The sequence below is a fragment of the Engystomops pustulosus genome, chromosome 4, assembly GCF_040894005.1.
Source record: "Engystomops pustulosus chromosome 4, aEngPut4.maternal, whole genome shotgun sequence".
Classification (NCBI taxonomy): domain Eukaryota; kingdom Metazoa; phylum Chordata; class Amphibia; order Anura; family Leptodactylidae; genus Engystomops; species Engystomops pustulosus.
This window is the reverse complement of record NC_092414.1, coordinates 224,981,983-225,054,071: the sequence shown is the minus strand read 5'-3', so window position 1 is coordinate 225,054,071 and position 72,089 is coordinate 224,981,983. Positions and strand designations below refer to the sequence as shown.

The 72,089-nt window shown below is 43.1% G+C and overlaps 1 protein-coding gene and 1 long non-coding RNA gene across 2 annotated transcripts; one reads left to right on the top strand and one right to left on the bottom strand.

Moving 5' to 3' along the window:
* Window positions 1-12,910: 12,910 nt before the first annotated feature.
* LOC140125826 (uncharacterized) lies at window positions 12,911-49,721 on the top strand. Its single transcript, XR_011854740.1, has 3 exons — window positions 12,911-12,997; window positions 49,178-49,217; window positions 49,365-49,721. It is a non-coding gene; the product is annotated as an uncharacterized lncRNA (long non-coding RNA).
* An 818-nt stretch (window positions 49,722-50,539) lies between these two features.
* Window positions 50,540-65,316, bottom strand: LOC140128379 (N-acetyllactosaminide beta-1,3-N-acetylglucosaminyltransferase 3-like). Its single transcript, XM_072150046.1, has 3 exons — window positions 65,168-65,316; window positions 63,416-64,010; window positions 50,540-51,624 (listed from the first exon to the last, which is right to left on the bottom strand). Exons 1-3 carry the CDS (start codon window positions 65,246-65,248, stop codon window positions 51,149-51,151), a joined length of 1,152 nt encoding a protein of 383 aa, XP_072006147.1. The 5' UTR covers window positions 65,249-65,316; the 3' UTR covers window positions 50,540-51,148.
* Window positions 65,317-72,089: the final 6,773 nt, after the last annotated feature.

The following is a 72,089-nucleotide window of genomic DNA, read 5'->3' as shown; positions in this document are numbered from 1 at the left end:
CTCATAGTAATATCAGACCATATATAATACACAGTAACATAAGGAGAATTACCTCATAGTAATATCAGACCATATATAATATACAGTAATATAAGGAGAATTACCTCATAGTAATATCAAACCATATATAATATACAGTAATATAAGGAGAATTACCTCATAGTAATATCAGACCATGTATTATACAGTAATATAAGGAGAATTACCTCATAGTAATATCAGACCATATAATATACAGTAATATAAGGAGAATTACCTCATAGTAATATCAGACCATATAATATACAGTAATATAAGGAGAATTACCTCATAGTAATACCAGACCATATAATATACAGTAACATAAGGAGAATAACCTCATAGTAATATCAGACTATATATAATACACAGTAACATAAGGAGAATTACCTCATAGTAATATCAGACCATATAATATACAGTAATATAAGGAGAATTACCTCATAGTAATATCAGACCATATATAATATACAGTAATATAAGGAGAATAACCTCATAGTAATATCAGACCATATATAATACACAGTAACATAAGGAGAATTACCTCATAGTAATATCAGACCATGTATTATACAGTAATATAAGGAGAATAACCTCATAGTAATATCAGACCATATATAATATACAGTAATATAAGGAGAATTACCTCATAGTAATATCAGACCATATAATATACAGTAATATAAGGAGAATTACCTCATAGTAATATCAGACCATGTAATATACAGTAATATAAGGAGAATTACCTCATAGTAATATCAGACCATATAATATACAGTAATATAAGGAGAATTACCTCATAGTAATATCAGACCATATATAATATACAGTAATATAAGGAGAATTACCTCATAGTAATATCAGACCATGTAATATACAGTAATATAAGGAGAATTACCTCATAGTAATATCAGACCATATATAATATACAGTAATGTAAGGAGAATTACCTCATAGTAATATCAGACCATATATAATATACAGTAACATAAGGAGAATTACCTCATAGTAATATCAGACCATATATAATATACAGTAACATAAGGAGAATTACCTCATAGTAATATCAGAACATATATAATATACAGTAATATAAGGAGAATTACCTCATAGTAATATCAGACCATATATAATATACAGTAATATAAGGAGAATTACCTCATAGTAATATCAGACCATGTAATATACAGTAATATAAGGAGAATTACCTCATAGTAATATCAGACCATGTAATATACAGTAATATAAGGAGAATTACCTCATAGTAATATCAGACCATATATAATATACAGTAATATAAGGAGAATTACCTCATAGTAATATCAGACCATATATAATATACAGTAATATAAGGAGAATTACCTCATAGTAATATCAGACCATATATAATATACAGTAATATAAGGAGAATTACCTCATAGTAATATCAGACCATATATAATATACAGTAACATAAGGAGAATTACCTCATAGTAATATCAGACCATATAATATACAGTAATATAAGGAGAATTACCTCATAGTAATATCAGACCATATATAATATACAGTAATATAAGGAGAATTACCTCATAGTAATATCAGACCATATATAATATACAGTAATATGAGGAGAATTACCTCATAGTAATATCAGACCATGTAATATATAGTAATATAAGGAGAATTACCTCATAGTAATATCAGACCATATAATATACAGTAATATAAGGAGAATTACCTCATAGTAATATCAGACCATATATAATATACAGTAACATAAGGAGAATTACCTCATAGTAATATCAGACCATATAATATACAGTAATATAAGGAGAATTACCTCATAGTAATATCAGACCATATAATATACAGTAATATAAGGAGAATTACCTCATAGTAATATCAGACCATATATAATATACAGTAATATAAGAAGAATTACCTCATAGTAATATCAGACCATATATAATACACAGTAACATAAGGAGAATTACCTCATAGTAATATCAGACCATATATAATATACAGTAATATAAGGAGAATTACCTCATAGTAATATCAGACCATATAATATACAGTAATATAAGGAGAATTACCTCATAGTAATATCAGACCATATATAATATACAGTAATGAAAGGGGAATTACCTCATAGTAATATAAGACCATATATAATACACAGTAACATAAGGAGAATTACCTCATAGTAATATCAGACCATATATAATATACAGTAACATAAGGAGAATTACCTCATAGTAATATCAGACCATATATAATATACAGTAATATAAGGAGAATTACCTCATAGTAATATCAGACCATGTAATATATAGTAATATAAGGAGAATTACCTCATAGTAATATCTGACCATATATAATATACAGTAATATAAGGAGAATTACCTCATAGTAATATCAGACCATGTAATATATAGTAATATAAGGAGAATTACCTCATAGTAATATCAGACCATGTAAAATACAGTAACATAAGGAGAATTTCCTCATAGTAATACCAGACCATATATAATATACAGTAATATAAGGAGAATTACCTCATAGTAATATCAGAACATATATAATATACAGTAATATAAGGAAAATTACCTCATAGTAATATCAGACCATGTAATATATAGTAATATAAGGAGAATTACCTCATAGTAATATCAGACCATATATAATATACAGTAACATAAGGAGAATTACCTCGTAGTAATATCAGACCATATATAATATACAGTAATATAAGGAGAATTACCTCATAGTAATATCAGACCATGTAATATACAGTAATATAAGGAGAATTACCTCATAGTAATACCAGACCATATAATATACAGTAATATAAGGAGAATTACCTCATAGTATTATCAGACCATATATAATATACAGTAAAATAAGGAGAATTACCTCATAGTAATATCAGACCATATATAATATACAGTAACATAAGGAGAATTACCTCATAGTAATATCAGACTATGTAATATACAGTAATATAAGGAGAATTACCTCATAGTAATACCAGACCATATAATATACAGTAATATAAGGAGAATTACCTCATAGTAATATCAGACCATATATAATATACAGTAATATAAGGAGAATTACCTCATAGTAATATCAGACCATATATAATATACAGTAATGTAAGGAGAATTACCTCATAGTAATATCAGACCATGTATAATATACAGTAATATAAGGAGAATTACCTCATAGTAATATCAGACCATGTAATATACAGTAATGTAAGGAGAATTACCTCATAGTAATATCAGACCATATATAATATACAGTAATATAAGGAGAATTACCTCATAGTAATATCAGACCATATAATATACAGTAATATAAGGAGAATTACCTCATAGTAATATCAGACCATATATAATATACAGTAATATAAGGAGAATTACCTCATAGTAATATCAGACCATATATAATATACAGTAATATAAGGAGAATTACCTCATAGTAATATCAGACCATATAATATACAGTAATATAAGGAGAATTACCTCATAGTAATATCAGACCATGTAATATACAGTAATATAAGGAGAATTACCTCATAGTAATACCATACCATATAATATACAGTAACATAAGGAGAATTACCTCATAGTAATATCTGACCATATATAATATACAGTAATATAAGGAGAATTACCTCATAGTAATATCAGACCATAAAATATACAGTAATATAAGGAGAATTACCTCATAGTAATATCAGACCATATAATATACAGTAATATAAGGAGAATTACCTCATAGTAATATCAGACCATATATAATATACAGTAATGAAAGGGGAATTACCTCATAGTAATATCAGACCATATATAATATACAGTAATATAAGGAGAATTACCTCATAGTAATATCAGACCATATATAATATACAGTAATATAAGGAGAATAACCTCATAGTAATATCAGACCATATATAATATACAGTAATATAAGAAGAATTACCTCATAGTAATATCAGACCATGTATTATACAGTAATATAAGGAGAATTACCTCATAGTAATATCAGACCATATATAATACACAGTAATATAAGGAGAATTACCTCATAGTAATATCAGAACATATATAATATACAGTAATATAAGGAGAATTACCTCATAGTAATATCAGACCATGTAATATATAGTAATATAAGGAGAATTACCTCATAGTAATATCAGACCATGTAAAATACAGTAACATAAGGAGAATTTCCTCATAGTAATACCAGACCATATATAATATACAGTAATATAAGGAGAATTACCTCATAGTAATATCAGAACATATATAATATACAGTAATATAAGGAAAATTACCTCATAGTAATATCAGACCATGTAATATATAGTAATATAAGGAGAATTACCTCATAGTAATATCAGACCATATATAATATACAGTAACATAAGGAGAATTACCTCGTAGTAATATCAGACCATATATAATATACAGTAATATAAGGAGAATTACCTCATAGTAATATCAGACCATGTAATATACAGTAATATAAGGAGAATTACCTCATAGTAATACCAGACCATATAATATACAGTAATATAAGGAGAATTACCTCATAGTATTATCAGACCATATATAATATACAGTAAAATAAGGAGAATTACCTCATAGTAATATCAGACCATATATAATATACAGTAACATAAGGAGAATTACCTCATAGTAATATCAGACCATATATAATATACAGTAACATAAGGAGAATTACCTCGTAGTAATATCAGACCATATATTATATACAGTAATATAAGGAGAATTACCTCATAGTAATATCAGACCATGTAATATACAGTAATATAAGGAGAATTACCTCATAGTAATACCAGACCATATAATATACAGTAATATAAGGAGAATTACCTCATAGTAATATCAGACCATATATAATATACAGTAATATAAGGAGAATTACCTCATAGTAATATCAGACCATATATAATATACAGTAACATAAGGAGAATTACCTCATAGTAATATCAGACCATGTAATATACAGTAACATAAGGAGAATTACCTCATAGTAATATCAGACCATATAATATACAGTAATATAAGGAGAATTACCTCATAGTAATATCAGACCATATATAATATACAGTAATATAAGGAGAATTACCTCATAGTAATATCAGACCATATAATATACAGTAATATAAGGAGAATTACCTCATAGTAATATCAGACCATGTAATATACAGTAATATAAGGAGAATTACCTCATAGTAATACCATACCATATAATATACAGTAACATAAGGAGAATTACCTCATAGTAATATCTGACCATATATAATATACAGTAATATAAGGAGAATTACCTCATAGTAATATCAGACCATAAAATATACAGTAATATAAGGAGAATTACCTCATAGTAATATCAGACCATAAAATATACAGTAATATAAGGAGAATTACCTCATAGTAATATCAGACCATATATTATATACAGTAATATAAGGAGAATTACCTCATAGTAATATCAGACCATGTAATATACAGTAATATAAGGAGAATTACCTCATAGTAATACCAGACCATATAATATACAGTAATATAAGGAGAATTACCTCATAGTAATATCAGACCATATATAATATACAGTAATATAAGGAGAATTACCTCATAGTAATATCAGACCATATATAATATACAGTAACATAAGGAGAATTACCTCATAGTAATATCAGACCATGTAATATACAGTAACATAAGGAGAATTACCTCATAGTAATATCAGACCATATAATATACAGTAATATAAGGAGAATTACCTCATAGTAATATCAGACCATATATAATATACAGTAATATAAGGAGAATTACCTCATAGTAATATCAGACCATATATAATATACAGTAATATAAGGAGAATTACCTCATAGTAATATCAGACCATATAATATACAGTAATATAAGGAGAATTACCTCATAGTAATATCAGACCATGTAATATACAGTAATATAAGGAGAATTACCTCATAGTAATATCAGACCATGTAATATACAGTAATATAAGGAGAATTACCTCATAGTAATACCATACCATATAATATACAGTAACATAAGGAGAATTACCTCATAGTAATATCTGACCATATATAATATACAGTAATATAAGGAGAATTACCTCATAGTAATATCAGACCATAAAATATACAGTAATATAAGGAGAATTACCTCATAGTAATATCAGACCATATAATATACAGTAATATAAGGAGAATTACCTCATAGTAATATCAGACCATATATAATATACAGTAATGAAAGGGGAATTACCTCATAGTAATATCAGACCATATATAATATACAGTAATATAAGGAGAATTACCTCATAGTAATATCAGACCATATATAATATACAGTAATATAAGGAGAATAACCTCATAGTAATATCAGACCATATATAATATACAGTAATATAAGAAGAATTACCTCATAGTAATATCAGACCATGTATTATACAGTAATATAAGGAGAATTACCTCATAGTAATATCAGACCATATATAATACACAGTAATATAAGGAGAATTACCTCATAGTAATATCAGAACATATATAATATACAGTAATATAAGGAGAATTACCTCATAGTAATATCAGACCATATATAATATACAGTAATATAAGGAGAATTACCTCATAGTAATATCAGACCATATATAATATACAGTAATATAAGGAGAATTACCTCATAGTAATATCAGACCATATATAATATACAGTAATATAAGGAGAATTACCTCATAGTAATATCAGACCATATATAATACACAGTAACATAAGGAGAATTACCTCATAGTAATATCAGACCATATATAATATACAGTAATATAAGGAGAATTACCTCATAGTAATATCAAACCATATATAATATACAGTAATATAAGGAGAATTACCTCATAGTAATATCAGACCATGTATTATACAGTAATATAAGGAGAATTACCTCATAGTAATATCAGACCATATAATATACAGTAATATAAGGAGAATTACCTCATAGTAATATCAGACCATATAATATACAGTAATATAAGGAGAATTACCTCATAGTAATACCAGACCATATAATATACAGTAACATAAGGAGAATAACCTCATAGTAATATCAGACTATATATAATACACAGTAACATAAGGAGAATTACCTCATAGTAATATCAGACCATATAATATACAGTAATATAAGGAGAATTACCTCATAGTAATATCAGACCATATATAATATACAGTAATATAAGGAGAATAACCTCATAGTAATATCAGACCATATATAATACACAGTAACATAAGGAGAATTACCTCATAGTAATATCAGACCATGTATTATACAGTAATATAAGGAGAATTACCTCATAGTAATATCAGACCATATATAATATACAGTAATATAAGGAGAATTACCTCATAGTAATATCAGACCATATATAATATACAGTAATATAAGGAGAATTACCTCATAGTAATATCAGACCATATAATATACAGTAATATAAGGAGAATTACCTCATAGTAATATCAGACCATGTAATATACAGTAATATAAGGAGAATTACCTCATAGTAATATCAGACCATATATAATATACAGTAATGTAAGGAGAATTACCTCATAGTAATATCAGAACATATATAATATACAGTAATATAAGGAGAATTACCTCATAGTAATATCAGACTATATAATATACAGTAATATAAGGAGAATTACCTCATAGTAATATCAGACCATGTAATATACAGTAATATAAGGAGAATTACCTCATAGTAATACCATACCATATAATATACAGTAACATAAGGAGAATTACCTCATAGTAATATCTGACCATATATAATATACAGTAATATAAGGAGAATTACCTCATAGTAATATCAGACCATAAAATATACAGTAATATAAGGAGAATTACCTCATAGTAATATCAGACCATATAATATACAGTAATATAAGGAGAATTACCTCATAGTAATATCAGACCATATATAATATACAGTAATGAAAGGGGAATTACCTCATAGTAATATCAGACCATATATAATATACAGTAATATAAGGAGAATTACCTCATAGTAATATCAGACCATATATAATATACAGTAATATAAGGAGAATAACCTCATAGTAATATCAGACCATATATAATATACAGTAATATAAGAAGAATTACCTCATAGTAATATCAGACCATGTATTATACAGTAATATAAGGAGAATTACCTCATAGTAATATCAGAACATATATAATATACAGTAATATAAGGAGAATTACCTCATAGTAATATCAGACCATATATAATACACAGTAACATAAGGAGAATTACCTCATAGTAATATCAGACCATATATAATATACAGTAATATAAGGAGAATTACCTCATAGTAATATCAAACCATATATAATATACAGTAATATAAGGAGAATTACCTCATAGTAATATCAGACCATGTATTATACAGTAATATAAGGAGAATTACCTCATAGTAATATCAGACCATATAATATACAGTAATATAAGGAGAATTACCTCATAGTAATATCAGACCATATAATATACAGTAATATAAGGAGAATTACCTCATAGTAATACCAGACCATATAATATACAGTAACATAAGGAGAATAACCTCATAGTAATATCAGACTATATATAATACACAGTAACATAAGGAGAATTACCTCATAGTAATATCAGACCATATAATATACAGTAATATAAGGAGAATTACCTCATAGTAATATCAGACCATATATAATACACAGTAATATAAGGAGAATAACCTCATAGTAATATCAGACCATATATAATACACAGTAACATAAGGAGAATTACCTCATAGTAATATCAGACCATGTATTATACAGTAATATAAGGAGAATAACCTCATAGTAATATCAGACCATATATAATATACAGTAATATAAGGAGAATTACCTCATAGTAATATCAGACCATATAATATACAGTAATATAAGGAGAATTACCTCATAGTAATATCAGACCATGTAATATACAGTAATATAAGGAGAATTACCTCATAGTAATATCAGACCATATATAATATACAGTAATGTAAGGAGAATTACCTCATAGTAATATCAGAACATATATAATATACAGTAATATAAGGAGAATTACCTCATAGTAATATCAGACCATATAATATACAGTAATATAAGGAGAATTACCTCATAGTAATATCAGACCATGTAATATACAGTAATATAAGGAGAATTACCTCATAGTAATACCATACCATATAATATACAGTAACATAAGGAGAATTACCTCATAGTAATATCTGACCATATATAATATACAGTAATATAAGGAGAATTACCTCATAGTAATATCAGACCATAAAATATACAGTAATATAAGGAGAATTACCTCATAGTAATATCAGACCATATAATATACAGTAATATAAGGAGAATTACCTCATAGTAATATCAGACCATATATAATATACAGTAATGAAAGGGGAATTACCTCATAGTAATATCAGACCATATATAATATACAGTAATATAAGGAGAATAACCTCATAGTAATATCAGACCATATATAATATACAGTAATATAAGGAGAATAACCTCATAGTAATATCAGACCATATATAATATACAGTAATATAAGAAGAATTACCTCATAGTAATATCAGACCATGTATTATACAGTAATATAAGGAGAATTACCTCATAGTAATATCAGAACATATATAATATACAGTAATATAAGGAGAATTACCTCATAGTAATATCAGACCATATATAATACACAGTAACATAAGGAGAATTACCTCATAGTAATATCAGACCATATATAATATACAGTAATATAAGGAGAATTACCTCATAGTAATATCAAACCATATATAATATACAGTAATATAAGGAGAATTACCTCATAGTAATATCAGACCATGTATTATACAGTAATATAAGGAGAATTACCTCATAGTAATATCAGACCATATAATATACAGTAATATAAGGAGAATTACCTCATAGTAATATCAGACCATATAATATACAGTAATATAAGGAGAATTACCTCATAGTAATACCAGACCATATAATATACAGTAACATAAGGAGAATAACCTCATAGTAATATCAGACTATATAAAATACACAGTAACATAAGGAGAATTACCTCATAGTAATATCAGACCATATAATATACAGTAATATAAGGAGAATTACCTCATAGTAATATCAGACCATATATAATATACAGTAATATAAGGAGAATAACCTCATAGTAATATCAGACCATATATAATACACAGTAACATAAGGAGAATTACCTCATAGTAATATCAGACCATGTATTATACAGTAATATAAGGAGAATAACCTCATAGTAATATCAGACCATATATAATATACAGTAATATAAGGAGAATTACCTCATAGTAATATCAGACCATATAATATACAGTAATATAAGGAGAATTACCTCATAGTAATATCAGACCATGTAATATACAGTAATATAAGGAGAATTACCTCATAGTAATACCATACCATATAATATACAGTAACATAAGGAGAATTACCTCATAGTAATATCTGACCATATATAATATACAGTAATATAAGGAGAATTACCTCATAGTAATATCAGACCATAAAATATACAGTAATATAAGGAGAATTACCTCATAGTAATATCAGACCATATAATATACAGTAATATAAGGAGAATTACCTCATAGTAATATCAGACCATATATAATATACAGTAATGAAAGGGGAATTACCTCATAGTAATATCAGACCATATATAATATACAGTAATATAAGGAGAATTACCTCATAGTAATATCAGACCATATATAATATACAGTAATATAAGGAGAATAACCTCATAGTAATATCAGACCATATATAATATACAGTAATATAAGAAGAATTACCTCATAGTAATATCAGACCATGTATTATACAGTAATATAAGGAGAATTACCTCATAGTAATATCAGAACATATATAATATACAGTAATATAAGGAGAATTACCTCATAGTAATATCAGACCATATATAATATACAGTAATATAAGGAGAATTACCTCATAGTAATATCAGACCATGTAATATACAGTAATATAAGGAGAATTACCTCATAGTAATATCAGACCATGTAATATACAGTAATATAAGGAGAATTACCTCATAGTAATACCATACCATATAATATACAGTAACATAAGGAGAATTACCTCATAGTAATATCTGATTATATATAATATACAGTAATATAAGGAGAATTACCTCATAGTAATATCAGACCATAAAATATACAGTAATATAAGGAGAATTACCTCATAGTAATATCAGACCATATAATATACAGTAATATAAGGAGAATTACCTCATAGTAATATCAGACCATATATAATATACAGTAATATAAGGAGAATTACCTCATAGTAATATCAGACCATATATAATATACAGTAATATAAGGAGAATTACCTCATAGTAATATCAGACCATATATAATATACAGTAATATAAGGAGAATAACCTCATAGTAATATCAGACCATATATAATATACAGTAATATAAGAAGAATTACCTCATAGTAATATCAGACCATATATAATATACAGTAATATAAGAAGAATTACCTCATAGTAATATCAGACCATGTATTATACAGTAATATAAGGAGAATTACCTCATAGTAATATCAGAACATATATAATATACAGTAATATAAGGAGAATTACCTCATAGTAATATCAGACCATATATAATATACAGTAATATAAGGAGAATTACCTCATAGTAATATCAGACCATGTAATATACAGTAATATAAGGAGAATTACCTCATAGTAATATCAGACCATATAATATACAGTAATATAAGGAGAATTACCTCATAGTAATATCAGACCATATAATATACAGTAATATAAGGAGAATTACCTCATAGTAATATCAGAACATATATAATATACAGTAATATAAGGAGAATTACCTCATAGTAATATCAGACCATGTAATATACAGTAATATAAGGAGAATTACCTCATAGTAATATCAGACCATATATAATATACAGTAATATAAGGAGAATTACCTCATAGTAATATCAGACCATATATAATATACAGTAATATAAGGAGAATTACCTCATAGTAATATCAGACCATATATAATATACAGTAATATAAGGAGAATTACCTCATAGTAATATCAGACCATGTAATATACAGTAATATAAGGAGAATTACCTCATAGTAATATCAGACCATATAATATACAGTAATATAAGGAGAATTACCTCATAGTAATATCAGACCATATAATATACAGTAATATAAGGAGAATTACCTCATAGTAATATCAGACCATATATAATATACAGTAATATAAGGAGAATTACCTCATAGTAATATCAGACCATGTAATATACAGTAATATAAGGAGAATTACCTCATAGTAATATCAGACCATATATAATATACAGTAATATAAGGAGAATTACCTCATAGTAATATCAGACCATATATAATATACAGTTAGTATGCAGAATTGCCTCATACTATCTGACACTAGAACATACTAGAATGACGTCATAGCCGCATGTGACCGTGTACTGTGAGGTTTGTACCTGCTGCCAGGGATGGTGAGTGACATCACAGCCGCTCAGTCTCCTCCGGGTACAGCCGACTCCCGCCCTTCCTCCTGAGCTGCTGCTGCATCGTTCTCCCAGCATTCCTCGGGGGAGGCTCGTCCTGTTGGGTTGTGATTAGCTTCCAGAACTGTCAGTTAATTGTTCTCATCCCTTATTGGTGGCTGTGCTTAGGCGGGAACTTCCCAGTGGGTGGAGTCTAGAGCTCCAGGTCAGAGGTTTCTGATGTTAGGAAAAGAACAGGATTCATCATTGTCAGGAGGAGGAGGTTGTGCATGTAGATGGTGAGTAGTCACACCACATGTGGGTGCAATATAATTATATGGGTGTTATATAATTATACACTGGTCTTATCAGAATACCCCTCCATCATCTTATTACACTGCAGGATACACCTCTATACCCCTCCATCATCTTATTACACTGCAGGATACACCTCTATACCCCTCCATCATCTTATTACACTGCAGGATACACCTCTATACCCTCTCCATCATCTTATTACACTGCAGGATACACCTCTATACCCCCTCCATCATCTTATTGCACTGTAGGATACACCTCTGTATCATCCATCATCTCATTACACTGCAGGATACACCTCTATACCCCTCATCATCTTATTACACTGCAGGATACACCTCTATACCCCTCCATCATCTTATTACACTGCAGGTTACACCTCTATACCCTCTCCATCATCTTATTACACTGCAGGATACACCTCTATACCCCCTCCATCATCTTATTACACTGCAGGATACACCTCTATACCCCCAGCATCTTATTACACTGCAGGATACACCTCTATACCCCTCCAGCATCTTATTACACTGCAGGATACACCTCTATACCCCCAGCATCTTATTACACTGCAGGATACACCTCTATACCCCTCCATCATCTTATTACACTGCAGGATACACCTCTATACTCCCTCCATCATCTTATTACACTGCAGGATACACCTCTATACCCCTCCATCATCTTATTACACTGCAGGTTACACCTCTATACCCTCTCCATCATCTTATTACACTGCAGGATACACCTCTATACCCCCTCCATCATCTTATTACACTGCAGGATACACCTCTATACCCCCAGCATCTTATTACACTGCAGGATACACCTCTATACCCCTCCAGCTTCTTATTACACTGCAGGATACACCTCTATACCCCTCCATCATCTTATTACACTGCAGGATACACCTCTATACCCTCCATCATCTTATTACACTGCAGGTTACACCTCTATACCCCCCAGCATCTTATTACACTGCAGGATACACCTCTATACCCCTCCATCATCTTATTACGCTGCAGGATACACCTCTATACCCCTCCATCATCTTATTACACTGCAGGATACACCTCCGTATCCCTCCATCATCTTATTACACTGCAGGATACACCTCTATACCCCCAGCATCTTATTACACTGCAGGATACACCTCTATACCCCTCCAGCATCTTTTTACACTGCAGGATACACCTCTATACCCCTCCAACATCTTATTACACTGCAGGATACACCTCTATACCCCTCCATCATCTTATTACACTGCAGGATACACCTCTATACCCCTCCAGCATCTTATTACACTGTAGGATACACCTCTATACCCCCTCCAGCATCTTATTACACTGCAGGATACACCTCTATACCCCTCCAGCATCTTATTACGCTGCAGGATACACCTCTCTACCCCTCCATCATCTTATTACACTGCAGGATACACCTCTATACCCCTCCATCATCTTATTGCAATGCAGGATACACCTCTATACCCCTCCATCATCTTATTACAATGCAGGATACACCTCTATACCCCTCCATCATCTTATTACACTGCAGGATACACCTCTATACCCCTCCAGCATCTTATTACACTGCAGGATACACCTCTATACCCCTCCAGCATCTTATTACACTGCAGGATACACCTCTATACCCCTCCATCATCTTATTACAATGCAGGTTACACCTCTATACCCCCAGCATCTTATTACACTGCAGGATATACCTCTATACCCCTCATCATCTTATTACACTGCAGGATACACCTCTATACCCCTCCAGCATCTTATTACACTGTAGGATACACCTGTATACCCCCCAGCATCTTATTACACTGCAGGATACACCTCTATACCCCTCCATCATCTTATTACACTGCAGGATACACCTCTATACCCCTCCAGCATCTTATTACACTGCAGGATACACCTCTATACCCCTCCAGCATCTTATTACACTGCAGGATACACCTCTATACCCCTCCATCATCTCATTACACTGCAGGATACACCTCTATACCCCCCAGCATCTTATTACACTGCAGGATACACCTCTATACCCCTCATCATCTTATTACACTGCAGGATACACCTCTATACCCCTCCAGCATCTTATTACACTGCAGGATACACCTCTATACCCCTCCATCATCTTATTACACTGCAGGATACACCTCTATACCCCCTAGCATCTTATTACACTGCAGGATACACCTATATAACCCTCCATCATCTTATTACACTGCAGGATACACCTCTATACCCCTCCAGCATCTTATTACACTGCAGGTTACACCTCTATACCGCCAGCATCTTATTACACTGCAGGATACACCTCTATACCCCTCCAGCATCTTATTACACTGCAGGATACACCTCTATACCCCTCCATCATCTTATTACACTGTAGTATACACCTCTATACCCCCCAGCATCTTATTACACTGCAGGTTACACCTCTATACCCCTCCAGCATCTTATGACACTGCAGGTTACACCTCTATACCCCTCATCATCTTATTACACTGCAGGATACACCTCTATACCCCTCCAGCATCTTATTACACTGTAGGATACTCCTCTATACCCCCTCCATCATCTTATTACACTGCCGGATACACCTCTATACCCCTCCATCATCTTATTACACTGCAGGATACACCTCTATACCCCTCCAGCATCTTATTACACTGCAGGTTACACCTCTATACCCCTCCAGCATCTTATTACACTGCAGGATACACCTCTATACCCCCAGCATCTTATTACACTGCAGGATACACCTCTATACCCCTCCAGCATCTTATTACACTGCAGGTTACACCTCTATACCCCTCCATCATCTTATTACACTGTAGGATACACCTCTATACCCCTCCATCATCTTATTACACTGTAGGATACAGCTCTATACCTCCAGCATCTTATTACACTGCAGGATACACCTCTATACCCCTCCATCATCTTATTACGCTGCAGGATACACCTCTATACCCCCCAGCATCTTATTACACTGCAGGATACACCTCTATACCCCTCCATCATCTTATTACACTGCAGGATACACCTCTATACCCCTCCATCATCTTATTACACTGCAGGTTACACCTCTATACCCCCAGCATCTTATTACACTGCAGGATACACCTCTATGCCCCTCCAGCATCTTATTACACTGCAGGTTACACCTCTATACCCCTCCAGCATCTAAGTACACTGCAGGATACACCTCTATACCCTCCATCATCTTATTACAATGCAGGTTACACCTCTATACCCCCAGCATCTTATTACACTGCAGGATACACCTCTATACCCCCCAGCATCTTATTACACTGCAGGATACACCTCTATACCCCTCCATCATCTTATTACGCTGCAGGATACACCTCTATACCCCTCCATCATCTTATTACGCTGCAGGATACACCTCTATACCCCTCCAGCATCTTATTACACTGCAGGATACACCTCTATACCCCCCAGCATCTTATTACACTGCAGGATACACCTCTATACCCCTCCATCATCTTATTACACTGTAGGATACACCTCTATACCCCCAGCATCTTATTACACTGCAGGATACACCTCTATACCCCTCCAGCATCTTATTACACTGCAGGATACACCTCTATACCCCTCCAGCATCTTATTACACTGTAGGATACTCCTCTATACCCCCTCCATCATCTTATTACACTGCCGGATACACCTCTATACCCCTCCATCATCTTATTACACTGTAGGATACACCTCTATACCCCTCCATCATCTTATTACACTGCAGGATACACCTCTATACCCCTCCATCATCTTATTACAATGCAGGTTACACTTCTATACCCCTCCATCATCTTATTACACTGCAGGATACACCTCTATACCCTCCATCATCTTATTACACTGCAGGATACACCTCTATACCCCTCCATCATCTTATTACACTGCAGGATACACCTCTATACCCCCTCCATCATCTTATTACACTGCAGGTTACACCTCTATACCCCCAGCACCTTATTACACTGCAGGATACACCTCTATACCCCCAGCATCTTATTACACTGCAGGATACACCTCTATACCCCCAGCATCTTATTACACTGCAGGATACACCTCTATATCCCTCCAGCATCTTATTACACTGCAGGTTACACCTCTATACCCCTCCATCATCTTATTACACTGCAGGATACACCTCTATACCCCCCAGCATCTTATTACACTGCAGGATACACCTCTATACCCCTCCATCATCTTATTACACTGCAGGATACACCTCTATACCCCTCCATCATCTTATTACACTGCAGGATACACCTCTATACCCCTCAGCATCTTGTTACACTGCAGGATACACCTCTATACCCCTCCATCATCTTATTACACTGCAGGATACACCTCTATACCCCTCCATTATCTTATTACACTGCAGGATACACCTCTATACCCCTCCATCATCTTATTACACTGCAGGTTACACCTCTATACCCCCCAGCATCTTATTACACTGCAGGATACACCTCTGTATCCCTCCATCATCTTATTACAATGCAGGTTACACCTCTATACCCCCAGCATCTTATTACACTGCAGGATACACCTCTATACCCCTCCAGCATCTTATTACACTGCAGGATACACCTCTATACCCCTCCAGCATCTTATTACACTGTAGGATACACCTCTATACCCCTCCATCATCTTATTACACTGCAGGATACACCTCTATACCCCTCCATCATCTTATTACACTGCAGGATACACCTCTATACCCCTCCATCATCTTATTACACTGCAGGATACACCTCTGTATCCCTCCATCATCTTATTACAATGCAGGTTACACTTCTATACCCCTCCATCATCTTATTACACTGCCGGATACCCCTCCATCATCTTATTACACTGCAGGATACACCTCTATACCCCTCCATCATCTTATTACACTGCAGGATACACCTCTATACCCCTCCATCATCTTATTACACTGCAGGATACACCTCTATACCCCTCCATCATCTTATTACACTGTAGGTTACACCTCTATACCCCCCAGCATCTTATTACACTGCAGGATACACCTCTATACCCCTCCATCATCTTATTACACTGCAGGATACACCTCTATACCCCTCCATCATCTTATTACACTGCAGGATACACCTCTATACCCCTCCATCATCTTTTTACACTGCAGGATACACCTCTATACCCCTCCATCATCTTATTACACTGCAGGATACACCTCTATACCCCTCCATCATCTTATTACACTGCAGGTTACACCTCTATACCCCCCAGCATCTTATTACACTGCAGGATACACCTCTGTATCCCTCCATCATCTTATTACAATGCAGGTTACACCTCTATACCCCCAGCATCTTATTACACTGCAGGATACACCTCTATACCCCTCCAGCATCTTATTACACTGCAGGATACACCTCTATACCCCTCCAGCATCTTATTACACTGTAGGATACACCTCTATACCCCTCCATCATCTTATTACACTGCAGGATACACCTCTATACCCCTCCATCATCTTATTACACTGCAGGATACACCTCTATACCCCTCCATCATCTTATTACACTGCAGGATACACCTCTATACCCCTCCAGCATCTTATTACACTGCAGGATACACCTCTGTATCCCTCCATCATCTTATTACAATGCAGGTTACACTTCTATACCCCTCCATCATCTTATTACACTGCCGGATACACCTCTATACCCCTCCATCATCTTATTACACTGCAGGATACACCTCTATACCCCTCCAGCATCTTATTACACTGCAGGTTACACCTCTATACCCCTCCAGCATCTTATTACACTGCAGGATACACCTCTATACCCCCCCAGCATCTTATTACACTGCAGGATACACCTCTATACCCCTCCAGCATCTTATTACACTGCAGGTTACACCTCTATACCCCCAGCATCTTATTACACTGCAGGATACACCTCTATACCCCTCCAGCATCTTATTACACTGCAGGATACACCTCTATACCCCTCCAGCATCTTATTACACTGTAGGATACTCCTCTATACCCCCTCCATCATCTTATTACACTGCCGGATACACCTCTATACCCCTCCATCATCTTATTACACTGTAGGATACACCTCTATACCCCTCCATCATCTTATTACAATGCAGGTTACACTTCTATACCCCTCCATCATCTTATTACACTGCAGGATACACCTCTATACCCCCAGCATCTTATTACACTGCAGGATACACCTCTATACCCCTCCAGTATCTTATTGCACTGTAGGATACACCTCTATACCCCTCCATCATCTTATTACACTGCAGGATACACCTCTATACCCCTCCATCATCTTATTACACTGTAGGATACACCTCTATACCCCTCCATCATCTTATTACAATGCAGGATACACCTCTATACCCCTCCATCATCTTTTTGCACTGTAGGATACACCTCTATACCCCTCCATCATCTTATTACACTGCAGGATACACCTCTATACCCCTCCATCATCTTATTACACTGCAGGTTACACCTCTATACCCCCCAGCATCTTATTACACTGCAGGATACACCTCTGTATCCCTCCATCATCTTATTACAATGCAGGTTACACCTCTATACCCCCAGCATCTTATTACACTGCAGGATACACCTCTATACCCCTCCAGCATCTTATTACACTGCAGGATACACCTCTATACCCCTCCAGCATCTTATTACACTGTAGGATACACCTCTATACCCCTCCATCATCTTATTACACTGCAGGATACACCTCTATACCCCTCCATCATCTTATTACACTGCAGGATACACCTCTATACCCCCCAGCATCTTATTACACTGCAGGATACACCTCTATACCCCTCCAGCATCTTATTACACTGCAGGTTACACCTCTATACCCCCAGCATCTTATTACACTGCAGGATACACCTCTATACCCCTCCAGCATCTTATTACACTGCAGGATACACCTCTATACCCCTCCAGCATCTTATTACACTGTAGGATACTCTTCTATACCCCCTCCATCATCTTATTACACTGCCGGATACACCTCTATACCCCTCCATCATCTTATTACACTGCAGGATACACCTCTATACCCCTCCATCATCTTATTACACTGTAGGATACACCTCTATACCCCTCCATCATCTTATTACAATGCAGGTTACACTTCTATACCCCTCCATCATCTTATTACACTGCAGGATACACCTCTATACCCCCAGCATCTTATTACACTGCAGGATACACCTCTATACCCCTCCAGTATCTTATTGCACTGTAGGATACACCTCTATACCCCTCCATCATCTTATTACACTGCAGGATACACCTCTATACCCCTCCATCATCTTATTACACTGCAGGATACACCTCTATACCCCCCCAGCATCTTATTACACTGCAGGATACACCTCTATACCCCTCCAGCATCTTATTACACTGCAGGTTACACCTCTATACCCCCAGCATCTTATTACACTGCAGGATACACCTCTATACCCCTCCAGCATCTTATTACACTGCAGGATACACCTCTATACCCCTCCAGCATCTTATTACACTGTAGGATACTCCTCTATACCCCCTCCATCATCTTATTACACTGCCGGATACACCTCTATACCCCTCCATCATCTTATTACACTGCAGGATACACCTCTATACCCCTCCATCATCTTATTACACTGTAGGATACACCTCTATACCCCTCCATCATCTTATTACAATGCAGGTTACACTTCTATACCCCTCCATCATCTTATTACACTGCAGGATACACCTCTATACCCCCAGCATCTTATTACACTGCAGGATACACCTCTATACCCCTCCAGTATCTTATTGCACTGTAGGATACACCTCTATACCCCTCCATCATCTTATTACACTGCAGGATACACCTCTATACCCCTCCATCATCTTATTACACTGTAGGATACACCTCTATACCCCTCCATCATCTTATTACAATGCAGGTTACACTTCTATACCCCTCCATCATCTTATTACACTGCAGGATACACCTCTATACCCCCAGCATCTTATTACACTGCAGGATACACCTCTATACCCCTCCAGTATCTTATTGCACTGTAGGATACACCTCTATACCCCTCCAGCATCTTATTACACTGCAGGATACACCTCTATACCCTCCATCATCTTATTACACTGCAGGATACACCTCTATACCCCCCAGCATCTTATTACACTGCAGGATACACCTCTATACCCCTCCATCATCTTATTACACTGCAGGATACACCTCTATACCCCCCAGCATCTTATTACACTGCAGGATACACCTCTATACCCCTCCATCATCTTATTACACTGCAGGATACACCTCTTTACCCCTCCATCATCTTATTACACTGCAGGATACACCTCCTTTCCCTCTCCATTATCTTATTACACTGCAGGATACACCTCTATACCCCTCCATCATCTTATTACACTGCAGGATACACCTCTATACCCCTCCAGCATCTTATTACACTGTAGGATACACCTCTATACCCCCCAGCAACTTATTACACTGCAGGATACACCTCTATACCCCTCCATCATCTTATTACACTGCAGGATACACCTCTATACCCCTCCATCATCTTATTACACTGCAGGATACACCTCTATACCCCTCCAGTATCTTATTGCACTGTAGGATACACCTCTATACCCCTCCAGCATCTTATTACACTGCAGGATACACCTCTATACCCTCCATCATCTTATTACACTGCAGGATACACCTCTATACCCCCCAGCATCTTATTACACTGCAGGATACACCTCTTTACCCCTCCATCATCTTATTACACTGTAGGATACACCTATATACCTCCAGCATCTTATTACACTGCAGGATACACCTCTATACCCCTCCATCATCTTATTACGCTGCAGGATACACCTCTATACCCCTCCATCATCTTATTACACTGTAGGATACACCTCTATACCCCTCCATCATCTTATTACACTGCAGGATACACCTCTATACCCCTCCATCATCTTATTACACTGCAGGATACACCTCTATACCCCCCAGCATCTTATTACACTGCAGGATACACCTCTATACCCCTCCATCATCTTATTACACTGCAGGATACACCTCCTTTCCCTCTCCATTATCTTATTACACTGCAGGATACACCTCTATACCCCTCCATCATCTTATTACACTGCAGGATACACCTCTATACCCCCCAGCATCTTATTACACTGCAGGATACACCTCTATACCCCTCCATCATCTTATTACACTGCAGGATACACCTCCTTTCCCTCTCCATTATCTTATTACACTGCAGGATACACCTCTATACCCCTCCATCATCTTATTACACTGCAGGATACACCTCTATACCCCCAGCATCTTATTACACTGCAGGATACACCGCTATACACCCTCCATCATCTTATTACACTGTAGGATACACCTCTATACCCCCCAGCATCTTATTACACTGCAGGATACACCTTTATACCCCTCCATCATCTTATTACACTGCAGGATACACCTCTATACCCCTCCATCACGGCGAACGTATGAATGCAGCATAACAGTTGGGAGTGATTTATATGTAAAAAAAAAGTGCGCACAAAATTTCACTAGACACCCAAGCTTTTTGCTGCCCGGGTATTCAAAGTTATGGCTCCTAGAATTTAGGACATATCTCATGCGTCCTCAGCCTTAGAGGTGCAACCCTGTAAGGATGTATGAGTTACATCCTTGGCAGAGAAAGGGTTAGGATGGTACACAGTGACTGCACCAGCAGCAGAATAGAGAGTGCATCTCTGGAGCTCGTTAGCTCGTTATCTGTGTATGCGGTGTTGATCGGCTGTGTGTGTGTGTGTGCTGCTCTGTGCTGCAAGCTGCTTCCACCTCCACCTCGGGCATGCTCTCTCCTCTCCCAGGGAGTGGGTTTCCATGAGCCAGAGCAGCATGTCCCATGGCTCCTCTCTCTCGAACTAAGCCGGTGGGGTACAGGAGTAGCCAGTTACCAGCCAGCGCTACGGACTTAGATCCACCCGGAGCCGCAGCAATGCCACTCCAATTCCCCCCAAGTCAGAAGAGTCTCAGAAGACCCGCAAGACCTCTGGAAAGCTGGGTACATTGGGAAAGTTGAGTGCTCAGAGAGGTGAGGCTGACCTCAATGAGGAAACCCGGTAGTCTATTTCCACTTATGCCTCCGGCCTCTAGTAGGCCACCTCTCGAAGGAGTAAAAAGAAGCCAGTATGCTGTTGAGCAGGCTGCGAGAGGAGCTGAGGTGCGCCCATGCCAGGGCAAGCTCTGCCCAAAAGAATTTTGGCTGAGATTTTGCCAAAATTTTGGCTGAGATTTCCAGGCTAAAGACTGACATCCAGGCCATGGAGGAGAGGAAAGCTTACCTGCTGAATAATAAGAGGTTCCTGGGAGATGGAGGAGGAGAAGTTGAGGCGGTTGATGAACTTCAGCCTCAGAGTCAGACGGAGGAGGAAAGCCAGGTACCGTACAGTGGGCCCCAGAGGTCGCATTAACGCCTCACCACGCGTCATAGGCATGGTGAGGCGCCATTACCCCCCAAAATAATTGCCATGCGTAAAGTTATGCTTGGCAATTATTCCCTGTAGCGTGCAGGCTGGACCGCTCAGCAGGATTCAGCGATCTGTGGGAGCTACGTGAGCGCCGGCCGCAGAGGAGATGTGGGCCGCGAAACTGCTGCTCCTCGTCTTGCTCCAACTCTCCCTGCCCGCAGCGGCCAGCGTTTATGTGATCCCCACGGGACCTGAGAGCAGTGCTGTGTAAGCTGTGGTTCTGCCGGCCTGGGTGAGGACAGTGGGAGCAACCAGGGAGGGACGCTAATGGCGGAGATCCGACGAATCGTATCCCCCGTGTACCTCCAGGACTTTTCTTTTGGAGACGATCTGCTGGAGGATGCACCGGGGGGCAGCAAACCACGAAAGAAAAAGACCAAATCTGTGGAAGTGGTAAGTCTAGTATACATCCCCCTCCCCGTAAAACCAGGGTCGGCCACAGGGTCAGCTCTCTGTGCGAGCCCCGTTACCCAGCACAGGTCTTGCAAGAGAACGGGGAGATATAAAGTGTGAAATCTGATGTAGGAATAGGCTCCGTCTCTGTTTGTGGTAACAGTGGGGAAGCAAGGGAGGCATCGGCCGGACAGTAAGGGCATTTCAGCTGTGCCGTTACCACCTAAGTTCATAGCTGTGGTGTGCCCCTCAGTTGGAGGGGGGGGGTAACCCGGTACTGGTGGCAGGTTCCGGGGCCTCGGCGCCTCTTTATTCTGTTGCCGCTGATCACTTAGGTGAAGGGTGGCGGCAGTGTGGAGGAGTCGCTGAGGGCACCAGACCTCCCAAACAAGACAGTAAAATTTTATTTTGTGTTTGTGTTGGGAGATGGTGAGGGAGATGGACACTACAATATGTTTAAAATGGGGGTGTTCATTTCCCGAGGGTGGTGATAAGATGGGTAAAAAGAAAGGCGGCTAACTCAATCACTCTTGATCGCAGCACCCTCTCCTTTGATGCTTCCGTCCATTAATGTCGCCAGCATTAAGTCTGATGCGGCTAGATTTGCGGCCTTTGATTTTCTCGGCCGCGTTGAAGCTGACATTTTATTTTTGCAGGAGACCAGGCTGCCAGATTTGGCGGTCGTGTATAAAGCTAAGAGGGAATGGAGACACGGGCCTTCCTATTGGTCTCTGCGGCCGAGCCGTATAGCGGAGTGGCGGTCCTTCTTACCACACCGGTAGAATGCAGACGAGTTATTGAGTTAGAAATGGGGAGGTGCCTGATCCTGGATGTCCTCCTAAATGGACAACAACTTTGTCTAATTAACATCTCTGGTCCCCAGTCCAATTGGGACAGGAAGTGATTCTTTATGAGGATCAAGCCCTACCTTTTTACAAGTCGGCAGGTGGTCTTTGGAGGGGACCCCCAAGTAATGGGAGGTTTCAGAGACAAGCTGACTTATGATAGCGTCGCTCAATAGCATAGCTAGTGAGGCTCGCCTGGTGGATGTCCACATCCAGCACACCCCACGGAAGTGATGTTGACTTTTCTGGAAACTGTCCCTGAGCCAGGGGTAGACCCCTCACTTGATGTTTTGAAAGAGATGATCAGGAAAGAGGAAGTCAGCCTGGCGATTGAAGGGCTCGCCCTCAAGAAATCGCCAGGTGCGGATGGCTTAAAGGGGTATTCTCATCAGGGCATTTACATTTAATTAAATTCATTTACCATATGTAAACATTTCTTCAATTGGATGTTAATAAAAAAAAATGTTCCTGTGTGAAGATAATTTTCTATAAATGTAGTGATATGGTCCCTTAGAAACCAGATAGCTTCCTCGGATACGACCACGTCACACTCTGGCAGCGGTGGCCAGACTTGCGCTATAGAGTCCTGCCTGACCACCAGGATTCAGCAATCATTACCACAGGACGGCTGTGGGACCTGCAGTAACTCCTGGACATTTCATATACAAAAACCTTTTGTTTCTTTGTGCAATCTCTCCAGTAGAGGTGGCCGTATCCGAGGAAGCTATCTCGTTTCTAAGGGACCAAATGACTACATTTATGAGAAATTATCTTCACACAGGAGCATTTTTTTTAATAACATCCAATTGAAGAAATGTTTATATATGGCAAATTAATGAAACTGCATGTGAGTGCCCAGATGAGAATACCCCTTTAACATCTGAGTTTTATAAGACCTTTAAGGACGCCTTGGTTCCCCTCTTGACTGAGGTATTCAATGAGTGTCTTTCCTCGGGCACTCTGCTGAAGTCAATGAGGAGGTCTGCCCTGATCATTCTGTCAAAGAGTAAGGACCGATCTTGTATTGAGAACTGGCGTCCCATAGCGCTTCTCAATACGGACAGAAAGGTTTTGGCAAAGGTGCTGTTTAATCGGCTGGTGCAGTGGCCCAGCACTGCTCTGTTCCAGGCCGCAGTACATTTAGTGCTGTGCTCTGTGTCCCAGAAGCAGTGGAGCAGGGCAGGGCTGTCCTTGGATCAGGCAAAAGTGTTTGATTGGGTTAACCACGAGTACCTGCCGGGCGGGTTTGTCAATTGGCTCAAAGTTTTGTATGCAGGGGCAGAGAGTTTCGCGCTTGTGAACGGTTGGATTGGCCCTCTACTGTACATGTTCGCAATCAACCCATTCTCTAGGAGGGTTGATCGTGGCCCATTGGTGGGAGTCGGGATGGACGAGGCGCCAACGGAAGCCACTCTAAGGGTGGTTGCGTACGCCGATGATGTCACCGTTTTCATGTCCTCGGGAGGGGAGGCGCAATGGGTGATGTCAGAGGTTGACCGCTACTCAGAGGCTTCTGGGTCCAAGATCAACCGGGATAAGTGTGAGAGTCTCTGGCTGGAAGAGGGAGGTCCGGGCTTTGATCTCCCGGACACTCTTCCAGGGCCCCAGGACTCTGCCAAAGTTCTCGGCATCGAATTTGGCCAGGGGGATTACCCCATGCAAAACTGGGACGGCAGGCTTAAGATCGCCGCTCAGAGGGTGGACCAGTGGAAGGGTTGGTCTTTGACCCTCAGAGAAAGGGTTAATCTGATCAAAACCTACCTGCTCCCATTGCTGATATATCTGGGCAGTGTGTGCATGTTGCCAGAACCCCTCTGGACTCGGGTCTACAGTCTGTTCTTCCAGCTGTTATGGGGGAATAGGCTGAACCTTATCAAGAGGGAGGTTACTTACCGCACGAGGAGACGAGGAGGGTTGTGTATGGTCAACCCTGTGGTGTTCCTAGTGAATACCTTTCTTAAGATCAATGTAGCAAACCTCTGGAAAGAGAGGGCTCCTCCGTGGGTATACTCCTGTAGGGGATGGTTTAGGCCTTTCTTCCAGGAATGGGAGACAGGAGGGCAAGTGAAGGATCTTCGCACACCGCATGGGCATCTTCCGGCTTACGCTACCCCGGTTCTGAAGGTGATTCGCCGGTGGGGTCTGTGAATGTGGGAGATCAGGACCATGTCGAGGAAAGTCCTTGACAAGAGGGTTCTGTTGACCCATTTCCAGAAGCCTCTGGCCCTCAGGGATTGCCCAAGTCGGGATCTGGGGGTGGGTTTGAGTTTATTGAATTCTATCCGGATCCCCTTGAAGTTTTGGGACTTGGCTTGGCGCTGCTTCCATGGAAAGCTGTGTGTGAGGGACAATCTGAAGTGTAGGAGCTCTGAGGAAAGGGGTTGTCCCCGGGAGGAGTGCGGTGGCCTGCTGGAGAGCATGGACCACTTCCTGCTTCAGTGCCCCTTTAACACAGAGGTGTACAACCGGGTGGGCGCTTCCATTCATTGGCCCGGGTTGGCCGGTCTCTCCTATGCGGAGTGGGCCTATGGAGCATTCAGAGGCCTGGGTGGCCGGGACCGCTGCACGTTATTTCTAGTCAGCCTAGTGGTCAGGTACCACACGTGGAACGCACGGTGTTTAGTATCGACGCAGCGTAAAATCCTCCCGGTGGATGAGGTGGTTAGGAACATTCTGGGTGACCTGGTGAAGGTGCGCTCTCTGGAGTATGAGAGGCTGGGCACGGGGAGGACCTCTCTCCTTAGTGTCCCTTAGCCTGTCCTCTCCCCTCCTGGTGAAGGTGCATTCTCTGGAGTATGAGAGGCTGGGCACGGGGAGGACCTCTCTCCTTAGTGTCCCTTAGTCTGTCCTCTCCCCCCTGGTGAAGGTGCGCTCTCTGGAGTATGAGAGGCTGGGCACGGGGAGGGCCTCTCTCCTTAGTGTCCCTTAGTCTGTCCTCTCCCCTCCTGGTGAAGGTGCGCTCTCTGGAGTATGAGGGGCTTGGCACGGGGAGGGCCTCTCTCCTTAGTGTCCCTTAGTCTGTCCTCTCCCCTCCTGGTGAAGGTGCGCTCTCTGGAGTATGAGAGGCTGGGCACGGGGAGGACCTCTCTCCTTAGTGTCCCTTAGTCTGTCCTCTCCCCCCTGGTGAAGGTGCGCTCTCTGGAGTATGAGAGGCTGGGCACGGGGAGGGCCTCTCTCCTTTGGAGGGGGTTCTCCTTTAGTGTCCCTTAGTCTGTCATCTCCTCTCCTGGTGTGGGGCTGATGCTGCACAGTAGATTTTTGTTTTGTGTTCTGGGCATGTAGTGATGTAGTGGCTTGCAGGCGCCGAACCTGAGCTTTATGTGGTTTGGATTGAAGTTGTTGAGATTTTGTTTGTATTCTGTTTTCTTTATGTTATGTTGAAATACTGTATATATTGTATATATTGTATATAGTGGGGTTTGGGACACAGTGTTAGGTTGGGAGGGGGGTGATGGTGGTGGGATTTACGAACTGATCTTGGACTCTATGACCCTGGGCACTGGTCTGGACTACTTAACGCAAACTTTGGACGTTAGACCAGTGTCTGGGGGGAAGGGGAGGGTGCGGGCGAGGGATTTAGTTTAGTGTAGTGTTGTGTGTATTTGTTATTATATATTTAAAAAAAAAAAAAAATGGGTGTGGGATGTGATCTGTGTGGGGTGGTTTGTTATTAGAGGGTGTGGGGTGGGTTTATGTATATTTATAGTCATTTATGTTTTATTTGTGGGTGTGGCTTGTCTTATTGTTTATTGGTTTGGTTTAGGTTGTGATAATCGGTTGGGTGGGGGTTGTGGTGTTCATTCATTTCGGTGTATTTTAAGTTATTGTTTTTACTAGGTGTGAATGTGGCTGGACCAGCAATTAAGATATTGTATATATTGTATATTATGTTTTGTTTGTATTGTTATGTTTTTTACTTTTATATAAAATAAAAGATCTACAGGATGTAACTCAGGATCAGTACAGGATAAGTAATGTCATGTATGTACACAGTGACTGCACCAGCAGCAGAATAGTTAGTGCAGCTCTGGAGTATAATACAGGATGTAACTCAGGATCAGTACAGGATAAGTAATGTCATGTATGTACACAGTGACTGCACCAGCAGCAGAATAGTGAGTGCAGCTCTGGGGTATAATACAGGATGTAACTCAGGATCAGTACAGGATGAGTAATGTCATGTATGTGCACAGTGACTGCACCAGCAGCAGAATAGTGAGTGCAGCTCTGGGGTATAATATAGGATGTAACTCAGGATCAGTACAGGATAAGTAATGTCATGTATGTGCACAGTGACTGCACCAGCAGCAGAATAGTGAGTGCAGCTCTGGGGTATAATATAGGATGTAACTCAGGATCAGTACAGGATAAGTAATGTCATGTATGTACAGTGACTGCACCAGCAGCAGAATAGTGAGTGCAGCTCTGGGGTATAATACAGGATGTAACTCAGGATCAGTACAGGATAAGTAATGTCATGTATGTACACAGTGACTGCACCAGCAGCAGAATAGTGAGTGCAGCTCTGGGGTATAATACAGGATGTAACTCAGGATCAGTACAGGATAAGTAATGTCATGTATGTACACAGTGACTGCACCAGCAGCAGAATAGTGAGTGCAGCTCCGGGGTATAATACAGGATGTAACTCAGGATCAGTACAGGATAAGTAATGTCATGTATGTACACAGTGACTGCACCAGCAGCAGAATAGTGAGTGCAGCTCTGGGGTATAATACAGGATGTAACTCAGGATCAGTACAGGATGAGTAATGTCATGTATGTGCACAGTGACTGCACCAGCAGCAGAATAGTGAGTGCAGCTCTGGGGTATAATACAGGATGTAACTCAGGATCAGTACAGGATAAGTAATGTCATGTATGTACACAGTGACTGCACCAGCAGCAGAATAGTGAGTGCAGCTCTGGGGTATAATACAGGATGTAACTCAGGATCAGTACAGGATAAGTAATGTCATGTATGTACACAGTGACTGCACCAGCAGCAGAATAGTGAGTGCAGCTCTGGGGTATAATACAGGATGTAACTCAGGATCAGTACAGGATAAGTAATGTCATGTATGTACACAGTGACTGCACCAGCAGCAGAATAGTGAGTGCAGCTGTGGGGTATAATACAGGATGTAACTCAGGATCAGTACAGGATAAGTAATGTCATGTATGTACACAGTGACTGCACCAGCAGCAGAATAGTGAGTGCAGCTCTGGGGTATAATACAGGATGTAACTCAGGATCAGTACAGGATAAGTAATGTCATGTATGTACAGTGACTGCACCAGCAGCAGAATAGTGAGTGCAGCTCTGGAGTATAACAGAGACAGATCCATAGAGAATGTGTGTGCCCCCATATATCTCAGACATTTCTGATCGAATGTTGAAGGTATATACATTTTTATTAATAAGAACTTGTAGTTCGGCAAATGCTTTACGTGTTGTGGGCCCTCAGTATTTGGGGCCGGGTTGTGCTGGCTGCTGGATGTTTGTTTTAGCGTTATGGAGCCTGCAAGTCTTGTTTGCTGGTGGAGTCAGAGGTCGCAGCAGTCAGAGGTCTAAGCACTTTGAGCTTGTCAGGATTCCCAGAGACGTGCAGAGTGTGAGAGGTGTGTGCCAAGATCTGGCCCCTCACCACGCCAAGGTCTGACCTGCTGTCCCTTCAAAAGCCAGGCTGCAGGCCAAAGCAAACAGATCAGTATTAATATAACTAGCGATATTCTGTGCTGGAGGCAGGAGAGGCGCATGCCCTGTGCTGAGGAGGGTGCGTGGGAAGACATGGAGTAATACTAAGCATCTCTGGCTCTGTAATCCCCAGCATTTCGGGGAAATAACAATAAGGCAGACGATCTAAGCAAACAATATGACTACTACCCCCAGCAAGACCCAGCAGAATGCATGGTGTTACACTTAGTGATGGTTGTTACTATATACATATATGTTACTAATATATTCTTTAGCTATGTGTAGTCGTCATCCATGCACAGTATATACAGTGTAAAGTATTCATATCCCTTTAAATGTTCGACTTTGTGTTTCAGCCGATTGGTAAGATCAAAAAAGTTCTTATTTTTTGCTCATTAACGTACACTTTGCACCCCATGAGAAAAAACAGAAATGTTGATATTTTTTGCTAATTCATTACACAAGAAAAATATCGTATGGTCATAAGTATTTAGCTCCTGCTATGACACTCATATTCAACTAATGGATATGCTGTCCATTTCCTTCTGATCCTCCTTGAGATGGTTTTACTCCTTCATTTGGGGTCCAGATGTGTTTTATTACCCTGATTAGGAAAGGCAAACACCTCTCCATATAAGACCTCATAGTGCATTTTAGAGCACATGAGAATCATGGGGTCTAAGGAACTGCCCAAGGAACTCAGGGACAGAGTTGGGGCAAGGCGAATATCTGTCCAAGATAACAAAAGAATTTCTGCAGCACTCAAGGTTCCTAAGAGCACAGTGGCCTCCATAATCCTTAAAGAGAACCCGTCATGCAAAATTACCCCTCTAATCCAAATATATTTTCATAAACTACCATTAAAAAAAACATTGTCTCTATCCCTTCATGCCTCTACATGCCTGTAAACCTAAGCAAATGAGGTCCTAAAGCTGTATGCAAATGTCCTGTGAAATGTCCAATGAGCATATTCAAGCTGTCCAGCTTATTCATGAGTGGGAGGCACAGACACACCCCCAGTGCTTGACTGACAGCCTGTGTAACGCTGTGATGGCTGCTACAGGTGGCCACACCCCCTGCAGCCTGTGTGTGTATGTGAAAGATACAGCAGCTCCAGGCAGACATGTTACAGCAGAACATGTCAGGTACTTGTGTAGCTGATGTCTGTGTCTCACACATGTTATAGCAGAACATGTCAGGTACTTGTGTAGCTGATGTCTGTGTCTCTCACCTGTATATTAGGAGGATGCAGCATGTCAGCAGATGCAGCACACACACTAGCAATGCTTTACTATACATTACACACAGACATGAGCAGGGGGAGGAGAGGGGAGGGGGAACAGGAGTGACATCACTGCCTCTAACCATGGGGGTCACCTATCACTGCAGCCTCCAACAGTCGGGGCTTTATGGCAGAGTCTGGAAGTTTCTCTTCAGTACAAGACATATGAAAGCCGCATACAGGGTGCAAAACACATGGAGTATCCGGACTATGAGGAATAAGATTCTCTGCTCTGATGAGATGAAGATTTAACTTTTTGGTGAATGAAGGATTGCAAACCAATTCTGGTGTGTGCCCCCTCTGGCAGAATCCGCTTTTCTTTCAGCTTCTTATACCCTGTTTGTTTGTTTTTGTTTTTTTGTTTTTTACAAAAAAAAAAGTCATTTAAAATTATGCAAATAAGCCTAAGGGGCTCCAGAGCCCCAAATGCTCATTTGCATAATCAAGACTTTTTTTTCTAAGCTTAAAGAAGTGCTGATCCTGCCAGAGGGGGGGGGGGGGTCCCCAGAATGTCTGCGTTCTTTGTTTACGATCCTTTATCCTGGTGGTAGATGTCCTTTAATTCTAAGCAGTGGAAATACAGTGCCAAATACAATCCCAGCAGTGACACATGGGGGGCAGCATCAGGCTATGGGGGTATGTACAGGACCACAGGCTGAAATTGAGGGAAAGATAATAGTACAGAGATATCCTGGATGAAAACCTTTTCCAGAGTGCTCTGGACTTCAGATTGGGCTAAAGGTTTACCTTCCAGCAATACAATGGGGGACATTTACTATGTGGTTTATACTTTTTTGTGGTGCTCCCACCGCCTTTTCTATTTGTCCGATCACTTGAATCCGCTCTGAAAAGGGGCGTGGTTTTCACGGTGAGGAAACTTCGACACAATTAATCCCTTAATGACGTGTTGGCTGCGGGTGTTGTGAGAGGGATCACTGGCTAAGCCCCCTCCATACATGGTGAGTGTTTACTGCATATTGCAGCAAACACCCACAGGTAACACCTGCAATCGGAAGCACCAATTGTGGTGGTTAACCATGCGATCGCCGTCGGCAGAGTTGCCAGCGTTGGTAAAAAGCTGGAGGTTAGTGGGCTCCACCTTCTTGGATTCGATCAGCATTCCTTCTGACATCATTGGTGAGCAACGTTCTGTTGCTATAACAGCCTTGGGTCTTTGTAAGCTCTATAGCATCTGATCATTCATTATGATGTGGCAGTGGCAACTTGTGATTCATATATGGTAGGATCAATCAGACAACCCAGGGTTAAAGTACCCTAGGGGATCTGAAAAATTGTAAAAAAAAAATTAATAAATTATGAAAAGTAAAAAATAAATTTAAAAAACCTAAAATTTCAATTCACCCCCTTTCCCTAGAACTGATATAAATATAAATGAACAGTAAAAATTCATAAACATGTTAGGTATCGCCGATTCCTTCAATGTCCTGTCTTTCAAAAACTTTTATTTCCATTGTTTAACCCCATAACGGAAATAAGTGCCCAAAGCGAAAATGTTACTTTTCAACATATAAAAAATATATATAAAAATGGTGAAATGAAGAATTTATTTTGTACAGGAGGTTTTAATTTTTGTGAATGTATGAAAACATTATAAAACCTGTTACATTTGATTTCCTTGTGATTGCACCGACCCAAAGAATAAAGTAGACCTGTCATTTGGAGCGCGCAGTGAAAGCCGTAAAATCCAACCCCGCAAGAAAATGGCGCAAATGCTTATTTACCATTTTCACTGCATTTGGAATTTTTTTTTCCCAGTACACGGCTTGGAATATTAAATACCGTCACTATGAAGCGCAATTTGTTATGCAATAAACAAGCCGTCACACAGCTCTGTACATGGAAAAATAAAAAAAGTTAGATTTTTGAATGTGGGAAGTGAAAAATGAAAAGGGCCTGGTCGTTAAGGGGTTAATATCTGTCCTTTCCATTTTTTTTGTGCAGAAAAGTGGTGGAGAGTAGTCCAAAAAAAAAAATGGTCTAACAGAATAGAAACTGGCAGAAATATTAAATATGTACCTCATTACTGGAGGAAACCGAGGCAGAGGTGCAGAAAGTGCATTGTCCATCTATAATGCTGCATGTGTCGCTTCCCCGCTCAGGTCCCCGGAGTTCACCTTCTTCTTCCTGGTGCATGTAAGTGCATTGTCTGTGTATAATGCGCTGTGCGGGGAGTCACTAAGATCGTGCACCCGATATCCTGCATGTGTCGCTTCCCCGCTCAGGTCCCTGGAGTTCACCTTCTTCTTCCTGGTGCATGTAAGTGCATTGTCCGTGTATAATGCGCTGTGCGGGGAGTCACTAAGATCCTGCGCCCCATATCCTGCATGTGTCGCTTCCCCGCTCAGGTCCCCGGAGTCCACCTTCTTCTTCCTGGTGCATGTAAGTGCATTGTCCGTGTATATTGCGCTGTGCGGGGAGTCACTAAGATCCTGTGTCCGATATCCTGCATGTGTCGCTTCCCCGCTCAGGTCCCCGGAGTTCACCTTCTTCTTCCTGGTGCATGTAAGTGCATTGTCCGTGTATAATGCGCTGTGCGGGGAGTCACTAAGATCGTGCACCCGATATCCTGCATGTGTCGCTTCCCCGCTCAGGTCCCCGGAGTTCACCTTCTTCTTCCTGGTGCATGTAAGTGCATTGTCCGTGTATAATGCGCTGTGCGGGGAGTCACTAAGATCCTGCGCCCGATATCCTGCATGTGTCGCTCCCCGCTCAGGTCCCTGGAGTTCACCTTCTTCTTCCTGGTGCATGTAAGTGCATTGTCCGTGTATATTGCGCTGTGCAGGGAGTCACTAAGATCCTGTGTCTGATATCCTGCATGTGTCGCTTCCCCGCTCAGGTCCCCGGAGTTCACCTTCTTCTTCCTGGTGCATGTAAGTGCATTGTCCGTGTATAATGTGCTGTGTGGGGAGTCACTAAGATCCTGCCCCCGATATCCTGCATGTGTCGCTTCCCCGCTCAGGTCCCTGGAGTTCACCTTCTTCTTCCTGGTGCATGTAAGTGCATTGTCCGTGTATAATGCGCTGTGCGGGGAGTCACTAAGATCCTGTGTCTGATATCCTGCATGTGTCGCTTCCCCGCTCAGGTCCCCGGAGTTCACCTTCTTCTTCCTGGTGCATGTAAGTGCATTGTCTGTGTATAATGCGCTGTGCGGGGAGTCACTAAGATTGTGCACCCGATATCCTGCATGTGTCGCTTCCCCGCTCAGGTCCCTGGAGTTCACCTTCTTCTTCCTGGTGCATGTAAGTGCATTGTCCGTGTATAATGCGCTGTGCGGGGAGTCACTAAGATCCTGCGCCCCATATCCTGCATGTGTCGCTTCCCCGCTCAGGTCCCCGGAGTCCACCTTCTTCTTCCTGGTGCATGTAAGTGCATTGTCCGTGTATATTGCGCTGTGCGGGGAGTCACTAAGATCCTGTGTCCGATATCCTGCATGTGTCGCTTCCCCGCTCAGGTCCCCGGAGTTCACCTTCTTCTTCCTGGTGCATGTAAGTGCATTGTCCGTGTATAATGCGCTGTGCGGGGAGTCACTAAGATCGTACACCCGATATCCGGCATGTGTCGCTTCCCCGCTCAGGTCCCCGGAGTTCACCTTCTTCTTCCTGGTGCATGTAAGTGCATTGTCCGTGTATAATGCGCTGTGCGGGGAGTCACTAAGATCCTGTGTCTGATATCCTGCATGTGTCGCTTCCCCGCTCAGGTCCCTGGAGTTCACCTTCTTCTTCCTGGTGCATGTAAGTGCATTGTCCGCGTATAATGCGCTGTGCGGGGAGTCACTAAGATCGTGTGTCCGATATCCTGCATGTGTCGCTTCCCCGCTCAGGTCCCCGGAGTTCACCTTCTTCTTCCTGGTGCATGTAAGTGCATTGTCCGTGTATAATGCGCTGTGCGGGGAGTCACTAAGATCCTGCGCCCGATATCCTGCATGTGTCACTTCCCCGCTCAGGTCCCTGGAGTTCACCTTCTTCTTCCTGGTGCATGTAAGTGCATTGTCCGTGTATAATGCGCTGTGCGGGGAGTCACTAAGATCCTGCTTCCGATATCCTGCATGTGTCGCTTCCTTGCTCAGGTCCCCGGAGTTCACCTTCTTCTTCCTGGTGCATGTAAGTGCATTGTCCGTGTATAATGTGCTGTGTGGGGAGTCACTAAGATCCTGCCCCCGATATCCTGCATGTGTCGCTTCCCCGCTCAGGTCCCTGGAGTTCACCTTCTTCTTCCTGGTGCATGTAAGTGCATTGTCCGTGTATAATGTGCTGTGCGGGGAGTCACTAAGATCCTGCGCCCGATATCCTGCATGTGTCGCTTCCCCACTCAGGTCCCTGGAGTTCACCTTCTTCTTCCTGGTGCATGTAAGTGCATTGTCCGTGTATAATGTACTGTGCTGGGAGTCACTAAGATCCTGCGCCCGATATCCTGCATGTGTCACTTCCCTGCTCAGGTCCCCGGAGTTCACCTTCTTCTTCCTGGTGCATGTAAGTGCATTGTCCATGTATAATGCGCTGTGCAGGGAGTCACTAAGACCGTACCCCGATATCTTGCATGTGTCGCTTCCCCGCTCAGGTCCCCGGAGTTCACCTTCTTCTTCCTCGTGCATTGTCCGTGTATAATGTGCTGTGCAGGAAGTCACTAAGATCGTGCGCCCGATATCCTGCATGTGTCACTTCCCCGCTCAGGTCCCCGGAGTTCACCTTCTTCTTCCTGGTGCATGTAGGTGCATTGTCCGTGTATAATGCGCTGTGCAGGGAGTCACTAAGACCGTACCCCGATATCTTGCATGTGTCGCTTCCCCGCTCAGGTCCCCGGAGTTCACCTTCTTCTTCCTGGTGCATGTAAGTGCATTGTCCGTGTATAATGCGCTGTGCGGGGAGTCACTAAGATCCTGCGCCCGATATCCTGCATGTGTCACTTCCCCGCTCAGGTCCCTGGAGTTCACCTTCTTCTTCCTGGTGCATGTAAGTGCATTGTCCGTGTATAATGCGCTGTGCGGGGAGTCACTAAGATCCTGCTTCCGATATCCTGCATGTGTCACTTCCCCGCTCAGGTCCCCGGAGTTCACCTTCTTCTTCCTGGTGCATGTAAGTGCATTGTCCGTGTATAATGCGCTGTGCAGGGAGTCACTAAGACCGTACCCCGATATCTTGCATGTGTCGCTTCCCCGCTCAGGTCCCCGGAGTTCACCTTCTTCTTCCTCGTGCATTGTCCGTGTATAATGTGCTGTGCAGGAAGTCACTAAGATCGTGCGCCCGATATCCTGCATGTGTCACTTCCCCGCTCAGGTCCCCGGAGTTCACCTTCTTCTTCCTGGTGCATGTAGGTGCATTGTCCGTGTATAATGCGCTGTGCGGGGAGTCACTAAGACCGTACCCCGATATCTTGCATGTGTCGCTTCCCCGCTCAGGTCCCCGGAGTTCACCTTCTTCTTCCTGGTGCATGTAAGTGCATTGTCCGTGTATAATGCGCTGTGCGGGGAGTCACTAAGATCCTGCGCCCGATATCCTGCATGTGTCACTTCCCCGCTCAGGTCCCTGGAGTTCACCTTCTTCTTCCTGGTGCATGTAAGTGCATTGTCCGTGTATAATGCGCTGTGCGGGGAGTCGCTAAGATCCTGCGCCCGATATCCTGCATGTGTCACTTCCCCGCTCAGGTCCCCGGAGTTCACCTTCTTCTTCCCGGTGCATGTAAGTGCATTGTCCGTGTATAATGCGCTGTGCGGGGAGTCACTAAGATCGTGCGCCCGATATCCTGCATGTGTCACTTCCCCGCTCAGGTCCCCGGAGTTCACCTTCTTCCCGGTGCATGTAAGTGCATTGTCTGTCTATAATGCTGCGTGGGGTGATTCACTTAGATCGTGCGCCGAAATCATGAATGTGGCGCTTTCACGCAATGGCCCCACAGAGTTCACCATCTTTTTTGTGGTGCCACTTTAACATGGGGCGTGCGAAAGTTAAATACGGCGCCTTGTCCGAATCATTTGGACACGCCTCCACCCCCCCCAATTTGTGTTGCATGGAAGCAGCGCAGCTGCGCCACAAAAGAGTTGCATGCGACACAATCTCAGCGCAAACATTTCTTAAATAACCCTTCAAGCTTTTTTAGCCATGAAGAAGGTGCACGGTCTGACAAACATGTACCGTGCGACCCTTAGTAAATGTGCCCCTTTATATAAATGACCTCCAATAATTCTAAGCACAAGCTAAAATAACAGAGCAGAAGCTTCAGAACATCTCCGTGACCATTCCTGACTGCCTTAGCAAGAGTCGGGATCTGAGCCCAATGGAGAGACTGGAAAATGGCCTCCACCAATGTTCACCCTCCAACCTGAGGGAACTGGAGAGGATCAGCAAGGAAGAGGCAGAGGACACCTAATCCAGGGGGGAGAAACCTGTAGCATCTTCCCAAGAAGACTCCGGGCTGCACCAGCTCCAAAGCTTCTACTCATCACTGAGCAAAGGGGACCAATACTCATCACCGGGGGCCAAATACTTATCACCAGGGGCCAAATACTTATCACCGGGGGCCAAATACTCATCACCAGGAAGATAAAAAAAAAACAAAGATGTATCAAGTGTATAGCTGAAACCATCTAAATCGATTCTTATCTCATAATATGCATTGTAAATGGCATATTCAGGCGGTCCCCTACTTAAGAACACTCGACTTACATACGACCCATAGTTACAAACGGACCTCTGGATATTGGTGATTTATTGTATATTAGTCCTAGGCTACAATGATCAGCTATAACAGTTATCAACTGTGTCTGTAATGAAGCTTTAGTGTTATCGATGGAGGAAGCCACAGCACGACAGGAATTCCAAGGCTTTATTCACATAGAAGGCATAAGATTCGCGACGTTTCGATTCACAATGAATCTTTCTCAAGCATAAAAACATGGCCGGTGTGGGCCCATATAAATACACAGGTGTGTGATGACATCATTTCCTTTAGTGACGTAATATGCAAAACATACGATAGTAAACTATTCAGTTAAAATACAGAATAATAAAGCGCTATAGTGTACAAGGAGATGTTTTTAACAATTCATATCAGCACGACTATACAGTAGCATCTCTCGTGTGAGTTGTATAAAGAACCAGCATGTCCGTGTCTAATTCCATGTAAAGTGCACGTGCGCATGCGTAGCTGTTCTCGTAGTCATGACGATCAGGCTTGGTCACGAGGTCCGTGTGTGTAAGACAACCTCCTTTCTGCCGATCATGTGACTACCTTACGAACTCCAGATACAGCTACGGGATTCCAGTTGTGGTGCAGCAAGTGAGTATAATCACTATAAACTTAATAATTCAAGGAGTAAAAAAAGGGAGCCATTAATTTAATGACCAATATTTTGATCAAAGACCGGAATCATCGTTTGTGCAGGTACAAGCAAATATGTCAGGCTAGAAAAACGAGGTAAGTATTGGTTATAGACTATTAGGGGGTACACACAACCATCACAGATTTATACATAAGGACATCCATGGTATCAGGGGTGCAACGAGAGTGGACTAGGTCTAAAGATAGACAGTACCACATCTACTCGCAATTCCCCAATTGATAACCCATATAGGTCAGTAGTACACAACGCTTATAGCGCACCCCGTTGTTCGTGCCAAATGTGTCCAGAATCACGGACCGGCCACCATGGACCATGAATGACCATCAGTCACTCATATTGGTATACACCGTCCCTGATTTTTGGACTTAGTGTGTTTCAATCAAAAGTACAGTCAAGAAAAGATAGCATATTCATCCACCCCCATGCTACAAAAGGGTAGGGGGAGGGGGACACATAAATATCATACCTGCCCAACACGAGCATCCAGACGTCTTAGATCAATATTCACCAGGATGGGAAGACACAAAAGCATTAGATGGAGTGATGCATACAGAGGTAAGGAATTGTGATAAAAATCTGTAAAAATAAATGATACACAAATAAAATCAAAAAAGTATATGCAAATCACGGTGACTCTAAAGTCACCGGGTCCAAAAGCTTATGAAAATGACTTTACAAATTATTGCAGACAAAAGATGCAGACATTATCTGAACAGGACCTAAATGACGCCACCCATCTTGAACTCCCTATTTAGGCCATTTGGTTCCAGGGTGTTAAGATCATAAATCCACTTAAGTTCAAGCCGTTTTAATGCTCTTTCTCTATCACCCCCTCCACGTTGTTTAGGTATTCCATCAATGATACGGAATCTAAGCTGTGCAATATGATGATGGTTTTTAACAAAATGGTCTGGGAGAGGTAAATCTATTTTTCAGGTTCTTATTGTGGATTTATGTTGATTGATACGTAGGCGGCATACCTGTGTTGTCTCGCCCACGTACAACAAACTGCAGGGACATTGAATCAAATAGATGATGAAGCAGGAGTTACATGTGTAATGTTGTCTAATAGAATACCGTTTCCCTGTTCTCGGATGTCAAAATGTATCGCCCTTAATTAAGTTATTGCAATTGCAACAGTTCAGACATGGAAAGCAGCCAGCCTTCCCACCCATTGCCTTGTCACAATCTACATGTAAATCCGCATGTACCAACCGATCTTTCAAATTCCTAGGTCTTCTGTAGGCCATAATGGGGGGGCTTTTGAATTCTAGTATGTCCGGTAGCGAGTCCCTCAGGATGGACCAGCTATCTCTCAAAATATTTGCTACCTTATTGCTCACTGGACAAAAAGTAGAGACAAGTGGAATTCTCTTAAGACCCTTATCTTTTTTTGATCTCGGTAAGAGAAGTGTTTTTCTCTCGCAACTCCTTACCTTATTTTTAGTGTGAGTAAGTAGGAGTCCAGGATAGCCTCTTTTTACATATTTGTCACACATCGCGTCTAGATGCAAATCCACCTTATCCTCATCAGCAATGATTCTTCTCACTCTTAATAGCTGGCTGTAAGGTAATGAGTCCAGCATATTATTGGGATGATTGCTGTTGTACAAAAGGAGGCTATTTTTGTCGGTGGCTTTTGAGTATAGGTCAGTGAGTAGTTGATCACCATTAATGCTGACTACTGTGTCTAGGAATTGTAAGTGTTTTCTCGATTTGACCATTGTGAACTGCAGCTCAGGTATATGCGTGTTTATTTCCTGTGTAAACATCAACAACTCGTCCTCTCCGCCCTCCCAGAGGAAGAATATATCATCTATGTACCTCATCCAGCCTACCACATTGTGGAACCCGAAAAATAGATTTACCTCTCCCAGACCATTTTGTTAAAAACCATCATCATATTGCACAGCTTAGATTCCGTATCATTGATGGAATACCTAAACAATGTGGAGGGGGTGATAGAGAAAGAGCATTAAAACGGCTTGAACTTAAGTGGATTTATGAACTTAACACCCTGGAACCAAATGGCCTAAATAGGGAGTTCAAGATGGGTGGCGTCATTTAGGTCCTGTTCAGATATGTCTGCATCTTTTGTCTGCAATAATTTGTAAAGTCATTTTCATAAGCTTTTGGACCCGGTGACTTTAGAGTCACTGTGATTTGCATATACTTTTTTGATTTTATTTGTGTATCATTTATTTCCATAGCGTCCCCCATGACGGCCCCAACTGGAGGATGACCCTCTGTAGGGACAGGAAGCAGAGAGGTTAAATACCTGCCCCCGGCATCCGTACACCAGTGGCTACCTGTCCCTACACAGGGCAGGGAGTAGAGGGAAGTCTCTCCTCATCCCCAGTAGTTGGGACGGTGAGGGGGGACCATAAGTGGCGCAGGGAATTGTCCCTTACCCCAGGCAGTCTCGGCCTCGATCGGACTCCGGTCCTTTCCTTTGCCACAAACAGAGACGCCATTTCCTCCGGCTCTGCCCGCAGCTCCGTGAAGCTAAGGACACCCGGAGCGTGTCCATCGCGGAAGTCACGTGGGCCGTCCGCCGTCCGACTCTGGTGACGACTTTCGCCGGAAATGACGGGGCCGGATGTGATGTTACGATGGCGCGACCCGGAAACAGGAGCGTGGAGCGGTGAGATTTAAAAAGTGAGGTCTAATAGTTGCATGCTAGCCCTAACTCAAGTGACTCCGAGATCGGACGCTATTCTAGGCATTTCCCAACCATCAAAGGTCGGTTACATGCTGTATGTTTGCCTCATATGTGTCATATACGATCTAGGTCTATATACATGTGTATATTTCTCTTAGGAGCTTGTGCAGTGTATCCCTTATTCAAGATACTTCAAGGTACTCCTTCACTTATACTCCACATTGTTAAATGTCAGAGTCTATCACACATTTCTGTTAAATGTTTAGGCTTGCTGATATCAGTGGTCCCACGATTGGGAATATGGAGACACATGGCATGGAGGCTTCGAGTCTGGATCTCATATCCTTGAACCCTGTAAGTAGGGTTATTTAGGGATAGGGTGGTGGGTCACCCACATATCCCCATATTATCACATAAGGTGTCCGGTTAAGGACTAATTACTTCTCCTTCTCCTTGGTAGGATCCCACGGAAAAGGAGAAGGATAAAGGGAGAGCTAAGGACAAAGATCAGTCAGGCACAAAGAAAGCCGCTTCAAAAAAGTGCAATATGTGCTTAGGAAAACTCCCTACGGACTACAAAAAAACAGTCTGTAAAACTTGTGTGGATAACCTACTCAGAGAAGAGAGAGCCTCATTCGTGGATGAAATGCGTAGTTTTATCAGGGACGAAGTTAAAACATCAGTTGCATCATTCATAACAGCTTTTATACCTCAAGAACCTCCACATAAAAGACAAAGGGTTATAGAATCCATGTCGGACTCCGCATCAGACTCAGAAGGGACCAAGGAATCTGTTGATATGGAGCCAGGGCCCTCAAATTCAGCAAGTAAAATGGAGTCTAGATATCTACTAGCATCCGAAGATCTAGAACCACTTTTAAGGGCTGTGAGGGATACCCTCAAAATTGAAGAAATAGAAGAGACCAAATCTATTCAAGATGAGTTATTTGGACTTCTTAAAGTTAAAAAGAGGCGAGTGTTTCCAATAAATAACACCCTCAAGGAATTAATACTGGAAGAATTGAGAGAGCCTGAGAGCAGGATTTCCATATCTAGAGAGTTTAAAAACCGTCTCTCTTTTGACGAAGCGGAAACCAAGATTTGGAACTCTACACCTAAAGTTGACATCCAGGTCACCAAAATGACCAAAAAGACGGACCTTCCATTCGAAGACGCAATCCAGACAGAGCAACCCTCAGAGAACCTCTCAGCCTTACTATGGTCGGAGATACAAAAACGAATTCAGTTGGACGTCATCCCGGTAGCTCAGAAACAATTAAAAGAAGGACACTACTCTCCCTTCTTCTTAATAAAAAAAACCAAATGGCACTTTCAGAATGATTTGCAATCTGAAGAATCTGAACAGGTACGTACATTATCGAAAATTCAAGATGGAAACAGTGAGCTCGGCAGCCGTCCTGATCCAACCAGGAGCATTTATGTATACGATATATCTAAGAGATGCATACTACCATGTGCCAATACATTTAAAATCTCAAAAATTCCTCAGATTCGCAGTACGATCGCCTTGGGGAGAGGAAGTCCACTATCAGTACAAGGCGCTGCCTTTTGGGATTTCTTCGGCTCCAAGGACATTCACAAAAATTATGCTCGAAGTGATAGCTTTCCTGAGGCGGAAAGGGATATTAGTCATCCCCTACCTGGACGACTTGTTAGTGGTGGGCAGTTCAAGACAAGAGCTAATACATCACCGAGATGTCACAATGACGATCCTACGACAGTTGGGATGGATGATAAACTTGGAGAGGTCCAGACTAACCCCAAGTACAAAAGTTGTCTTTCTAGGAACATTATTGGACTCAATCCAGCAGATGTCCTTCTTACCGCCAGAAAAAGTAACAAGACTGGTACAACAGATTATAATATTTCAGGAAAGAAATCATTGCACAGTAAGGGAAGCCATGAGGATCCTGGGAATTATGACATCTTTCATACAGAGTGTACACTGGAGCCAAAGCCACACCAGATCCCTTCAAAGTTGGATATTGGCCTCCTGGGACAAAAATCCCCAACACCTGAATCAGAAGATTCAGATTCCGGAAGTGGTCAAGCAATCCCTGGAGTGGTGGAAAAACACTTCGAACCTGGAAAGAGGAGTATCATGGCATCCCTGGCCAGTGATAAATATCCGGACGGATGCAAGTCAGTCAGGTTGGGGAGCAGACGTAGCAGGTCTTCCCATTCAGGGTCTATGGCCATCGTCAATCAGATCCCGTTCCGAGAACTGAGAGCTGTTTTAGAGACTTTAAGAGCCAGCACTCTAAGCTTGAAGGAGAAACGTATAAGAATTTATTCGGACAATACCACCACGGTGGCTTATCTTCATCATCAAGGGGGTACCAGGAACTCCGATCTCCTCAGTCTCTCAGACAAGATATTTGCATGGGCAGAAACCAACATCCGCTCCCTCTCAGCCACCCATCTAAAGGGAGAAAAGAATCTGATAGCGGACTATCTCAGTCGTCAGGTCATAGACCACAACGAGTGGTGTTTAAACGAGGACATCTTTACACGTCTCACACAAAGATGGGGACAACCAGTAATAGATCTCTTTGCCCCCAGCAAAAATACAAAGGTTCCTCATTTCTTCTCTCTAGAACCAAATACTCCGTTTTGCCAAAGGGATGCCTTCAGTCAGTCCTGGAACGGACCTCTGATGTATGCCTTTCCTCCCATACCTCTCATACCGAGAGTTGTTCAGAAGATCAGAGAAGACCAAGCAAAGGTTATTCTCATTGTTCCCTGGTGGCCAAAGAGGAACTGGTTTCCGTGGCTAGGGAAGATGGCATTGGAAGAACCTGTCATGCTGGAACCTCTAAACAATCTTCTGTTCCAGGGTCCAGTTTACCATCCAAATCCACAGGCCCTCCAGCTGTCGGCATGGATCCTGAAAGGATGTTTCTGATGTCCAAAGGACTATCAAATAAGGTAATTTCCACACTCAAAGCAAGCCGCAAACCAGTTACTCACAAAATCTATGCCAGGATATGGGGAAGATTTGTATCCTTTTGTGGCAGGACTCCTCCTAACCAATTATCCCCTAATATTTCACAGGTGCTAGACTTCCTGCAAGCAGGACTTGACAAGGGCCTTAAGACGAGTTCTTTAAAAGTCCAGATTTCAGCCCTCAGCGCCTTTTTCGACGCCCCACTAGCAGAAAGCAGATGGATCCAAAGGTTTGTCAAAGCTACTGCTAGGCTAAGACCACATATAAAACAAAATATCCCAAACTGGGATCTTTCATTAGTACTAGATTACCTCACAAGAATACCGTTTGAACCTCTAGAAACAGTTAAGCTTAGAGAACTAACGCTAAAACTTACTTTTCTCATAGCCATAACAACAGTTAGGCGTTTGGGGGAGATCCAAAGTTTGTCGATTAAAGAACCCTATCTTAAATTGTGTGAGGATAAGATCGTGCTAATGTTAGATAAAACCTTCACACCCAAGGTAGCCTCATCTTTTCATCGTAACCAAGAGATTATTCTACCTTCGTTCTGTCAGAGCCCAAAACATGCCAAATAATGGGAGTGGCATACACTGGACGTCAGAAGATACCTTCTACATTATCTTGAAGTTACCAAGTCCTGGAGGAAAGACGACAATATTCTCCTACAATTTAAAGGAAGAAACAAAGGCAGAAAAGCTTCAAAAGCATCCATCGCCAGGTGGATCAGAGCTGTCATCAAAGAAGCTTATGATGCCAACAACTTGGACATTCCAGGGACTATTAGGGCCCACTCAACCAGAGGAGTGGCAGCCTCCTGGGCGGAGAAACGTGGTGCCTCACTAGAGGACATATGTAGAGCAGCCACCTGGTCTAGTCACCTAACTTTTGCCAAACACTATAGGCTAGATGTTCAGAGTGCTAGAGACCAGTCCTTCGGAAGGAAGGTCTTACAAGCTGTTGTCCCCCCCTAATTGTTTATCTGGTACATCTCCAGTTGGGGCCGTCATGGGGGACGCTATGGAAAAGGAGAATTATTCTCACCGTTAATTCGGTTTCCATTAGTCCACCATGATGGCCCATATATATTCCCACCCTGTATTTTGAAAAGTTTTAAGTTGCCTATTTGTTCTATGTGCAATAATAACATACAATAAATGGGTTGCATCCAAGGCCGGTGTAGTTATTTGGTAGCCACTGGTGTACGGATGCCGGGGTGGGGTATTTAACCTCTCTGCTTCCTGTCCCTACAGAGGTCAAGGGTCATCCTCCAGTTGGGGCCGTCATGGTGGACTAATAGAAACCGAATTAACGGTGAGAATAATTCTCCCTTTTTACAGATTTTTATCACAATTCCCTACCTCTGTATGCATCACTCCATCTAATGCTTTTGTGTCTTCCCATCCTGGTGAATATTGATCTAAGACGTCTGGATGCTCGTGTTGGGCAGGTATGATACTTATGTGTCCCCCTACCCTTTTGTAGCATGGGGGTGGATGAATATGCTATCTTTTCTTGACTGTACTTTTGATTGAAACACACTAAGTCCAAAAATCAGGGACGGTGTATACCAATATGAGTGACTGATGGTCATTCATGGTCCATGGTGGCCGGTCCGTGATTCTGGACACATTTGGCACGAACAACGGGGTGCGCTATAAGCGTTGTGTACTACTGGCCTATATGGGTTATCAATTGGGGAATTGCGAGTATAACCAATACTTACCTCGTTTTTCTGTACAGAAATGATTCCCACGATACGAACAGTTGGTGAACAGTTTTGCATGTTGGAAGGGTATGTGTTGCTAGAAATTGGGGGAACGCAGAGGTTGCTCCCATAGCTGGCTGGAAAAATATGGTCAATAAGATTAAACAGTATGGAAGGATTTGGTTTACAAGGCAGGGAAGGTAGGAGGAAGTGGGAAAGTATATGGGAGAGGTGGAAATAGTAAGTCAAGGGAACAATACAGTAAATCCAAAGGTTTTTTTTTTTACTACTGGCTCAGGGACAGTTTCAGCCAGGAAAGCCGACATCACATCCCGATCTAGATCCTTCCTGCCCAAGAGGTGTGAGTAGAAGGATCTGACGACCTCCAGAATCCCCGATCTGGACCTTTTCAGGGATCCCGTACTGTCAACCAGTCCCGTGACAACTTTACCATTCACTGACATCCTGCAGTTTCTGTATGGGTCGGACAAGCGGTATTTCCCGTAATCCCTCTCAAAAACCAAAGATGCGTGTCTATCGTACTGACACCTCTTCAGCAAGGATTTCACTCTGGAGATGTCCTCACGACTACCTCCAGTCGAGACGAGATGCTGGAGTTTCCTCCTCAGGCCCTGATACAGGCGGTACCTGTCCAGGCTCCTGAGGCTCGAGAGCTGGCAGAAGAACCTCGCCACCCTCTTCTTGAGCATCTCCCACCACTCTGACTTACTGCTACAAAGGCCCAGCAATGGTACCTGGCTCTGAAGAAAGTCCTTAAAGGATTGTCTTATCTCTCTCAGGAGAGACGAATTGAGCTTCCAGTAGCCTCTTCCCATCCGGGAGGTCTCTGTAACATTCAGAGAAAACAAAATTAGACATTAGTTAGAACTCCACCTCAGCAAAGGACACTGCTGAAGAAATGGCTTCCTCCTTTAAATAAAACCTGTCTATTCTAGACCTACAGCTGCCCCTATAATAAGTGAACCCCGCGTGGCCTGGGGTGTGCCGGATGTGGACATCCACCAGGCGAGCCTCACTAGCTATGCTATTAAGAGCGACGCTATCATAAGTCAGCTTGTCTATGGAACCTCCCCTATCCTGGGACATCGTGACAGCATTGAAGTCCCCTCCAAAGACCACCTGCCGACTAGTAAAAAGGTAGGGCTTGATCCTCATAAAGAGACACTTCCTGTCCCACTTGGACTGGGAACCATAGATGTTAATTAGGCGAAGTTCTTGTCCCTTCATGAGGACATCCAGGATCAGGCACCTCCCCATTTCTAACTCAATAACTCGTCGGCATTCTACCGGTGCGGTAAAAAGGACCGCCATCTTGAGTGATTGAGTTAGACGGCTTTCTTTTTCCCACCCCCCTCCTCACCACTGTCTGACGCTTTAGGGATTTATTGCCCCCTTGGTCACCCCACCGTCAGACTCATCGTCCCCATCACCAGACTCCAGGCCAGTATCCCCCCTTGAAGGCCCTTTCATCTTCCGATGAGGGAGACTCGGCGCCCCCCCACAGGACCTACCTCCGTTGACTCCAGATCCTTACCCTCCGCCTCATCTTCCGAGGAGAAGATATCCTTGAGGGCTTGGAAACGGTTCGAGAGAACAATCCGAGGGGAGGGTGTTTGGCCTTCCTTTGAAGCGGCTGCAGCTTTTACAGTTTTCCGTTTTGTCTTTTTGGCACCCTTCTTACGTTTTTCATTTAGCCACCTCCTATTGTCCTCATCCATACTCTCATAAGGAGAGGAACCAGTGGTGACGGCCTCTTCCTCTCTCTCCAGCCTCCTGACCTCTTCATCCAATTCCTGGTACCCCAGGACCTCAGCTGTGGCAGCACTTGTCTCAGGAACAGGGCTTTGACTCAACCCAGCAGTCTGGGGCTCCCCAAGTTCTCTGCTCCTCCGACGGCCTTCAAGTCGCCTCAACTTAGAAGGCGGCACGGTTTTGCCTTTCTTCCTTGGCCCCTCTGCCCCTTCAGCCGTAGCAGAACCATCGACAGCAGGAGCAACACATCGGCTGTCTCCCACCGGGGCTCTAACTATATTGGCAAAGGAGCGAGGACAGCAACTGAACAGGTGACCAAGCTCACCGCATAGATGTCACCTGATCTGCTCACAGTTTATGGCAAAATGACCAATCCCCCTGCACAATGCGCACTTCTGCACATGGCAGTTGGCGCTAAAGTGCGTGGGATTACCGCATCTGTGGCAGACCTTTGGCTGCCCCTGGTAAAAGATCAGGATTCTGTCCCTCCCCAGGAAAGCTGAGGAGGGAATGTGGATGACTGTGCCTCCTGAATGCCTCAACTTAACCACGAAGGTCCAGGCTCCCTGACCAGATGCCAAACTCATCCAAGTTCTTTTTAGGAACCGCCACCACTTCGCCATACCTGTTCAATCAGGTCATAACATCAATACATGTTAAAACGGTCACCCTCGCGAACTCATTTTGTGTATTGGGTCTGTGCTGCTCTCACATTTATCTGAGTTAGGAGCTCCCCCTGCTGGTTGTGGCTTCTCCATGCAGGCATTGGTTTTGCGTCTCCTGTGCTCATGGCTGATGTTAGATTCTGATATGTAGGAGGAATAACAAGTGACTTCCTCTCTGTTCTAGGGCACATGTCACCAGTGACCTCGCAGCCTCCTCACATGAGGTAAGATATTACTCTCATTCCCTATTTCATGGTAAAACTCCCTTGTCTACCTATAAAGGTTTTTTATTTAAAGTGTAACTGTAAAGTATAAAAACTTTTGCCTAACACTAAGCCAAAATAAGTAATTCTCTGCTTTACCCTCATTAGCTTTCTGCAGCCATTTGTCAGCTAACAGGCTGGAGGGAGCCGGCTGGAGCAGAGCCTGATGATCCAGCTCACTAAGAAGAGCTGTAATTCCCATCACTAAGCTCCAGGACCTGCAGTGATGTCATAAACATGTGACTGATCACATGCTTCAGGTCATCCGGTTACATACCAGGAACGGGATGTAGCAGAGCTGTTTGTGTTTGAATATACTAGAATTGTGTATGTATGAAAGTGTGAGGGCACAAATAAAGCCAGAGCTCAGGCTCCCATCAGCTCTAATGAGTGGATCCGATCCTGCACACACAGCGCAGGGTATATACAGTGACACCTCTTTGTACAGGTAAGGGGTGGTCTGCAGGTAGGGTAGCGATTGAATAAAGTATCAGTCTTTTAGGAAGGTGGTCTTTTGGAGAGGTTTCATTGTGTGTATGTAACATATATATGTGTGTACACATACTGTGATGCTGCTATGGGCCAATCTTTTTATTCCTATGTAGGTGTTTTATAGTGAAACACATGCGTTTTCAAACCCATCAGAACAGCTGTGAAGAGATTTTCCCTGATTACATAACTGTTAACACTCTGTTAGTATATGTCAACACTATGTTAACATTACATTAACACATGCATTTTGTAAACAATGTTCACAGCGATATAATCAGGCAAATCTCCACTTCTCAGCTTCTGATGCATTTGAAACACATGCATTACTGCCATGTGTGTACGCACCCTTAATATATCATCTTCTTTGTAATGTAGTAGACAACTGTGTGATGCATGGATCCAGTGATCTGTGTCTGCACAGTCTTGATCTTGCACTAGACCTCTGTACTAGCAGTAACACTGATTATGTGTCCTGATTGGCTGAGATGTTTGTGCACATTCATGTGAATGCCCTCCGTGCTCGGGCATCACTGCCCTTAGCTGATGTCACAACCAGGAAGTCCCGCCCACTTCAAGAGAAGCTTAGAGGATATCACAGACGCCTCATATCTATTACCCCTATATCTCAGGACAGGAAGAAGCCAGCAGCAGGATACAGGTATTGCTGGAATTGTAATCAAAGGCTCCATCCGTGCTAAAAAATAATTTTTGTTCAGTAACTTTACAATTACACTTTAAGTTGCTCACGGACCTGGCAGCACATCATGTAAACAGATGAGATGGACAAAGCCTCACTGAAAACGCAATGTAACTGAGGTTTATTACAATATCAATAAATACAAGCATCAAAAATAATAATAATGTCTTCCACATAGGAAAATAATGATCTTTACAGAAAAATATATATATACACATTTGAAGATTTATCGTACGATTCAATAAATTAGACTTACACCCCTAAAACATGTGGAATCAATCTATCGTCAGGAGTCTACTGACAATGATTTTTAATTGTTTCAGTCTGCACCCCACCTTTTCCACCCCATGAACTTACTCCTACGAGCCTGCCCCTCCTCCTGCAGGGCGATAAAAAAGGTGGAGCTATAAGTCTGCCCCACCCCATGCAGAGCCATACAGAACAAAGATGGAGCTATGAGCCTGCTCCACCCCTTAAGAATCAATGGTCCTGCCCATGTAGGGTGACACAGAAGGAGGAGCCATTAGCCTGCTCCACCCCCTGTAGGGTGATACAGACAGAAGGAGGAGCTGTGAGTCTGCCCTGCCCCCTGTAGGCTGATACAGACAGAAGCAGGAGCTAGTAGTCTCTCCTGTAGACATGAGAAGAGTTGAGGTATCCTTGGCTCGTTTTCAGTTGATGGAGAGGAGTTGTTCAGTATTTCTTATATCTGTGGCTCTTCTGTTATCTGTGGTGGACAAGGTTTGAGATATGGCAGGACTTCCCATACTTCAAGCATTCGTCTTGCTGACAGACCATGTGCCACCAAGACATCAAGGTAGTGGCAGATGTCATCATTCTTCAGACCAAAAGAGAAGAATCTTGGATCATGGTGAAAACTGACCTTGGTGGCCAGTGCCAGGAATCCAATGAAGACATCATCTAGAGGGAAGACAGGGATGATAGATGCCGCCCAGTGAAGAGATGGAACTAACTCAGCGGGCAGGAGGAAGCCTCCACCAGACACAAATGGAGGGTAGTGCCCATGGGGATAGACGGAATGGGGCACTGCATATTTCCCCCAGCGCTCCGGAGGTGGATGAATTTGTAGTTGGCCATGGATCTTAAGTCTATGAGCCGGGTCAGAAGATGAAACATAAGCTGCCAAGGCATAGGGGTTCACGAACTCATCATCGTCACCTGCATGGAGGAGGAAAACAACATAACATTAACAAATGTCTTCATATAGAGCACAATATTAGATCATATGTATGCTAACGAAGTCCAGGACATGACATTGTCCCACCAGAACTGCTGTGTGGTAGGAGGGGGGCTGTGGACGTTGTGTATCTAGACTGGACCCGGGGGGGGGGGCTGTGGACGTTGTGTATCTAGACTGGACCCGGGGGGGGGGGGGCTGTGGACGTTGTGTATCTAGACTGGACCCGGGGGGGGGGGGGGCTGTGGACGTTGTGTATCTAGACTGGACCCGGGGCGGGGGGGGGGGGGGAGTGGACGTTGTGTATCTAGACTGGACCCGGGGCGGGGGGGGGGGGGGAGGCTGTGGACGTTGTGTATCTAGACTGGACCCGGGGGAGGCTGTGGACGTTGTGTATCTAGACTGGACCCGGGGGAGGCTGTGGACGTTGTGTATCTAGACTGGACCCGGGGGAGGCTGTGGACGTTGTGTATGTAGAATGGACCCGGGGGAGGCTGTGGACGTTGTGTATCTAGACTGGACCCGGGGGAGGCTGTGGACGTTGTGTATGTAGAATGGACCCGGGGGAGGCTGTGGACGTTGTGTATGTAGAATGGACCCGGGGGAGGCTGTGGACGTTGTGTATGTAGAATGGACCCGGGGGAGGCTGTGGACGTTGTGTATGTAGAATGGACCCGGGGGAGGCTGTGGACGTTGTGTATCTAGACTGGACCCGGGGGAGGCTGTGGACGTTGTGTATCTAGACTGGACCCGGGGGAGGCTGTGGACGTTGTGTATGTAGAATGGACCCGGGGGAGGCTGTGGACGTTGTGTATGTAGAATGGACCCGGGGGAGGCTGTGGACGTTGTGTATGTAGACTGGACCCGGGGGAGGCTGTGGACGTTGTGTATGTAGACTGGACCCGGGGGAGGCTGTGGACGTTGTGTATGTAGACTGGACCCGGGGGAGGCTGTGGACGTTGTGTATGTAGACTGGACCCGGGGGAGGCTGTGGACGTTGTGTATGTAGACTGGACCCGGGGGAGGCTGTGGACGCCGTGTATCTAGAATGGATGGGGGGGGGGGGGGAGGCTGTGGACGTTGTGTATCTAGAATGGATGGGGGGGGGGGGGGAGGCTGTGGACGTTGTGTATCTAGAATGGATGGGGGGGGGGGAGGCTGTGGACGTTGTGTATCTAGAATGGATGGGGGGGGGGGAGGCTGTGGACGTTGTGTATCTAGAATGGATGGGGGGGGGGGAGGCTGTGGACGTTGTGTATCTAGAATGGACCCGGGGGAGGCTGTGGACGCTGTGTATATATACTGGACCCGGGGACGGCTGTGGACGTTGTGTATATATACTGGACCCGGGGGAGGCTGTGGACGCTGTGTATATATACTGGACCCGGGGGAGGCTGTGGACGCCGTGTATCTAGAATGGATGGGGGGGGGGGGGGGGAGGCTGTGGACGTTGTGTATCTAGAATGGATGGGGGGGGGGGGGGAGGCTGTGGACGTTGTGTATCTAGAATGGACCCGGGGGAGGCTGTGGACGCTGTGTATATATACTGGACCCGGGGGAGGCTGTGGACGTTGTGTATCTAGACTGGACCTGGGGGTCATGTGGAATGTCCTGATCTTTGGTGATCGCAGCTTTAGCTTTGTGGATTGGACTTGATTGACCTGCTTCTTTCATCAGCATGTGATACTTAAGATAAGATACATCTTCATTTCTCCTCAAAGAGAAATTATAGACTTAATTTAAAACAGGACATAGGAGCTTACAGTCTATGAGGATGAGGGGAGACACAAGAGCTTACAGTCTATGAGGATGAGGGGGGGCACAAGAGCTTACAGTCTATGACAGTGTTGGCGAACCTTTAAGAGACCGGGTGCCCAAACTTCAACCAAAACCTACTTATTTACCATAGAGTGCCAAATGACAATTTAAACAGCAACATATTGCTCTGTTGTTCCACAACATTCAATCATATCAGCCCCCTGAGGACACCAATACAGTTGAAAGCAGGAAGCAAATTCAGCTTCTCTCCAGGGTGTCTTTGTACAAGAAGCATTGTGGGGCCACTAGTAGGACCTCTGGCCCTGTTCACTCCTCCTTACTCCTCTTGCAGTTCCAATCAGTCAAGGATACGTAACCTTGAAAGAGCCCTCAGAGTAGCATCTCAATTGTCTAGGACTGCAGGAAGATTTAAGTCCTGTCTGGTGAACTTTTTCCTGGAGCGACAGCCTGGGTGCCCACAGAAAGGTCCCCGAGTGCCACCTCTGGCACCCGTGCCATAGGTTCGCCATCACTGGTCTTGTAGGATGAGGGGGGACACAAGAGCTTACAGTCTATATGAACGAGAAGGAGCTGGTGACGATGATGTAAGCCAACACCTGGGAGCGGAGTCTAAGAGGTACCAAATGTTCACCTGAGGTAGCCGCAAAACTGACATGCTGCCGCGGGATACCACCAGGTCGCTCCACAGGGGCGACTTTGTCTGCAGTGGCGGCCAAGACAGGCTCAGGATTTAAGTCAATAATGGAACCGGGGTCACAACAGGAAATCGCAATACAAGTACAGGGCATCAGGAACAAAGCTTTCTCTAGGGCACAAGGCGCAAAGATCTGGCAGGGTATGCAGGAAGAGGCCATCTTATCAGGGATTCCGGGAATGGCCAGCACCAATCAATGTGTGCTGGTCCTTTAAATCTTCGGGAGCATGCACACTCTAGGAGGTGGGGGGGGGGGGGGTGCACAAACCAGACCGCCGGGGCATGAGCAGGAATGGGGACAGAGAGGAGCATGGGTGAGCCCGAGACGTGGGTCGTGGGAGAACCCATGACATTGGATTAGTAAAGAGAGTTGACATTTCATACAGTTACATTAGTGCCTTGATTTATCAGCTCATTTGAAACCTTGGAGTTTGGGTATTAGTCTGATAGTCCGGAGAAGGGCATTCCAGAGAATTGGAGCAACTTGGGAGAAGTCCTGGAGACGTGCAAGAGGTTCGAATTGAGGTAGAGATTAATCTAATATCACTGGCAGATGGAAGAGCATGGGCTGGGCGAGAGACTGAGGTGAGAGCAGAGAGATTGGGAGGTGCAGCATTGTGCAGAGCTTTGTGGATGAGGGTTATTATTTCAAACTGAATTCGGAAGGATACAGGCAGCCCATCCGTGTAGCGTTTGGCCTGTAAGACGAGCCTGGCTGCTGCAATAAGAATAGATTGTAGAGGAGAGAGTTTAGTGAGTGGAAGATGATTAGTAGGGAGTTACAGGAGTCTGGATGAGAGTGAATAAGAGCAACAATTAGCATTTTAGAGATTTCTAGTGTAAGAAATGGTCGGATTCTGGAGATGTTTCTGAGATGCATCACGCAAGAGCGAGTAAGAGATTGAATATATGGTGAAAAGGAGAGGTCAGAGTCCAGTACAACCCCAAGACAGCGGCCTGTGCCCCAGTGCTATAGTTATCCCATAGAGCGAGATGAAGAGCTCAGGGTTGGGTTGGTTAGTAGATGGTAGAAAGACAAGAAGTTCAGTCTCCAAAAGCTTACATTTCAAAAAGAGAGAGGACATGATGTTAGAGACAGTCACTAGTGTTCTGGGGTAAGGCAGGAGTGATGCTACGTGCTGAGGTATATAGCTGGGTGTCATCAGCATAAAGATGATACTGGAAACCAAATCTGCTGATGGTTTGTCCAATGGGGGCAGTATAGAGGGAGAAGAGAAGAGGACCTAGGACTGAGCCCTGAGGACCCCGACACAGAGGAAGAGGACCTAGGACTGAGCCCTGAGGACCCCGACACAGAGGAAGAGGACCTAGGACTGAGCCCTGAGGACCCCGACACTGAGAGGAAGAGGACCTAGGACTGAGCCCTGAGGACCCCGACACTGAGAGGAAGAGGACCTAGGACTGAGCCCTGAGGACCCCGACACTGAGAGGAAGAGGACCTAGGACTGAGCCCTGAGGACCCCGACACTGAGAGGAAGAGGACCTAGGACTGAGCCCTGAGGACCCCGACACTGAGAGGAAGAGGACCTAGGACTGAGCCCTGAGGACCCCGACACTGAGAGGAAGAGGACCTAGGACTGAGCCCTGAGGACCCCGACACTGAGAGGAAGAGGAACTAGGACTGAGCCCTGAGGACCCCGACACTGAGAGGAAGAGGAACTAGGACTGAGCCCTGAGGACCCCGACACTGAGAGGAAGAGGAACTAGGACTGAGCCCTGAGGACCCCGACACAGAGGAAGAGGACCTAGGACTGAGCCCTGAGGACCCCGACACAGAGGAAGAGGAACTAGGATTGAGCCCTGAGGACCCCGACACAGAGGAAGAGGAACTAGGACTGAGCCCTGAGGACCCCGACACTGAGGAAGAGGAACTAGGACTGAGCCCTGAGGACCCCGACACTGAGAGGAGAGGAACTAGGACTGAGCCCTGAGGACCCCGACACTGAGAGGAGAGGACCTAGGACTGAGCCCTGAGGACCCCGACACAGAGGAAGAGGACCTAGGACTGAGCCCTGAGGACCCCGACACTGAGAGGAGAGGACCTAGGACTGAGCCCTGAGGACCCCGACACAGAGGAAGAGGACCTAGGACTGAGCCCTGAGGACCCCGACACAGAGGAAGAGGAACTAGGACTGAGCCCTGAGGACCCCGACACAGAGGAAGAGGACCTAGGATTGAGCCCTGAGGACCCTGACACAGAGGAAGATGAGAAGAGAAGGAGACACTGAAAGTGCGGTCAGAGAGATGGGAAGAAAACCAGGAGACTACAGGGTCCTTCAGGCCAATGGAGCGAAGCCCCTGAGGAGGAGCTGGTGGTCCACAGTATCAGACGCTGCCGAGAGATCCAGGAGAATGAGGAGAGAAGAGTCACTTCTGGATTTTGCAGTGAGGAGATCTTTGGAGACTTTAGAAAGAGCAGTTATTTCAGTGGAGAACAAAGAGCGGAAACCAGATTGCAGGGGGTCAAGGAGGGAGTTATAGAGAGACAGCGGATTATAGAGAATAGACCAGCGTTCCAGGATTTTGGAGATGAAATGGAGATTTTGGGTGGTCCTCCCAGTTATTACCTATTCATCTACAATGATTTATTAAGGTGAAGGATTGGAGCCTGCCTGGAATTCTCATGGTCTACACGTTGATCCCGATGCCTGGTATTATAGGGTCTGGTGGTTCTCATGGCTGAGGGGGCGCCCTCCATAGTACAAGCCGGAGGAGTTCGCTTACTTCCTGCAGAGATTCCTGCACACATCTATTTCCTAGGAATGAGACGTCTGAGGAAGCTGCTCACACACTGGGATCTGCTCCACATGTTTTCACACGTCTCCGGACACGTTTTACACGTTTAACTTATCTGTCAGATGCCGGGAGAATCCAAATTCTTTTGTGAGAAATGTGATGTGGGGGAAGCCCAAGGAAAAAAGCACTTGTCACAGCACTAAGAGAGTTTCCCAGAAGAGAAGCTCAAGAGGAAGGGACAACATCACTTATTATCAACTCATATCTGAGACAAAGTATTACAGGAGATTCTTGTACATAGGGGGCAGTATTATAGTAGTTATATTCCTGTACATAGGGGGCAGTATTATAGTAGTTATATCCCTGTACATAGGGGGCAGTATTATAGTAGTTATATTCTTGTACATAGGAGGCAGTATTATAGTAGTTATATCCCTGTACATAGGGGGCAGTATTATAGTAGTTATATTCTTGTACATAGGAGGCAGTATTATAGTAGTTATATTTCTGTACATAGGGGGCAGTATTATAGTAGTTATATCCCTGTACATAGGAGGCAGTATTATAGTAGTTATATTCTTGTACATAGGAGGCAGTATTATAGTAGTTATATCCCTGTACATAGGAGGCAGTATTATAGTAGTTATATTCTTGTACATAGGAGGCAGTATTATAGTAGTTATATTCTTGTACATAGGGGGCAGTATTATAGTAGTTATATTCTTGTACATAGGAGGCAGTATTATAGTAGTTATATTCTTGTACATAGGGGGCAGTATTATAGTAGTTATATTCTTGTACATAGGGGGCAGTATTATAGTAGTTATATTCTTGTACATAGGAGGCAGTATTATAGTAGTTATATTTCTGTACATAGGGGGCAGTATTATAGTAGTTATATTCCTGTACATAGGGGGCAGTATTATAGTAGTTATATTCTTGTACATAGGGGGCAGTATTATAGTAGTTATATTCTTGTACATAGGAGGCAGTATTATAGTAGTTATATTCTTGTACATAGGGGGCAGTATTATAGTAGTTATATTCTTGTACATAGGAGGCAGTATTATAGTAGTTATATTTCTGTACATAGGGGGCAGTATTATAGTAGTTCTATCCCTGTACATAGGGGGCAGTATTATAGTAGTTCTATCCCTGTACATAGGGGGCAGTATTATAGTAGTTCTATTCCTGTACATAGGGGGCAGTATTATAGTAGTTCTATTCCTGTACATAGGGGGCAGTATTATAGTAGTTCTATTCCTGTACATAGGGGGCAGTATAATAGTAGTTATATTCCTGTACATAGGGGGCAGTATTATAGTAGTTATATTCTTGTACATAGGAGGCAGTATTATAGTAGTTATATTCTTGTACATAGGGGGCAGTATTATAGTAGTTATATTCTTGTACATAGGAGGCAGTATTATAGTAGTTATATTCTTGTACATAGGAGGCAGTATTATAGTAGTTATATTTCTGTACATAGGGGGCAGTATAATAGTAGTTATATTCCTGTACATAGGGGGCAGTATTATAGTAGTTATATTCTTGTACATAGGAGGCAGTATTATAGTAGTTATATTTCTGTAGATAGGGGGCAGTATTATAGTAGTTCTATCCCTGTACATAGGGGGCAGTATTATAGTAGTTCTATTCCTGTACATAGGGGGCAGTATTATAGTAGTTCTATTCCTGTACATAGGGGGCAGTATTATAGTAGTTCTATTCCTGTACATAGGGGGCAGTATTATAGTAGTTCTATTCCTGTACATAGGGGGCAGTATTATAGTAGTTCTATTCCTGTACATAGGGGCAGTATTATAGTAGTTCTATTCCTGTACATAGGGGCAGTATTATAGTAGTTATATTCTTGTACATAGGGGGCAGTATTATAGTAGTTCTATTCCTGTACATAGGGGGCAGTATTATAGTAGTTCTATTCCTGTACATAGGGGGCAGTATTATAGTAGAAATAAGAGGTCATTCAGTGCAAATCTTACTCATTCATAGGAAAATAAGTTATTAAATTAAACTAACTTAAAATTAAATTTTTGCTAAAGGGGAAATAAAATATAAGATCACATTGTACAATCGTATATCTAGATGGATGTTCCTCCATAGACTCATATTCTCACCCTTTTTCCTGACCTCTAATGACTGGATCCATCTAAGCTCTGACATGATGAGGCTTATGGCCTTAATGTGGTGGAAGTCCTTGGATGGACACTCTGGTTCTCATTTGCCAATGATAATATTTGATCACCTGGATTATCACATACATGGTTTCCCGGTTGATGTTATGTACTCTAGATGTTACACCATAAAGGATCTCTGGGTACCTAAGGGACTGCAGTGATGTTAGTCTTATCTTGGTGGATATGTCCCGCCAGATACTCTGTCCACCCCAGCACTCAGAGATAAAATGGAAGATTGTGTCCTCGGTCTGACAACCAAGGGGACACATGCGATCTGTCAACTTTAGATTCCCCCTAACAAAGAGCTTCCCCTGTAATGAGAGCCAGGCGATGTCACAAAACTTAGGGGGCAGCCTCCGACCATTCAGAAACCTCAGACTGTCCTTTAGGGTGGTGGTTGGACAATCTGGAAGCACCAGTTGTAGACAGTAGAAGATCTTACATATTCTGGAGTACAGATCTCTCCTGGTCTTACTCTCTATGAAAGACTTTTCTATCCCCCATTTCTTCAGACATCGTATCCCATACTCCTGATACTGGGGAAGAAAGCCAGGAGTCAATCGACCCCTCTAGAGACTGCCACCTCATACCCAAAACTCTTCATAAGGCAATATCCAGTCCCTGACACTACCTACCTACAGGGGACTGTAGGTCCAATTCACTAGTATCAGGGCCTGGAGCTGCCTCCAAGAATTGGTTCACTTTTTCCTTATCCAAAGCCTTCTTCTGGATCAAGTCATTATAGTAAGATCTCACCACCCCCAGGATACCCTCCCGAGACTCTTGTAAAACACCCTGGGAGTCAGTGAGAACTGTGATCAGTTTTTTCTCCACATGCTCCTGGCAATTCTCAAGTGGATCAGGTGACCCTAGGGTCCCATAGTCCCTTTCCACTACCAGGGAGGTGTATCTGCTGTACTGATACGGTCTCATCTCAGACTTAAGCCGATCAATCCTTTGTTGGTCATCCCCACCCGCTGAATAGAGTGACTCCAATTCTTTACGCAGTCTCAGATACTGGCTGTACTTACTTCTCCCCTTCTTAATTGACAGTCTCTGTAAGAGGGACCGGATCTCCTCCTTGACGTCCTCCCACCAGTTGGCCATGTTGTCATAAAAATACACTGTATCAAGTTGATTCTGGAAGAAAGAGTGAATACATTCCTGGACAGTCTCCATAGTCCTCTACCAACATCAGGATACTGAGAGGCCCCCAAACAAAAATTTATGCTCAAATGATTCAAGTATGGGACAGTTCTCTCCCTTCTTTTATGAATGGTTTCAGTAGGACCAGAGTGAGATCTATCCTACTGTTCTGTCCTCCACAGGTGTAGGTAAACCTAGGACTCCTACCACTCTGTACAAAGACATCAGACAGGTCAGACTGCTGAATTATACTATTGAGGAACTTACAGTCCCTGGTAAGGGGCCTACTGTTCCTGTCCCTGGTGGTAGTGGTGGCATTAAAGTCCCCGGCCATGATGACCGGAATAGACGTGAATAGATATGGCTTTACATGATTAAAAAGCTGAGTCCTTTCGGTCACTGTCTGTAGGCCATAGATGTTAATGAGCCGGAGTCTTCTGCCTTTGGATGGTGATCTCTAGCAGCAGGCACCGTCCCATTAATACCTTTGTGAGTCTATGGATAGTGACATCATGGGTGTTAAGATAAAGACTCCGGAATAAGGCAGCACAGCCAGTGACCAAAAGGACGGGCCAGACTGCCAATCTCTCGTTGCCTCTCTTATGAGACCCAATGAGAAAAACACATTGGCCTTGAGATACTTGAGATGTTCACATACACCATGCCTGGTCCTGCTAGCTCTAATACTTTTCAAATTTCTGGAGTAAGATAGAAGTCTGCCATCAGGTCAAGAAGTAGAAAGACCATCCCCATCATCATAAGTCAGAGTTGTCTTGCTGATTTCCAATTTCCATACAGACCTAGACTCGGCATGAAGGAGTCTCATTTTTGTGGGCGGAGGTCTCCATCATATGCTTCAGCTGTCTTTTTCTTCATCTCTATCTGACTTTGATAATGCACTGTACCTACTAATAGTCACAGTAATGTGGTAGGTTTTTGGACAGTGGTCCAGGCACTCTTAAGTTTACGGGTACCCTTATCCTTCTTCCTATTTTAACACTGTTATTCAAATGGCCACACCTCTTTCACATGGCCACAACCCCTTTGTCGGACGGTTCGAAAAAAAAAATACAAAAATGGTCTAAAAGGCTTCATAAATGTGCCGTAAAGCTTTTTTGTCGTAAATCCATCATTTTCTTACGCAGGACCAATAATAAATTCCCCAGTTGGTTTTCTTGTCCATACGTGAATATGATTAACGCACACGTTCATAAGACCTGGACAATCCTAAAGCAATGATTCACTGATTCCAGACCCATTATTTCCTTGAGATATAGGAAAAGGGATTGCCTTGTCTGGAGCAGGTTCTCCCACACACATAAAACCTGGTTGGAAAAGGGGATCCCTAGAGCCATTGCAACTTTTGTAAATTTGATTGCCAACTAAAGGTCGTAAATCTCGGAGGAGCATCATGAGACGTCAGGTCCTCCATGACTTGTAGAGCCCCCGTTGTGGTTTATGTAGTCTTTTACCCCTGAAGAAGATACTATATTGGGAAGACTCTTAAGACACCAAAAACCCATTATTTCCAGCAATGGTTGCCCCAGTTTGATTAAACATGTGACCGTACAGAACATCTGTATTATAGTTTGTGGGCATTGAAAGATTAGACAAAGATCCACTGGAAGAGGATCGTCCGCGTACCCTACTGTGCCATGAAGCCAATTGCATTATAAATGTAAAATTGACGTTCTCCATCATCCGAAGGTTGTTAAACTCCTGGTGCTAAAAAACAGTTGGGTAGCCGATATTTATGTAACAGATATGTTCCTGATATTGTTGAGTTAGAAATGGGAGACCCCAGTATTTATTTTACCTTACTTAGGGGGCTATGGGGGGGGGGTATTTATTAATTTGTAGAGCTATATTTGGTACAACATAAGAAGAAAAAAAATGGAGTGACTATCCACATTCAGTGAGGGGGTTAGATGTTAATAGATTTGCTTTTCATTGGTCTAAATGTTGGCCAGAATATGGCCAAAGAAAGGTGTAGGCTAACGAGGGGTATACAAGAAGGAATTCTAACTGCGCCACACAGCCAGGTGACTACAGCGGCTTAAGAAAGTTACATCACCTACTGTCATCTAGTAATGATGGGTCAGTGTTATCTATATAGAGGTCATTGTACAGGGAGGGGGAGGAGATAAGCTGTGACATCATCTATTGTCAGTAGTGATGTAATGATGGGTCAGTGTTATCTATATAGAGGTCATTGTACAGGGAGGGGGAGGAGATAAGCTGTGACATCATCTATTGTCAGTAGTGATGTAATGATGGGTCAGTGTTATCTATATAGAGGTCATTGTACAGGGAGGAGGAGGAGATAAGCTGTGACATCATCTATTGTCAGTAGTGATGTAATGATGGGTCAGTGTTATCTATATAGAGGTCATTGTACAGGGAGGGGGAGGAGATAAGCTGTGACATCTATTGTCAGTAGTGATGTAATGTTGGGTCAGTGTTATCTAAATAGAGGTAATTGTACAGGGAGGGGAGGAGATAAGCTGTGACATCATCTATTGTCAGTAGTGATGTAATGATGGGTCAGTGTTATCTATATAGAGGTCATTGTACAGGGAGGAGGAGGAGATAAGCTGTGACATCCTCTATTGTCAGTAGGGATGTAATGAAGGGTCAGTGTTATCTATATAGAGGTAATTGTACAGGGAGGGGGAGGAGATAAGCTGTGACATCATCTATTGTCAGTAGTGATGTAATGATGGGTCAGTGTTATCTATGTAGAGGTCATTGTACAGGGAGGGGGGAGGAGATAAGCTGTGACATCATCTATTGTCAGTAGTGATGTAATGATGGGTCAGTGTTATCTATATAGAGGTCATTGTACAGGGAGGGGGGAGGAGATAAGCTGTGACATCATCTATTGTCAGTAGTGATGTAATGATGGGTCAGTGTTATCTATATAGAGGTCATTGTACAGGGAGGGGGGAGGGGATAAGCTGTGACATCATCTATTGTCAGTAGTGATGTAATGATGGGTCAGTGTTATCTATATAGAGGTCATTGTACAGGGAGGAGGAGATAAGCTGTGACATCATCTATTGTCTGTAGTGATGTAATGATGGGTCAGTGTTATTTATGTATAGGTCATTGTACAGGGAGGGGGAGGAGATAAGCTGTGACATCATCTATTGTCAGTAGTGATGTCATGATTGCTGCTCATGTTATGTAGACACTTACCTTTGAATATGTACTTTGCCTCGTGGCACCGATAGTACAACCACTCCAGGAAACACCTTTCTTTTAGGGATAAGTTGTGGTGACTTTCAAAAAAATCCCACATCAGAATGTCCCCAAAAAATGACGCCTCTTCTATAAGCCTCATCATCTGTCTCTTCTTCCCGGAGTTGGCCATTAGAAACACCGGCTTGAAGGTGAATCCGCCAATTCTTCTCTCTTTGGCCCAGGTCCTGCGGAGGGCGTCCCTGCGGTACCTGGCGGACGCGTGGGATTTCACGGCCATGAGGATTAGCGGCTCCTGCGTCCGGCAGTATCCCTGGAGTCCTATCACGGCGCGGCACCTGTAGTTCTGGAGAGCCGGGTACGAGCGATTGTATTCTGCCAGGTCCAGGACAAAGCTGAAGTTTGTGTCATACAAAGTAGCAGAACGTCGGAGAGAAGGCGGAGAGCTGAGGTTAGATGGGATGGGGTCCTGGAAGTCTGGAAGTTCCCATAGTGGCTCCTCTTCCACTATAATCCATGCCAGGAGTGAGAGGGTTAAACACAAGGCGAGTGAGAGGAAGGCAATGACAGGACGGCGGCGTCTTAGCATCCCCTGCAAAAATAGCGAGACCCGGATTAATGTATCAGTATGATGACTCTCCGACATAAGAGAAAAATTCATGGATAAAGGGGAGGAAATATACAACAAGAATAGAGATACAAGAGATAGGGGTGCAGGCGATCTACAGGCAGGACAGGGGGGCAGGCGATCTACAGGCAGGACAGGGGGGCAGGCGATCTACAGGCAGGACAGGGGGGCAGGCGATCTACAGGCAGGACAGGCGATCTGCAGGCAGGACAGGGGGGCAGGCGATCTACAGGCAGGACAGGGGGGCAGGCGATCTACAGGCAGGACAGGGGGGCAGGCGATCTACAGGCAGGACAGGGGTGCAGGCGATCTACAGGCAGGACAGGCGATCCACAGGCAGGACAGGGGGGCAGGCGATCCGCAGGCAGGACAGGGGGGCAGGCGATCCGCAGGCAGGACAGGGGGGCAGGCGATCCGCAGGCAGGACAGGCGATCCGCAGGCAGGACAGGCGATCCGCAGGCAGGACAGGCGATCCGCAGGCAGGACAGGGGGGCAGGCGATCCGCAGGCAGTCGGCAGGCAGGACAGGGGGGCAGGCGATCCGCAGGCAGGACAGGCGATCTACAGGCAGGACAGGGGTGCAGGCGATCTACAGGCTGGACAGGGGAGCAGGCGATCTACAGGCTGGACAGGGGAGCAGGCGATCTACAGGCTGGACAGGGGAGCAGGCGATCTACAGGCAGGACAGGGGTGCAGGCGATCTACAGGCAGGACAGGGGTGCAGGCGATCTACAGGCAGGACAGGGGTGCAGGCGATCTACAGGCAGGACAGGGGTGCAGGCGATCTACAGGCAGGACAGGGGTGCAGGCGATCTACAGACAGGGGTGTAACACTAGGGATCGGCATGTAGGAGAACACATGTATAGATGTTGTACAGGCAGGACGGGGATATGTGTTATCTACAGGCAGTATAGAGACAGGAGACTTACAGATCGGACAGGTATATTGATGTTTTACCAGAAGGATATGGACAGGAGGGATACAGGGGATCCATCTTATAGTAACACCACATATTCTATATGCCCTGTAGTAACACCATGTGCTCTATAGTTACCATATAACCTGCAGTGATCCTGATATCCTAAATATGGGGCCACTACCCTGCAGATGGGGGACTTACCTGATAGGACACTCCAATCACAGTAAGAGCCGGAAACTCCAGGGCATCAATGTAAAAGCTTATGCGGGGCCCCCTCGCCATCCTGAGCCGTATCTACCTCTGGTGTCTTCTTGAAATGTGTTCCTTGGACCCCTGAGGCACCAGGGCCGGGGCGTGCCTTCTACTGCTGCGAGTCTAATGACTACCATCAGCCGTCCATCACTTTCCTGCTGGTAAGTCCCAGGTGTCACTTACATGTACACACCCTCGTAGTCTCTGTGCTCAGAGCCCTCAGCTCCATCTCCGCTCCTGTCCTACAACCTGTCATTACACCTGATGATCCTCTGCCCAGAACTTCAAACAACCTTAACCTGGATTATCTGCTTTTTCTTTAAATGGGTTTTATAGAGTGGACAGACAATGTAATTAATAGGCAGGTAGGTCAGAGGGCGTGTGAGGGTGACTCAGGGTGACAGCGGCTGCATCCCTCCAATGGGAATGACATAGACAGGGAACAATGTCTGAGGAATTAGTGACACTGATGGCTCTGAGGGCTTATCCACTGCTCACAGTCATGTCACAGAAAAATATGCATATTAAAAAATACAGCCGTTCTGCAAAGTGTGAATAGACCCTTCAAGCCAAGAACAGTAACATCAGTAATAGGGTCCACAAAGACATCCTGCAGTCTGCTGCCACAATGTAGTCTCTGGAGTTGTTTCATTGTTATCCATTCTAATTGTTGGAGCACCAGCTCTGTTTTACGTCGCCCCCACTAGAGTAAATGGCCCCCAGAGACGCAAGGCAAATCTGAACGTGTATCCAAGAAAGCTTTCTTCTCCAAATCATTATTAAGGCTTTATTGGTAGAACAACTCCCTCGTTGTGTGAGTTCTATCAATAAAGCCTTAATAACATTTCGGAGAAGAATGCTGTGCTGGATCTATTTTGGATGCAAGTTTTCATTTTATTTGTGTTTGCTGCAGTTTTAGAGATTGTCTTCCCGAGAATTGCAATGTGTTCATTCTTCCATGAGAACAGACACGATGAGCTGCTGTTTTTTCACATTCCCTTGGTAAATTGACCATCAGCCAGTGTGACCACCTCTATAACGGCAGAACTTATGGCAGTTTGCTGATCTAGAGTGTTCATGTGTGTGTTACCAAGGAGAAGAGACATGAGCAGTGGTCATAGAGAAGCCATTGTTACTGCCAGCAATCTGGGAAGGTTGTTTGTCAATATCCTCATAATCTAAACTCTAGAAAGATTTGGAGAACATTTAGGACAGGGAATGATCTTATCAGGATCAGGGGTTTCTCTCTATAGGCTAGAATGAGTGTGCTACAGAGTGAGTTAACAAGACTTCATTGGGCCCCTGCGCGAATACTAGATTGGGGCCCCATATACCTAAACTCTGTGTTGCACCCCCCTGACATCTCGCACAAATACTGTACATGTCTTTGCCTGCGCCCCTCTTGTAACCAATTGTATTAGTGTCTTCCATGCTCTGCTATCGTTACGACCAGGGTGTTTCATGTTCAAGTACATAACAACACAAAGAGAAGATGCTAATAAAATATAGAGTATCAATCTACATATTACATGGCAGCACTGCTGAAGTTTATGATTGGCCGTAATGCACATCACCGTGTTTGGTGAGAACTACTCATTAGGGGAGGTTCATTATGGCTTCTGTGGTGGAGATGGCACAGAAAACCGAGTGCCCAGAAAATGATCCCGAGCTCAGCAGAAAATCTACAGCAGAATGTCTGAAATAGTGAAGAATCACCATTCTGCATTGTTACAACTGGACTCCAACCCAGGAACTCAAGAGAGGGGAGCATATCCTCCGACCTCAATGACCTACAGACGACTTTGTGAAGAAGAGTGACCAGATGGTGCGAGAAAAAGTCCTATCGAGAACCAGGACTTGGTCCATCTCCATACGGAGTCATGGGGGGCACATATTTTCTAGGCGGAAACTGTTGTGTAAAGTTCTTCATCTCAGGTTGGAGTTTCATCATAATAAGATTTCTTATAACTATTTATTATGGACTGATTAGAGATGAGTGGACCCGGTGATCGTGTTGGGTCATGTAGATGGCCGACTCGGGACACATTGGTCAAATTGGTAGCAGAACAGCCAATCCGGATAATTGACTCCCCTAGGAGATATCTACAGCTATGATTGGCCAGGGAAGTCCTTCACACTAGTGGATAATCCTTCTTCAATCCTCACCCTCTAGATGCTTCCTTTTTGATGAACCAAAGTGCCGCATCATGGTAATGGCACAACACACTGGTCAAAGCACCAGCTATGATTATAGAACCTGTGGACTTTTATTGCTTTGTTTGCTCCGTGAAGGAATAACATGAATAACTTCTCCTGTATTTAAAGCAGAATTATGACATCTGTCGCTCCCTCCTTGTTTTAATGGACAGTCCCGGCGGTGACATTTTCATTATTATAAGCTTCTACCTTTGTAGCGGATAATTATAGGCTGAGTGTCCTGGGTGTTCTCCACACGACCTGTCATCTCTTAATGCTCCATCTGCGGGGCCCGGGCAAACTGGATGAAGAGAAGAGCCACCGCAATACAGGGGGCGAGGAGAGCGAGGACGTAAAGAGCAAAGGGCGAGGTTAACCCTGGGTATCCAGCCAGGGGGACCAGATTTTTAGGAATTTATGGTAATCGCCAGAACTCCCTCAAAATTTCCCACCCCACATCCCCGCTCAACACGGACCTTACGCTGTAGGACTCTATAATCGCCTCCTGGTTATTGCCTTTTATATTACAGATAGTAGGTGAAGACCAAGCAGGATTGATCCTTGTATAACACTAGAAGAGAGAGAGATATATGACCCTCACTCCTCTAAGACCCGCAGTTCTGGGCACCTTAGATGCCGAGGAGGCGTTTGACTGCATTAACTGGTTGGACGTCTTTTCAGCGCTCCGAGCTATGGGGCTAAAAGGCAGAATTTTAAGTGCCATGAGTGCATTATACTCCTCCCCATCTGCTCAGACCTTTGCATATGCCTCACTATCAGGAAATGTTTCCATTACCAATGGAACATGACGCGATGTCCCCTCTCCCCTCTAATTTTTATCTTATCAATCAAACCTCTAGCGAGGACTCAAGGAACAACTGCTGTCATATTGGGCGTCCAAATAGGGGGGGGAATCACATACCAACCGACCACATACGTATACGCAGATAATCCTTACACTAGAAAAACCGGAAACCTCTCTAGAAGCGGCTATGCAGGTCATTGAAAGATTTAGTCAGATCTCATGTTACAAACCAAAATATTCAAAAATCTCTCCCCATTCACATCCCTCACGACTCCCTTTACTATTTATAACAAACATTATACTTAGATTGGCAACAATAATCCGTACAATACTTAGGAAGCCAAGTTACGAATTGCCCATATACATTGGGGCACACTTACCCCCGAAAGTGCATTGTATTATTACGTAACTCTCCTATCACAGGCAGCTGAGGGGCGCAACGCTTCAACCTTCATCCCATGGAGGCAAATAGAAAGAATTTCGCTACGGAAATAAATGTTCGTCAATCAGACCACAAATCCCCCCGATTGTCAGAGCAATTATTCTGTGCTGGAGGTGAAGAGAAGCGACTACAAGCCTAGGTGGTCACGGCATTTCATGATCGGGGAAGGGCGAGACATGGATAGTCCTAGTCCCGGGAGGCTTCACCAGGGCTTTAGTCAGGATGTTCCAGGGGTTTATCATGATGAGTTGGGAAGTCGTAGCTGGGTTAAAGAGTTTCTACTGATTCTTCTAGTGGTACAGACAGGTTTATGGGAGATCTTCTGTGCCGATCAATCGCTCGGTTACGTTGGGTTACCTTGTAGTAGGTGTGAATATCAGCGAAGCTTATACCTCTCCAATGCTTTGGTCTAGTCATGGAGTGGTGGACAATCCTGTGACCTGTTCCCCCTTCCAGGCATATTAAAGCAAAAGACGTCTAACTGTGTGGAAGAAGTGAGGTGGGAGGTAGATCCGCAACACATGTAGCAAGTAGCTCATCTCATTATCCAGGAAATATCCGGTATTTTCCACTCTTTGATTGTATTTGTGATAGAGGTCAGTAGAGAGGTATGAGAACCAGAGTGTGGGATCTTCTTATATCTGTTATATCTGTTATCTCCTTCCTTCTAAAATCAACTTTTACAATTATGCTAATGAGCCGATCACAAGCTGCTCTGTGATCTGGATTTACAGGTTGATACATTGTCTCACCCTCCACCCTGCTCACTTCCTGCACAAGCGCTGAGGGAGTAGGGGGAGGGTGAAACAATGTAACAGCCTGTGAAGCCAGATCACAGGGGGGATAGGGTAGTCCCCCTGGCTCATTAGCATCATTTTTAAAGGAAGAAAGCCGTGGATAACAACTATAAGACGATTCGCACAGTCATGGCGCCTGAGTAAGTGTCCCAGGTTTATATGGATGGATTTCGATGGAAAATTTTGTTTAATTTTGCCCACTGAGAGGACAACCCTCCAGGAGATTGCTGATATAGTGCTATGTGGAATTTCCTGTATTTCACCCACTGATTCTCATTTTGAATACATTTGGGAGAGATATGATGGCTCTTTACGTCAAACTAGCAGTTACACCAGTAATTAAAGCAAAACTAATAAAATCTAATGGAAAATAAGATTGGGTACCGGTTACTCCACCATCTGCTGTAATTATACCACTTCACTCCAATTTTGATTTGTTTTTACAGAATAAACCAGTTGCACCGCATTGTTGCGAGTCCCAGTCCTGATTATGGGTGATGCCACATGCGGGCACAGCTGCCATGACACAAGCATCCAGTCTCTGTAGCCTCGGCTCTTGTTCACACTGTGGGACATTTCCAGAATTGTCCTATAGCTCGTCTGTTCTGGGACTTCTGAGCAAGGTATCACAATGTCGGACACAAAGCATCGGCTCCATTGCTGCTGGATCGTAAGCGGGAATCATGGGATGGATAAGACCAGGCCAATCCCTATTCCATCCTTTCCATGGTCCAGCTGTGCAGTGGGAAGATTCATGCTCAGGCTGCGTCTCCACGTGGCGTTTACATTGCGTTTCGAAACGCAATACAACAGCTGAGGAGATTGGACCAATTACATGATTAACATTTTTGTTAACAACCGTTAACGCAGCGGTAACACATTGTTAACAACAACACTTATGCTAACATTTTGTTAACACATTTTGGAAACAAATGTAATATATTTACGCAACGTAAATAGTCGAATCTCCTCTGTTTTATCGGTTGTGGGCACAGCTTTATATAGGAAATGAGCCGTTATCTATCCCTTCCGTTTACTGAGATGCCCAGAGCGGAGGCGAGTGATGAAGACCAAGATAACAATCAGATAAAAGACTGCAGTCAACACCTACACTACATATGAATGAGTTTCATAGTGTGACTATTTGTAATTCAGGCTCCTCGGAACGGACAAGTGACACCGACAGCGCGCCCTAAAGCTAAACCCACCTAACCTCTGTCCCTTCTTATTGCTTGGCCCACCCTAGGCCGTGGGTAGACAACTAAAAAAGCAACAGGGAGAAAAAGAACCGGACGGCACATCCACACATCACACAACGATCTCCTGCCGCTCGGCTACACTATATAACAAACTCCAGGTTCTTAGTTACATTTTGATCAAATTGTATAAGCCACTAACCCCTTCACGGTGACCTCTTTATGGTGGGTCCCTACGCTATTATGTGCGGCATCACATGGCATCCACCACTGCTGCAGCACCGCGCCGGCAGGGACCAAGACCCATGTGCCCCCCAGCACCCATACTGGCAGGCATAGCCCCCATGGCTCCGGGCCCCCAACAGCACCGCACCACAGAGGCGGCGGACGCCATGCAACACCGCACCATGTGAAGAGGAAAAAAAGGCGCACCATGTGCTGAATACTCACTGTTCCATGTGGTCTCAGGCACTGCTGAGAGGAAGTAGGCGGCCCCAATATGCAGTCTCCTGCTAATTTAAAAACACCTGGGTCGAATGGGGCGGATGCTGGTACCAGGAAACACCAAATAAATGAAGGGATAGAATGTACTAAACCAAAAACGCATTGGAATAGCTGAAGAGTGATTTGCCTAATTAACCGGTTAAGGACCGGGCCCTTTCCTGTTTTTTCATGTCCATTTTTCACTCCCCACTTTAAAAATCCATAACTTTTTTATTTTTACACGTAAAGAGCTGTGTGACGGCTTGTTTTCTGCGTAACAAATTGCACTTCATAATGATGTATTAAATATTCCATGCCATGTACTCGGAAGCGGGAAAAAAATTCCAAATGCAATGAAAATGGTGAAAAAACGCATTTGCGCCATTTTCTTGTGGGCTTGGATATTACGTCTTTCACTGAGCGCCCCAAATGACATGTCTACTTTATTCTTTGGGTCGGTACAATTAAGGGGATACCAAATTTGTATAGGTTTTATAATGTTTTCATACATTTACAAAAATTAAAACCTCCTGTACAGAAATAATTTTTTTGAATTTGCCAACTTCTGGCGCTAATAACTTTTTTATAATTTTGTGTACCGAGCTGTGCGTGGTGTAATTTTTTGCGAATTTGATAATATGTTCAATGATATCATTTTTAGGACTGTACGATCTTTTGATCACTTTTTATAGATTTTTTTTAGATTTTTCAAAATGGCAAAAAAGTGCCATTTTCGACTTTGGGGTTACGGGGTTAAACGCATTGAAAAACGGTTATCATATTTTGATAGATCGGGCATTTTCGGACACGTCGATACCTGATGTGTTTATGATTTTTACTGTTTATTTATATTTATGTCAGTTCTAGGGAAAGGGGGGTGATTTTAAATTTTAGGGTTTTTTATTATAATTTTTTTTTTTAAACTTTTTTTTATTTTTATTTATACTATTTT

What these genes read in the sequence shown, in the direction of transcription:
- LOC140128379 (XM_072150046.1), bottom strand. Translation starts at nt 65,248, where the DNA reads ATGGCGAGGGGGCCCCGCATAAGCTTTTACATTGATGCCCTGGAGTTT. An exon ending in TGATTGGAGTGTCCTATCAG is followed by an intron (nt 64,011 to 65,167) that starts GTAAGTCCCCCA and finishes CTATTTTTGCAG; the next exon opens with GGGATGCTAAGACGCCGCCG. An exon ending in GGCAAAGTACATATTCAAAG is followed by an intron (nt 51,625 to 63,415) that starts GTAAGTGTCTAC and finishes TCCTCCATGCAG; the next exon opens with GTGACGATGATGAGTTCGTG.